This window comes from Cajanus cajan, chromosome 10 (assembly GCF_000230855.2).
Source record: "Cajanus cajan strain Asha chromosome 10, NIPB_CcT2T_4, whole genome shotgun sequence".
Lineage (NCBI taxonomy): Eukaryota > Viridiplantae > Streptophyta > Magnoliopsida > Fabales > Fabaceae > Cajanus > Cajanus cajan.
The window spans coordinates 44251123-44323211 of NC_138526.1; the positions used below are offsets into that span (position 1 = coordinate 44251123).

The 72089-nt window shown below is 33.4% G+C and overlaps 7 protein-coding genes and 1 long non-coding RNA gene across 13 annotated transcripts in view; 1 reads left to right on the plus strand and 7 right to left on the minus strand.

Annotated features, from left to right (window-relative positions):
* Positions 1-8632: 8632 nt before the first annotated feature.
* Positions 8633-9694, minus strand: LOC109792386 (antimicrobial ginkbilobin-2-like protein). Its single transcript, XM_020351794.3, has one exon. It carries the CDS (start codon positions 9624-9626, stop codon positions 8895-8897), a length of 732 nt encoding a protein of 243 aa, XP_020207383.2. The 5' UTR covers positions 9627-9694; the 3' UTR covers positions 8633-8894.
* Positions 9695-16010: 6316 nt separating this feature from the next.
* On the minus strand, positions 16011-16903 carry LOC109792391 (antimicrobial ginkbilobin-2-like protein). Its single transcript, XM_020351799.3, has one exon. It carries the CDS (start codon positions 16867-16869, stop codon positions 16141-16143), a length of 729 nt encoding a protein of 242 aa, XP_020207388.1. The 5' UTR covers positions 16870-16903; the 3' UTR covers positions 16011-16140.
* A 5789-nt stretch (positions 16904-22692) lies between these two features.
* On the minus strand, positions 22693-25978 carry LOC109792387 (uncharacterized). The gene is made up of 3 exons (XM_020351795.3): positions 24402-25978; positions 23454-23975; positions 22693-23203 (listed from the first exon to the last, which is right to left on the minus strand). The coding sequence occupies exons 1-3, from the start codon at positions 25194-25196 to the stop codon at positions 23093-23095; spliced, it is 1428 nt and encodes a 475-aa protein (XP_020207384.2). The 5' UTR covers positions 25197-25978; the 3' UTR covers positions 22693-23092.
* A 1231-nt stretch (positions 25979-27209) lies between these two features.
* LOC109792388 (uncharacterized) lies at positions 27210-29948 on the minus strand. The gene is made up of 3 exons (XM_020351796.3): positions 28871-29948; positions 28076-28603; positions 27210-27980 (listed from the first exon to the last, which is right to left on the minus strand). Exons 1-3 carry the CDS (start codon positions 29648-29650, stop codon positions 27876-27878), a joined length of 1413 nt encoding a protein of 470 aa, XP_020207385.2. The 5' UTR covers positions 29651-29948; the 3' UTR covers positions 27210-27875.
* A 1926-nt stretch (positions 29949-31874) lies between these two features.
* Positions 31875-42930, minus strand: LOC109792389 (uncharacterized). Its single transcript, XM_083065955.1, has 4 exons — positions 42226-42930; positions 33155-33268; positions 32397-32921; positions 31875-32275 (listed from the first exon to the last, which is right to left on the minus strand). The coding sequence occupies exons 1-4, from the start codon at positions 42886-42888 to the stop codon at positions 32171-32173; spliced, it is 1407 nt and encodes a 468-aa protein (XP_082922081.1). The 5' UTR covers positions 42889-42930; the 3' UTR covers positions 31875-32170.
* A 9646-nt stretch (positions 42931-52576) lies between these two features.
* On the minus strand, positions 52577-54942 carry LOC145952792 (uncharacterized). The gene is made up of 2 exons (XR_014430276.1): positions 54629-54942; positions 52577-52968 (listed from the first exon to the last, which is right to left on the minus strand). It is a non-coding gene; the product is annotated as an uncharacterized LOC145952792 (long non-coding RNA).
* Positions 54943-56688: 1746 nt separating this feature from the next.
* LOC109789548 (putative zinc finger protein CONSTANS-LIKE 11) lies at positions 56689-61434 on the minus strand. 4 transcript variants are annotated; one of them, XR_003803090.2, is made up of 6 exons: positions 60984-61431; positions 59982-60590; positions 59193-59414; positions 58740-59086; positions 57578-58085; positions 56689-57219 (listed from the first exon to the last, which is right to left on the minus strand). XR_003803090.2 is itself a non-coding variant. In XM_083065718.1 (6 exons), exons 2-5 carry the CDS (start codon positions 60573-60575, stop codon positions 57959-57961), a joined length of 1290 nt encoding a protein of 429 aa, XP_082921844.1. In that variant the 5' UTR covers positions 60576-60590; positions 60984-61434; the 3' UTR covers positions 56689-57219; positions 57924-57958. The 4 variants fall into 4 exon arrangements, 1 of the variants encoding a protein (XP_082921844.1); XR_003803091.2 differs by having other exon boundaries at positions 59982-60453; positions 60984-61429; XR_014430245.1 differs by having other exon boundaries at positions 59193-59408; positions 60984-61424.
* Positions 61435-66994: 5560 nt separating this feature from the next.
* The window catches only part of LOC109789545 (uncharacterized), a 7639-nt gene continuing 2544 nt past the window's right edge, over positions 66995-72089 (plus strand). Inside the window, exons 1-10 of one of the 3 annotated variants that reach the window (XM_029269464.2) lie at positions 66995-67243; positions 67498-67637; positions 67758-67897; positions 68282-68320; positions 68453-68545; positions 68682-68798; positions 69485-69580; positions 70535-70648; positions 71374-71427; positions 71722-71769. In XM_029269464.2, coding sequence (XP_029125297.1) covers positions 67559-67637; positions 67758-67897; positions 68282-68320; positions 68453-68545; positions 68682-68798; positions 69485-69580; positions 70535-70648; positions 71374-71427; positions 71722-71769 — 780 coding nt within the window. In that variant the 5' untranslated portion in view covers positions 66995-67243; positions 67498-67558. Of the gene's footprint in view, positions 67244-67480; positions 67638-67757; positions 67898-68281; positions 68321-68452; positions 68546-68681; positions 68799-69484; positions 69581-70534; positions 70649-71373; positions 71428-71721; positions 71770-72089 lie in introns of all 3 variants that reach the window. The other 2 variants (XM_020348524.3, XM_020348523.3) reach the window with 2 other exon arrangements.

The window sequence follows — 72089 nt, forward strand, 5'->3', positions numbered from 1 at the left end:
AATGCTCCTCCTGAGAAGGCTCGTTTTTCCACGTATGGTCCTCCGTGATTTGGGGCATACTTTCCGATTTTGTCCTTTTGAGTTGGTAGCAATTTCTTCATTACCAACTCTCCCTCATGGTAGACTCGAGGGTGGACTTTCTTGTCAAAAGCCTTTTTTGATCTTCCTCTGATAGGCTTGACCATGGCATATGGCGTTCAGCCGTTTTTCTTCAATGAGGTTCAACTGGTCATACCGGCTTTGAACCCATTCTGCTTCGGAAAGTTTTGCTTCCATGATTACCCTTAGGGAAGGTATTTCGACTTCGACGGGTAGCACTGCCTCCATCCCATAGATGAGGGAGAATGGAGTAGCTCTTGTAGATGTGCGTACAGAAGTCCTATAACCATGGAAAGCGAAGGGTAACATCTCGTGCCAGTCTTTAAATGAGACAACCATCTTTTGCACTATTTTCTTGATGTTCTTATTGGTTGCCTCGACTGCCCCATTCATCTTTGGCCGATATGGGGAAGAGTTATGGTGTTGGATCTTGAATTCTTGGCACAGTTCTTCCACCATTTTGTTGTTCAGATTAGATCCATTATCAGTGATGATTTATTTCTCCGTGCTTCCACTAGATTATCCTAAAATCTTTTGGGACAAGAGAGAAAAGAAGGGAAAGATACTTTTGTTCTGAAGTTTGTGTTTTAGAGGGGATTTATTTTTCAAAAATGGTTTTTGTAAGAATGGATGGCCAAGGTAGGCTTATGTGTTTAGGCTTGTTTGATTAAACACTTATGAAGTTAAAAAAGTCGTGTTGTGATTCGACAACTTGGATAGCTTCCCTTGAACCTTTCTTTTTGAATTCGGTTCATGGTACCATCATGGATTTATTTTTGTTTTTTGATTGTCCTTATTTTTGCCTAAAACACCCTTTTGTGGCGTTTTAGCGGACCTTTGTTTTTGTTTATTTTTGTAACCCTAACTTTTGCCTAGGTTACCCTTTCGTGGGATTCCTAGCGGGTCTTTTGCTCTTATTTTTGCGCAGCCCCCTTTTTGAGTTTCCTGCCGAGCTTCTTTTATTTTGAAAGATTTCTTTTTACCCATGATGGCACTTGTCAAGGCCAAGGGAAGGTGCTCCAAGTTGTCACACACACCTCCACATAAAAATGATGTGGGTTTATTATTATTAAGATGATTTTAACCTCATTTATGTTTATTCAAACAGGGTTAAAAATGATGTGGTTTAGAATTTTATTATAAGCAAGAAAAGAAGCAATGAAGAATGATTTTATTATAATCATAGCGGAAACATGTGTCCTTATTTCATCACTGATATGGGTCCCAATGTTGACCTCTTATATCTCTCGGCCATGCCCCAAATTCACAGTCTCCAATTTCTCTTGACGAGCTTCTTGATCTAGCAGTCTTTGCAGATCCGGAGAGATGGTCTCCTCATCACTGTCCAACTCAACCCATTCGTCCTCAACTTTGGATCTCGGTCAGAGTGAACAATTACAGACATAATTATTTTATTGGTTCTGTTTAGGTTTAGAATTATTAATGTTAATGAGGGAAGAGAGAAAAGAACAAAAGAGAGAGTGATGTGTGAAAAATGCCTCTTTATTGATATGTATTAAAATTTGTACAAAGACCCTTATTTACATGAAAAGGTTCTCATGATCTCGGGTACTGATCATGAGTCCCTAAAAGAAAAGAAAAGAAAAATATGAAGGGGCCCTATCGTGGCTTGCCATTCTCTACTCCTGCTTTGGTAGAGGATTCTTGCTCACGTCGGGCGCTGTCGAATCGAAGGTGACCCACCCAGCATCAATAAGGTCTTGGACCTTATATTTGAGAACTTTACAGTTCTCCGATGAATGCCCCGATGCCCCCGAATGGTATAGACATTTGTCTTGTGGTTTGTACCAATCGGGGTATGGTGGATCAAATTTCCTCGGTGGAACATAAGCTAGAAGACTCGCTTCTACTAGCTTCGGCAGGAGGTCGCTATATGTGGTCGGAAGTTTATCAAACTTCCTCACAGGGTTGTATTGCGACTTTCCCGACTTCGAAGTGGAAGTAGCCGAGGGTATGATTATAGCATTGACTCCTCCCTCTTTCTTCTTCCCGAAGGCCTTCTTAGCTTCATATGATTGGGAAGGCTTAGCCAGCTTCCCACTTTTAAGTCCTTGTTCCACTCTCTCCCCAATGGTGATGATGTCCGAGAAGAGTGTCGTTGTGTTCCCTATCATTTTATCGTAATAGGGACCAGTCAACGAGTTGATGAATAAGCACACCGTCTCCTTATCCGACAGCGGGGGCTCTATTTGTGCCGCCAACTCCCTCCATCGTTGGGCATACGCCTTGAAGGATTCATCGTTCTTTTTACTCAAGGCTTGAAGATCTGACCTATCGGGTGTTAGGTCGATGTTGTATTTGTAGCGCTTGAGAAAGGCGTCGGCCAACTGCCTCCATGTGTGTACTAGATTTCCATCTAGCTGCATATACCAGTTGAGCGCGGTATCAGCCAAGCTCTCTTGGAAGCAGTGGATCAAGAGCTTTTCGTTTGTGGCATATGCAGCCATCTTTCGGCAGTACATGGTGAGATGACTCTTGGGGCAAGTCGATCCCACGTATCTCGGGAAATCTGGCACTTTAAATTTAGGAGGAAATTGAATATCCCTCACTAAGCACATGTCGGCGGCATCTTTAATATCGAAATCATGCCCCTCCATAGCCCTTAGCCGATCCTCTAGGGCGTGGAATTGTTCCTTTGAAACTTCGGGCTCTTTAATCATAATTCCAGCCCCAATAGGTATGGCGTGCGGAGGCTCTTCTTCATGCACCTCCTCTTCCTCATGATGGGACCCATGGTCATTGTGGCTTGATCCATGGAAGTTATGTTGACGCATGAGTTCCATCATTTGCGCCATCTGCTCTTTAAGCTGTGAAAGCTCGGTTGTGAGCTTCTTATTTTGCTCCTCCAATGCTTCCATTTTCTTGATTTTCTGCGCGCGTGTGAGGACGGAGAGATGACCAGCCACTTTCTAAAAATGAATATTTAATCTAATTAATTTATGGAATGAATACGCTCTTGACATGAGCTTGATAACCCTCTATTTTTAAGGCGCTGCCTTTTTAAAACAGAGTGTTACTACCCTCCTTGACTTATGATCTCTCCTCAACGGAGAATCTCGATAATTATGGGTCTCTTTTACTCATGTCAAGAGGTATTGGTGAACCTAAAATGCATGGTTTATGAGGATGCATGATGTCTTATTGGTAATGATGTACATGCTCCTCACTTTTATTATATTTTCGCACATGGTCTTTCCTCTCATGTCATGGTTTTTTTTCATGCATGGGGATTTATTCTTAGACCTTATCACGAGGTTATTTATTAATGCACAAACAATTGCACATAAGCATTTACACAAACAATTCACTCATCCACGAACAGTCACGAGCGAATCACGAGGTAGGGGTTTCCTGCAGAAATGTGCATATTCAAGGTGGTTCTAACTGTTCTCACCGGTCTGAGGCCCCCAAGGTGCCCCCATTATAGGGACCCAATTCCTCTCGTCGTAAGTCGATGGAAAGCTCCAACGCACTGTCGGACTCGAGTTCATGGTTATCACCTTGAGTGATGCTTTCCGACAACGGTCTACGGGCACCTATAGACCCATTCGACAACCGGCCGTACTAACATCCACTCCCTATGGCTTACCACTCATGCCCCCGGGTATAGAGGGAACTGTTGTGTGCAAAGGTTTGTGTGCAGTTTTTATTTCAAACATTTGCGAAAATTTAAACATACAACAGTTATTAAAGCCAAATAGATAAACATGTTATCATACAAGCAAGGGGTAATGAAGTAATTTTAACTATTATTTGTTAAAAATAATCTGTCACTAAATGGGACTGACTCTCGAAGCTTCCCCAGTGGAGTCGCCATCTGTCGCCACCGGCCCGAAACGGGCTTTCGGCATTCGCGAAGGATGGTTGGACTCTTTTATTTGTTTAAAAATATGGATTGCTAGAATGACTTATTCTCAAACTGAGACCTTGTCAAACGAGCAATTTTATTAAAAGGCTCACCAATCCATGTTAATCCTAAGCGGGACCCTCCATGGATTAGCGGTTTTCATAAAAAGGAAGGGTTCGTGGAGTCGCCACCAATGTTTTACTCAAAACATTGGAAAAAGAAGTTTAAGGCAATCGATTCAAAAATCGACTTCGGCCATGACAACCAGAGTCGGGTAAGGGAGTCGGTTACGCGTGGGGAAGGTGTTAGCACCCCACAGCGCCCCTTTCGGGTTCCCTATGACAGATTATTTAAAAATAATAGTGCGAAATTACTAAATTACCCCTATTTATTCTAAGCAATTATAAATTAACTATCTACATGATGACAGTTTAAATATGTACACACAGAAAGCGGTAAAAGAAGGGACTTTAAAGATATAAACCTTTGAAGCGTGCTTTCTTATATATCTTGACAGAAATTGGGAAGCGTTTTGGCGTTCCCTCCCTCTACAAGACCGCTCGCTCCCTCCTATAAAATTTTAACTATGGAAATCCGGAGGATTTCCCTTCGACTAGGTTCGAGACTCAAGCAAATGGCTCGTGACTCAAGAACTTCGTCGGATCAACTCTCCGAGTGATTTCTAGGCAGAGCACTGCTCAAAAAAACCCAGAATACTCAAGAAGAGGGTTAAAACTCAGTGTGAAAGTGTAGAATGACGTCCAATTGACGTCATATTTATAGGGATGAGGCGCAATACGGCCTCTGGGGGTCAATACGGTCCGTATTGAAGTTTTGAACTACAATACGGCCGTATTAAATTTAATACGGCCGTATTGAAGTTCAAAAAACCTCAATACGGCCGTATTGAAGTTCAGTGCAGCCGTATTGAAGTTCAGTGCAGCCGTATTGAATTCAATGCAGCCGTATTGAAGTTCAGAAACTTCAATACGGCCGTATTGAGTTCAGTGCGGCCGTATTGTAGTTTAAAATGTTCAATACGGCCGTACTGAACTTTTGGGAGGCCGTATTGGGCTTCATTCCCTCCACTTTCTTATTTTTTGCTACTCTAAGACCTCTAAACCTACAGATTGTCATCCTAGGGTCTTCCAGGGTCTTCCAGGAGTCCTTCCGGCTGACTTTCCTTTAGTCTTCGAGAGTCTTCAAGCTTTATTTCCGACCCGGACAATTTTAGGGGTCTACAACCCTCGGTGAGAGTTTTACGTATCAAAAGGCCTTCGGCCAATTAAGGAAACCATTTTGGCCTTAGGCCAAATATTTAAAAGATAAAAACTTCACGTATTAAAGATTCTGCAGTGAAAAAACTTTGAAAGCCAAGGTTATATATATATTAGCTCTTGGTCAAATAATTGAAACATAAAGCAAGCTGTACGTAAAAGATTCCTCAGCCAAATATGATAGAAAAATCTTGTATATAATAGCCCTCGGCCAAGTACGATTCCTGGGTGGAAAAAGTTGAAAATCAAAGTTTTATATATATATATAATAGCCCTCGGCCAAGTACGATTCCTTGGTGAAAAAAGTTTTGAAACCAAAGCTTTTTATATATAATAGTACTCGGCCAAGTATGATGAAAAATTTTACATATAAAAAGATTCTCGGCCAAGTAGTAGTGGAAAATGGTTTTATGTCCTCGGTCGAAGGAATCAAAAATTAAATTTTACATATCAAATTTAAGAAAACCGTTGTGAGTCCTCGGCCAAATGTTCGCAAACTAAGTTTTATATATTAAATGGTCCGCAGTCAAGAATTGCCAAGGTTAAATTTTTATATAACCCCTCGGCCAAAGATTCTTCAAGTTTCAATTCTTATAACTCCTCGGCCAAAAAGCTTATTAATTTAATTACGTTGGCTTGATACGTTGAATTCTTTTCAATAATACTTGATCATGATCATGACTTCGGCTTGAAGTTAAGAATAAACGAAAAATATCAAGACGTAACATTCATAACATCGGTTGGAGCAGCACTGTCTTTGGAACCTTAAGATAAAAATGGAGGGGTGTTAGCATCTTCGATGGTGGCCTCATCAGGAATATCGTTCAAATCCATGAAGTTTCCCTTGTAAAAATCCTTTTCAAGGTCAAATTGAAAGTTCGAGGAAACGAATGGCCTGCCGAACGGCATTGATTAAAGCTCTCTTCATGTTGATTGTAAATCCTCTCCTCGGCAACATTTTTGTAGGACACATAATCAGAAATAGCTTTGTCTCTTTGAGCAGTCACCTCTTCAAGTTGTCCCTCGAACTCCCCCACCACTTTGGCCTTCGATGCTTCGGCCTCACCTAACTTCTCTTGAAAATTGCTTACCAAGCCATGCAGTTTCGTGCGCTCGGCCATAAGCTTGTCAAGTTCGGCAGAAATCTCTTCATTTTTGCTGAGAGCCGAAGCAAGGGCAACTTCCGAATTCTTTAAACTGGTACGAAGCTTATCCGTCTCAGTGATCGGTTCCATGAAGAGAGTTTGAGCTATTGCCATAGAACAACCCATCAACTCACACAAGAGAAACCACTTTGTCAACGAGTTCTCTTGAGATAAAAGTTACGACCTTCCGGGGAAATAAATCCTTGGCCGAAGACTTCTCGTGTATTAATCGTCAGATTCAAAAAGCTGCTTGAAGTCAGAGTAGGAGACAAAGTGCAAGGACCAATGAAAGAAGGGGTTAAGTTTTTCTGCTTTTTAACCCTCATTTCAGCTTCAGCCTCGGTCTCCAACCGTTCAGTAGTCCTACGCTTCGGACCCTTGCCTTTGTCCTTTGAAGGATTCTTCTTCTCAGCCCAAGGAAGGACCACCTCCACCAAAGGCTCAACAGGACGAACCCACTTGTCCTCTAGGGTTTCTCACACGAAGCGACGGACTTGTCTTTTAGGTTTTCTTCACTTTTTTATTAATTAATAATTATTAAAAAGTTTTGAAATCTTGGGGGCATGTATACCAGATAAGGGTATAAGTATCAGGTCAAATATAAGGAAGGACCGAGGAATAACCTACTTAACCTGTTTATTACGGATAAGCACTAATGAATTCTCTTATGGGCCTACATATGGGCCTAAGCCCATTAAGGTTAGTATAAATAAGTGCGATTAGTGACAAACAAATGTACGTTTTCATAATTACTAGTTTAATCAGCAGTAATATCTCTGAGACCGATGACTGACTTAAGCATTGGAGTGGCTTTTGCAAGTACCCCTCTCTTTTCCTAGGATATATCATGGAATACAAAGACCCAGCAGGAGTAGCAAAATTACCGGAGTACCCTCGTGCAGGTACAGAAGGGTTTATTAAGTTTAATTAACAAAGTGAAACCAAAACGAAAGCTTGCCATATTCGAATATGCTTTAATTCGAATCAATGGATTTATCTTAAAACTTGTATACTATATATACAAATAAAATGAATATAAGTGAAAATGAAAACAAAGAATTGTAATATGAGTACAAGACAACAAAAAGGGGATAATTAAGGTTCAAATTATTAAGATATGACCTTTACATTATAGAACACATCACTTACAAATAACCCAAAAAAAAAAAAACTCCTTTAACACTAAATAGTAAATTGGTACCATAAGGGCTAGGGTTGGTGTAATTTCGTGGTTAAAGCAGAAACGAAATAAGGGGGTCACAAATTCCCTTCTTGGAGGAAAAGAGAGAAAACTAAGAGACTGATAAAGATGGAGATAGCATTCGGATGGAGGGGTTAATTGATCTGCTGGTTCAAACTTCTAAGATCATGTATTTCATCTCTTAATAATCTGCTGTTTCCAATTAATAGTGGCTAGGGATACTTTGGTCTATAGTATGGGGTTGAAGACGCTGACTTAGGCTAGTGGCAACCTCATCAAATCACCATTCATTTTCCAGGATTGTCCAATTGGAGGACCCACTGAAAAATTTAATTATGTATGTTTTTTTGTTCGCTGAGATTGAGAGAGGAGTGCACTTCGGTGACTGGTAAAGTGGACTTTTCCCTCTTTTCACTATTTTAAATGATAAATAATATGATCAAAATATAGTATATAAATAAAAAATAATATTTATTTTATAAATTATTATTTTTAAATTAAATTAAATTAATTTTTTTTAAAAATAATATTAAAATGTATCTTAATAATTATTAATTGTTATTGCTATCAATGTTGATAAAAAATGATTGATTTCACATTAGCCGGTAAAATACTCATAATTTATATAAATTTCTCATTTATAAAAATTGATTTTGTAATATTTAACTATACCAAACCTCTCAAGAAGTGGGGCTAGCTATAGTATCTTTTGAAGTACTTCCAACATAATGAGGAGATTAGTCACTGCTATCGGCAATCAATAATCTAAGAACGAACCTAAAAAAAAACCTCTCAAGAGGTTGATCATAAGAAAAGCAATATAATTAAAAAAATGGCAAACTTAGCGCAAGTTGTGCAAAGTTTGGAATCAAAGGCGAAATACTGGGCAAAAAGCCAGCAAAGAGGAATACCTGGGATGGACTACTACAGTACTATCCTTTTATGAAAAACAAACAACTTACAAATTATATATAAATTACATATAGAAGGGACCCAAAATATTAATATGCAACCCAAGCAACATAATATAAGTTGTCAAACGTATGAAACCGCACATATATTTTATTGGATCCATTTCGCTAGAAACAAATAAAATAGAGAATAAATTTTCCTTCAAAATATCTAATACGATTTTATTTTTCTATTACATAATCATTCTTATCTAATATTTCTCTTTCTCATCCTCTCTCTCTTTATAAAAGACATCCTAAGAATAGTATTACTCATTTATTCATGTGTTAATGTAAAAACATAAGAAGGTCTTTACAAGAAAGGATGAAGCCGTAACCATAAGATTTTAGCATTTACTCTTTGACAAAAGGGTATGTCTCATATCGGAAGTTACAGCTTCCACCCACAACCCTACCTCCTATTTGCCCATCACAACATCGTGGAAGCTCGTTAATTGAGTCATCAAGACACTTCTTGCAATCAGTGCTAGAGAGGTCTCTCGTGCACTGAATCAACCCATAAAGTGTGTCTGAACTCTCAAGCTTTAGCTTTCCAGCAGCATATAGTTTAGGGTTCGCATAAGCTGTCAGAGCAAGTTGGCTCAATAACTCTCTAGTCTTTAAGTTAAACGGTGCTGTATCATTTTTGCGGTTCACGTTCCACAAATAGAACTTGTTTGTGGTGTCGATGTTGCCAAAGAAATCAGTGCCCAAGTACTTGAACATGCAATAGTCGTACCATATGATGGCACCTTTGTTGTATGGGCAGAGGTTAAGGATTTCCTTAGTTGCATCAGAGACACAAGTTTTGCATTCTGAGGCTGACACATCGCCACGACAAAGGACAAGCCCATATAGTTTTAGGTTTTGGTCATGGCCCATCGTGCTTGCCCCAAAACCTGTCGAATACGCCTTATACTTGAGCTTGATGATGAGCGTTTTCATATATACATCGTAGGTACTGTTAGCTGTGTAGTTCTCAGACCCTAAACAGAAATGAAAAATTGAGTCTCCAAAAGATGTTTGGAGGAGGGCTAGGGTAAATGAGATGAAGAGAAATGCGGTTAAGAGTTTCGAGGAAGACATTGTATTTGCCCAACGTGTATCGAGTGATCAAGGATATTCTTTGTTTGATTGTTTTGACAATAGAATTGAGGAGTGAATCTATTTATAGAGAAAATCCTTTGTTTCATTTAAGAAATTCGCATTTTAGATCTTTTAACCATTTTAACTAGGCAGTTAACCACTTAAGCAATATCACTATGTCAAAATTGAGAATTCATATTTTGTTAGAATTTTTTTCTCATCCTTAGTTCTTTGGTTCTATTATAGGCTCATTATTATATTAGTATGATTAAGAATATCTTTTAAGTATTTCTCATATAAATATAGTATCATTATAACAAAATTGTCATATATAGTGACACACACCCTATAGTAATACTATACATGTCACTAAAAATTATTTTTACCTACACAATAACTATAATATATGTTGGTATATTATTAAAAAGTGTGAGTATAGATTATAGTAACACACAAAATATGTTGTTAAATTTCATTCAAAATCAACACTAAAATTATGTGTAACTATATGTCAAATAGACATATACCTATATACATTGTACCTATAGTAACACTTTTTACATGTCAGTATATGTAACATTTCTTGTAGTGTATATTCTCTGGTCAAGAGTACCAATGAAAAATATGAATGTTGTCTTCATCTTCTTAATAACTTTCTCATAATTTTTTAATGGTAGATTCTAGGAGTAATTATAGTATAACTTCTAGTTCCTATTATATTTTCGTTCAAGACATTGAACTGAAATTATAATTTCCAATGTTATCTTTTGTTTGTTGAGATGTGTTGTGGCTGTGAGAGAAAAGAGTACTAAAGTGAGGGGAAAAGTGGAATTTTTTTTTTATCTTATCTTATTATTATTATTTTTATATGAACATGAATATTATAAAGTTGATATATAATCAATGATTAATTTATGTTTATAAGAATTGACTAAGCATTATGTTATCATGATAAGAATAATTCATTACAAGAAATATTACATATAGTAACATACAAAAAATGTTACTATATATAATATATATAAATATAAATCTATTTAACGTATATTTACAAATAATTTTAATATTGATTTTAAATAAAATTTAATATATTATTGTAACTTATATTTACATTTTTTAACAATATATCAATATATATTATATCCATATTATATGTAAAAGAAGTTTTTAGTAATAAATATTATGTTATTATAGAGTATATATTATTATGAGACAAATTTTTTTTATTGATTGTAACTAACCTAACTTCTCTCTTGAAGTTATTTTTAATTTATAAAAAAAGTTGGATAAGTTTATTGTGTATGTACTAGCTATCAAACAATAAATTAAAATAGAATATAACTTGTTATATATTATATTTCTTATCTTGATCATTAAATGAATCTTAATTAAAATTTTGATTAAGAATATTCAATATTCAATAATACATTATTGTAGTAATCCACGAAGTAAAGCTGGCTAGCACTAGTTAGTGCATGTGTAGATCATTCACACATCTTCCCTTCATCACTATCATTATTGTCTAATACTTATTTTACTTAGTGTGTAATCACCTAACATCTTCAGTGCAGCATTACTTATTGAGAAATCATAACGACACAAGGAAAAAAAAAAAGAAGAAGAAAAAAACAATGAAATGAAAAAAGTGCAACCTCGCTACAACATCCGAGAAGAATTCTTCTTCCACTCTCATTGATCTGACAAAATAAACCTATAGACACACAAAAATAAAATAAGAAAGAACTCAAGACATTTACCAAATCTATTAGTAAACCATTCCTCCAATACACAAAAAAACTTTTTTGTACATCCATAGCCAACACCTATATATATTACCATACTTATAACACTCCAAGAGAAGAGTGGAAACAAACAATATAAGTCTACAAGAAATTTCCACACCTCCATTAATACACTCAAGTTAAAAAGTTCTAGATCTTTTTATCTCTAGATTATCACAAGATTTTGGTTGATAAATTCATTTTGTCTAAGCTAATTATCCACCCTATTTTAGGAGAGTCATCATTGACCACTACATCACATAAAACTTCTTTTAAACCCATTCAAAATATTCAAGACCTTATTTAATATTTAAATTAAAAATGAAAAATAGTATAAAAAAAAGACTAGATAATACCAATCACATAATATAATCACCTTGATTTGAGAGTCGCAGCTAGCATCCAAGAAATTTAAAAGGAAGTATATTAATATCACAATGCATATCTATTTTTCTCTTAATTAATTTTAACTTTTTTAAAACCTCAGAGTGAGAATTAATGACTAAATAATAATTCTAAAAAAACATTTAATCATAGAGATTATATTTTAATTATAAAAATTCAAACAGTATTGGTTCATCGTATGAGGTTACTCTTCTGCTAGACCCAACTCCCGGTTGGTCATAATTATGATAGTATTTCATAAACTAATTATTTCAAAACTTAAACTGGATTATTAATTAATTAGGAAAAACGCACGAATGGATTTATATTTAGCTATTATATATTCCTATTCGTCTAAATTAAGAAGCATCTGTCTGTCTGTCTCAATAATTTAACATTCTTAGATGAACAAATTAAATGTATATCAGGTTATTACACAGCCATTGTTTAAGTGAGTTGGTAAGTAGTTGATATTAATTATCTTGACATATTTATGTTCTTATCGTTGAGTCAGGAGAACCCAATAATTTCTCCTTGTAATTCAGTATTTTATTTTAGCCGACTTAATTGTAGAGCATACAGCATTTCAGTTTTGTTACCAAGAATGTAATTGTCACAAAAATATTACAGTATTTCCGTTTTAGAAAAAGACAAAATGAATATCCCTGTTGGGTTGTTTGGCAGTGAAGATAAGACAACAATGTATAAGAGATAAAATAATACAATAAAGTTAATAAATGGTACAAGTAATTAATATAGTTTTACTTTATCTCATGTTTTATGTCCACCACATAATTAACTTAATAATAATAATAATAATAATAGTAGTAATAATAAATAATAAAAACATGTGAATGTTTCACATTAATATTAATATTATAATTAATTTAAAAATAATAAATAGTAATATAGATAGTGTATATGATAAAATTATTATCAAAGACGGTAATATAATTAGTTAAATATTAAAGTAAAATTTCGGATATCAAATTTAATTTTAATGGATAAAGTATGATAAAATTATTCTTACAAAAATATAATGATAATAGCAAAATAGTCTAGCATAATTATGTTATTTAATAAAAATATATTATCAAAGTTAGATTCTTGATTAGATGTGTAAAAAAATATTTTATTAAAAGAGACAAAAGTTGACTCTAATGATCTCTATATTTTAATAAATATTTTATTATTCTCTATTGTTGGAAATATCTTTAATAAATAAATTAATAAAAGTGACGTGAAATGGCAGTTAGGCAGTGTGACGCTGCTAATGACGCTAAAGCCAACACTATCTAGTATTTCTTCAATCAATTAATTATCACTGCAACACTAGCTAGTGTGCAATCACAAAATATCTTTCCTTCACCACTTATTATTACTGACAATTCTATTATGCACTACATGGGTAAAATAAGAAAATTGATTGGCACTATCATGCCACTTAAAAAAGGAAAAAAGCTGCAATTTGTGATCTTTCATACAGCTAGAAATCACAAATAATTTTCCTGCCAGTTAAAATAACTATCAAGTCTACGTATATCAGAAACTGGTTGAAATAGATTTTAAAATAGCAGCTGATAATTTTTTTTTTTTTTTTTTTTGTAGTGTGCCTGTTTTTTCTTCAGTATTTTTTATTTTTAGAATATAAAAAATTAAGAAATATGAATATCTTTTTTGTTAATAACCGTTGAGATTGAGAACTGATTAATAGCGGTTAAAAGATAATAAATCTAAAAAAATGAAAAAAAATATATCTTTAATATCAACTTATAATATATTAAACACAAATTTCTTCTTTCATTTAGAAATTTTGTTTAACGATAAAATTTTAAATTTTAGAAATATATAATAAACATTTAACCTATAACATTATGTCATGATGATTATTGATTTAATGTTATTAATTAATTAAATATTTGATGACGTGTTACTTTAATGCTTTAAAATTTTAAAGATTAAAAAGTTCTTATGAGTTTAATTATTTGAGAGTTGTTTTATATTAAGGTCAAGTTGACCAAGTTTATGAGAAGGTATATAAAGATTTTTTAAGACTTGAATTTTATAAGTTCATTTCTTAAGAATTCTATAGGGAAGGTTTTAGGAAGATAAGTTGTAGAGTCAAAGGAGATTCTTCTTCTTTCTGACTTCACATGAGAGTTATGATCCTTCCTCGGAGTGCTTAATTTGAGTTAATCAAAAATTAGGGTTGTCATGCGACGAGAACTCAAGAGTTACATTTTTTGCCATTCATCCTTCTTCTTCCTTTTTACTTAGAGATTTGAGGTAAGGAAAGCTTGTAGTTCAACACTCTATGTTGTATACATTGATTATGTTGTGATGATTGTGATTTGTATAATTTGAAGTTGAATTTGAAGGATTGAACTTGGTGTTCCTTGCTTTTGGGTTTTTCCTTGGCGAAGAAAGGAAAATTGATGATCCACTAGTATAAAAGAGATAATTTACGTCGGTTATTTTAAGTTTTTTACGTCAGAAAAAAGTTCGACGTTAAAATGGGAGACGTAAATTTACGTTGGTTGTAAAATTCGACGTAAATTTACGTCGGACATTGCCAAGATCCGACATAAAAAAGTTGTAAACAAAAAAAAAACATAACCAGTGCAAGCAGAACGGTCTGTTCTAGTTGCAGCACAAGTCATTCTGCATGTAGAACAGGTCGTTCTCCTTGCAGAACAGACCATACCAGATGCAAAATCAAACTCCTCTGCGCGAAACAAACTTACAAACTTACGAATCAGGCAAGTTACATATCTTACCTGTAGATGCTCCATATCCTGAATAATCATAGCTGAAAGCATAGCACAAAATTGAAAGAAAGTAAATAAACATAAAACTAAATATATCAAAGTAAAAAAGCAAGAAATTTTGGTGTTGGTGTGTTACTTCTGATGAAACTGAAACCGAAGAAGGAAAGTGAAGAGTGGCAGAAAACAAATCTGACCTAAGCGGTTGTTTGATATGTATATATGTTGAATTATGGATTGCATGTTGAGTTGGTCTAAATAGTTGGTTGAATTGGTATAGAGAAGATTTAATTCTATGGGTGGAGAAATTGCCTTTACGTTGGATCCAACTTCATGGCATCAAGCATTAGTGATTCAGAGGCTCTCTATCTCACTAACATCAGGCGCATGATGAGTGACATCGAGAGTAAGTAAGTTAGAGGCTTTCCACCCCACTAATGTCGGGCATGGGGTGAATGGTTTTTGGGTATGAGTGATTTTAGGGCTTTCTGACTTGGTTATGTTGAGCGTGGGATAAGTGACATCAAAAGTGAGTAAGTTAGAGGATCTTTGTCTCATTGACATTGGACATGAGAGTAGTGGCGTCAGACATTAGTAAGTTAGAGACTCTCTACCCCATTAACATCGAGTGTAGGATGAGTGATACTAGAATTTAATGTTGGGCATGAATTGGTCACGTCGAGCATGAGTATAATGAATGTATATGAGTAATATATTGTTGTGTGTTGTGTTATGATTGCATGAGAAGTACGTAGTTGTGTAGTATTGTGTTATGATATACATGAGGCATGTTGTAGCGTTGAATTATGTTGATAAGATGCATGATGCATGATATTAAACTGTATGTTGAACTTAGAAGTAGAGGAATGTGTTATTTTAAGATTTTGAAATATTTCATTGTATGGATATTTTAATGTTCCAAGAGCTTAATTGTTAAAAATTCTTTTTGAGTTATCTCTTGAAATGAAATGTCGAGTCTTTTCTAAGTCCTTTATTGATACCATATGAAGGTTAAATCGAGTTATACTGGTTTAAAAATGACCAATTATAAAGTCGAGAGATAAAATCTTTAACCAATTACTAAAAAGATACACAATATATGAAGAGTAGTCGACAAATTAATTTTATATAAGTTTAGTTGATGCATATTAATGTTATAGAAGGTTCATATCCAAATTATTCTATTCCTAACCTAATTATTAGAGAAATTTTATTCCTACATATTTTTGTGCAAACATATTTATAATTACTAGTAGAGAAATAAAAGAAGATAAAGATAAAGAAAAAAGTGAAAAGTATAAAATAAATAAAAGACGCTATAAAGAAAAGATAAGAATACAAATGAGTTATAAAACATATATAGTACATACAAATACAACAATTCACCAATAGAATCTAATTCGGTTAGTTTAAAAGGGCATATGAATATTGTAAATAAGTTTGATTCTCAAAAATAAAATAAAAAATACAATATATTCATTAATTTATTCATACACTATTTAAAATTGCATAATAATGTTTATCTTTATTGACGATATCAATTGAAGAGATTCAATTAATCCATATAAGATATTGATGGTTAATTTACTGGTTGACAAAGGGATATATCTCATATCTAAAGTTGCAGCTCCCACTCACAACTCTACCTCCTTCTTTGCCATCACAACAACTTGGAAGTTCGTTAATCGCATCATCAAGACACTTCTTACAATCATTGCTAGAAAGGTCTCTAGTGCACTGAGTCAATCCATAAAGTGTCTCTGATTTCTCAAGCTTTAGTTCTCCACTCGCATAATATTTATTATTCCCATAAGTTTCCTCGGCAAGTTGGCTCAATAACTCTTTAGTCTTGTAGTTAAACGTTGAAGGGTCATCAACATTTTTCAAGTTCCACATGTAGAACTTGTTTGTGTCGTCAATTTTGCCAAAGAAATCTGTGTCCAAGTACTTGAACATGCAATAATCGTACCAAATGATGGCACCTTTGTTGTAAGGACAACGATTGAGAATTTCTTTGGGTGCTTCGGAGACACAAGTTTTGCAATCTGAGGCTGACACGTCACCACGGCAAAGGGCAAGTCCATATGCCTTTTGGTATTGGCCAACAGAGGCAAGACCAAAACCTGTTGAAGGGGTTTTGTAGATGAGTGAGTTGGTGAGTGTTTTGAGGTTTGATTCATAGGGACTGTTGGCTGTGAAGTTTTCAGAACTCGAACAGAAATGGAAGAGAGGGTCAGCTCCAAAAGATGTTTGGAGAAGAAGTGTTATGGTGAGTGAGAAAAGAAAAGTGGTGATAAATTTTGAGGAAGACATTGTTGTGGCTATGGAAATATTCTTGTATGATTGTTTTGACAATGGAATGTGGAGAATGAAAGTGTTTATATAGAGAGAACCATGAGATTGATACCAAAAAGTTGACATTTTCTTTTGACCATTCAATAGGGTGCACTGCACTAGGTCAAAGTTAGGCAGCGTCTTTGACATTTAGGAGTTTGGACAAAGTACAATTAATGTCGCGTTTGTCTGAATTTGCATGGTTTGTAAATCTTACAAATTCAAGCTTGATTAATTTCATCCTATTCAATCTTCAAAATATATACGGTTTAATTTCTTTGTTATGATCTTGTCAAATTTTGTTTAAATATTTTGACATAGACGTATAGCGTGTTAATTATACTATACATTTATATAGTAAATATTGTTTGCGGAAATAATCTACAAAACTACCTATGTACATATATATATGAAAAAATCGACTAGATCAACTAGTTTACTTTTAATATCATTGAACAGATAACATTGTCAATCCGGATAATATTCAAACACTTGGTTGAATACAGAATTAACTAAACCAGTTTAACTTCATCAGTTGAAAACGATAAAAATTTGTAGGAGAAAATTAGTTTAAAACTGGTCTTTTAACAAGTTAATTTTTATTTATAAAATATTTTGTAGATAAATAATTTAACATTTATTTTGAATTTTGAACTTGTAAAATCTAAAATATATAATTTTTATGCTACTTAAAATTTATCTATTTATTTTTATTATTTTATCACTCCCTTCGTTTCTTTTTCGGATTTTTATGTACATGCACTTTTTTTTCATCTCATTTTTACTCTCTCTCTCTTTCACTTTTTTCCTATCGTCACTTTGTTTGAAAACTATTTTTTCTCTCTATCTTTCTGTATTTAATTTCTCTACATAACTCTCTTCCTTCTATCTAAATTTTGGAGGACATTTAGTATTTTTTTTTTCGTCTTTTCATCGGTTATTTTAGAAGAGAATTATTATTATTTATCTATTTATTGTTTTAAATTTCTAAGGTATTCCGGTGAGATTTTTTTTAAATCGATTATTTTTACTTTAAAATTATTATTTAACCAATTTTAAAATAATCTATTTTGTTAGTTTGACTTTTAAAATCAATTGTCAATTTTAAGAGTTTTAAAGTTACTTCAATTAACTTACGAGGATAATAAGTTATAAGCTCTTAAATATCTTTACACAAATACTCTAAATTGAAGTATGTATTTCAAATGATATATGTGTAATTTTTATTAACTATTATATCACTCAATAATTTTTAATTAGATGTAAATTTTTTAAAATTTATCAATAGATTGAAAGTTATTTATTTCTAAATCATATATACAAAATTTTATATTAGTTCAAGATGATTTAATATTTCATTCTTATATAATAAAATTAAAATAATATATTTATTTCAAAAATATATTAAAATATAAATATTTTAATTATCTTAAAATTATTATTTGATTTTAATAAAATTAAATAGAAACATATAAAATGATATAAAATTATAATTCAACAAATGAATCAATAAAATTTACATTTAATATATATAGTATAATAATTAATCAAAATTGTATCAATATTATTTGTATTAGAAGAGTGTGTGTATATCGACAAACAAAATAAATTGAGATGAATCTCGATTTGAGGTCTCACATGTTGATATACATGAATTACTCTTTATATATCAAAAACATGTACGGTAGGCTAGTGTATATGACGTCCGTGCAATAAATTAAGGAATATTTAACTCGGTTACTTAAATATGTACCTGAATTATTATAAATTTATACCATTACCATGTATAAAAAATATGTATACTTACTAATCGAAGTTATTACATAAATATTCATATATATATATATATATATATATATTAATAAATGATCAGATTTAATCTTTGATTTGAGTACAGAGTGAAATAGATATCACTTTATTCATGTAATGAGTGATGAAGAGATTTATGCTTTTTAATTATTAAAAAAAAAAGTGTACATGAAATAAGTAACCGAGTGGATCTATTCTTTATCATATCGATCTTTTCCTAGAAACATTAGCATTATGTACAGTGCCCACATAACTAATCCATAAAGTTTTAATCTTATCCAGGAAATATTTGAAATTTTCTCGAAATTCTTCGGTCAAATGTTCAAAGTTAAATAGATAAAGCATCATGTTCGCTAGAGAAATCATAGCTTGATCTCCATGACTGTGATTAGCGAAAAATTACTTTCAAAATTAAATTACCAATAATGATCCTTGAAATAAATTTTATCCTTGGAAACATTTACCAATAATGATCACACATTGAAATAATTTTAGTTAGATCCCGTATTAATTAACAAAATCATTTGTAAAATTAAATTATTAAAAGAGTAATTTTTCCAAATTATATATATGTATGTACGCGTCAACTCAACTTATTTGTCTTCAGTATAAAAAACAAATATTTTTTTAAAAATAGTTAAGAGAAACAAACAAATACCATTACATTACACCCGGTTGAAAATGTATGTTTGTCTAGAAGATCATTTTGGGTTTATAAGTATTGATTGTTGTTTGTCTAGAAGATCATTTTGGGTTTATAAGTATTGATTGCGGCGGTGTTGACTTAAGAGATCAATGGTGACATCTTTATTAGAGATCGAATGAATGAAAACTAATCTCTTTCGTCAATCATGCACCTTTGATGATCCAGGCTGGACAATTAATTATAGTTTAGAATTTTTAACAAGCTTCCAGAAAGAAAAGGAAAAGTATTTAAGAGAAATATATTAAGTATTAAAGTTTTAAAATTCAGATAACATATAAAATGATAAATTTAAAAACATCTAATAAATATTATAAAAAAAATAGATTAAAATACTCCTAATCATAAAAATGCCCATAACTAAGTTGAAAGTATTTAATTAAAAACTAGTACATGTGGGAAAATGAGAAAAGTATTTATTAATTTTATACCTGAGACAAGAATGAAAAATTTTGACTTAGTTATTAATTGGATATTAATTTTAAATTTAAATAAATTTTAATAGTAATTGTTTTTTAATTTTTGTCCACGATGTGCAATATTTATCATTGTGACTTCAAAGATATCCACAATGAATGTTATGTCATTTACATTATTGTTGTTCTTATACATATAAACCTCATAGCATATGAATAACTATCCAAAATTTCAACTTACATTAATCGACAACTCGCTTGAAACTACCCATAAACAATAAATTTATTTTCATTTTTCATGGGCTTTTGGATCGAGTTGTGGGTTTGTGCCTACCCGTGCATGTCCTATTACTTGCCACCTTTATCAGCTACTTGCAACCTGCTATTCATTACTTGTTATCTCTTACTTATTAGTTATTACCTGTTACTTGCTACATGTTTCATGCTACTTGTGACTTGCTACGCGCTACTTATTATCTACTACTTGTTATGTATTACCTGTCACTTATTAGCTACTTGTTACCTCTTATCTATTACTCGTCACTTGTTACCACTACTAGAAAAATATGTTATTTTTCTACGAATTTTTTATAAAAAATATTCACATAAATTTTTTATGAATTTTCTCGCAATAATAATTTTATAAAATTTTTTTATAAATTTATTTAAGAAAAATAATTTACAGATATTCTTTACAAATTATTTTATGAAAAATAATTTATAAGAAAATTTTGAAAATTTTACTACAATTTTAATGATCATAAAAAAAATTTCATGGTAAAAATTTGTAGAAAATATTATAAGAATTAAATTTTCTTACAAAAATAAATTCGCAACTAATGTTTACTAAATGGTAGAAAAATTTTGCAGGTAACTTTTCCTGCAGATTTTCTTGCCAATTTTAATCCGCAGGAAAAATAAAAAAAAATATTTAAATTTATAAGTTTAATATTTTAAAAAAAAACTTCAAGTCCCACATCGATTGAAAATAAAATAATTAAAGAGTATATAAGTTACCTTACAAGTTGATTTGTATGATTGAGTGTTAGGCTTATAATCTATAATCTTAGAATTTAAAAGATTATGTATCACATGTTGGAGGCATGGAAACAAATGCTTCGGATGAATTCATTGTGAGCATTTGAAAGTTGAAGAATTGTTGATAGAATTTATAGTAATTTCTTTAATTTTTTTCGTAAAAAATATTCATGTAGAATTTATTCTAAAAAAATTTGCAAGAAACTTTCTTACGAATTTTTTTTTGCAGGAAACTTTCCTGCGAATTTTTTTTTGCAGGAAACTTTCGTGCGAATTTTTTCTGCAAAAAATTTAGCAGGAGAATTTCTTTCAAATTTTAAAATTCGCAAAAATATATTATCCACGAAGGTATTACTTGCAGATAAAATTTTGGCAAAAAAATTTGTAAGAACAACATTTCCTGCAAATTTTTCATAAAAATTCGCAAGAAAAGTCACATGTAATAAGAAAAATTCTAGTAGTGTGCCTAGTACATGCTACTTGTTATTTGTCACCTACTGTATGTGACATACTACTTACTACCTATGACATATACCATGGTTCAAGCGTCTTTGTTCAATGATCACAATTTAGATAATTGTGTCCATGTTTCTTAAGGGTGTATATTTGATTCATTTTCTTCTTCAATTCCTCTTTCTAAAGCCTTATGATGTATTTGGATGGAGAATTTAAGTGGAATAATTCATTTTTTTTAAGAATGACAAATGTCTTGGAGTGAAATACTTTATTTGAATGAAAAATTTATATAGAATTTTAAATTTAAACATTTGTAAAATTTCTTAAAATATTTAAAATTGACTAATATTTATTATTATAAAATTTAATTTTAAAATCTCAACGTATATATATGATCAATTTTACTATGGTGAAAATTAAATTATCATATTCAAACTAAAATTTAAAACTTGATAAATTTAAATTGATTTATTCAAATAAAACATTTAAAGGATAATAAAAATTGAAATCAAAGTAATTGAAATTCTAAAAATTTTAAATTCTTTGAATTTCTAAATTTTTTTGTCCAAATACACCATAAAATCATAAATGTATTACATAAAATCATTATAGACATATCTTATGGGATAAAAAAAAAATTTGGAAGCTCCTAAAATAGCTAATGACTTTCGTAATATAATAACATCTTTTTATTTTTTTAATTTACTTTCTCATATAACAAGTGTGCTCATGGACTTCAAAGCTATGTATCACTCTTCTATCCAATGTGCAGGTTTCATATGTTTTCCTTCACCTAGTATGTTCTAAGTCTAACCCTTAACAAATAGGTAAATCTCATATATGATGTTGCAACTTCCACTGACAACTCTGCCTCCCGCTTTACCATCACAACAATTTGGGAATTCACTAATTGCATCATCAAGACACTTCTTGCAACCACCACTAGAAAGGTCTCTAGTTTTATTTGATGGTTTTGGTTTGGTACGTAGAGGTTAATTGGCTTCGATCAATTTATAGTGAAGGTCTCTAGTTTTGTGTGAGAGAAATGGTCAAAAGTTTCGCATTTTCTTTTGATTTTTGGAGCTACGTAATCATGCCAACTACACTATTTGACGAGACAATATCAGACATGGTCTGTCTAAGGTTTCTTGTTTTCTTGGATATAACTAAATTAATATATATTCTCGCCGCATCTGAACATGATGAGCCATTTCAACTCGTTTTCGCATATATGTTGAAGATTTCAATATCTCGAGAAAAAGAAAAGACAATGGTTTCACAAACATGAATTTTTTTATCAGATGGATTCCTATAAAGATAAAGTATCTCTCGTCTTTATCCAAAGTAAAAATTAAATTTCAATATGTCTCCTCCCTTGACATTGATAATGTATCCTCGGTCCTCACATGCAGAGATGTATCAAAATACTATGAAGGTATCACGTTGAAGTAGAATACCAATATATCTCTTGCAGAAGCACGGACAAATTTAATTTCCACCTTTATTTCTCAATTCTTATTGTTCTAAAATAGCTCACAGCTGCATTGCTGAACCTTTAGATAAGGCGAATCATTTTATTTCTCAATTCTTATTACGTCGCGGAATCATTTTATCATACTAATAAGTAGCTCTACAAGCATATCCATGAAAAATGGAATTAATTCTCTACTTACAACCATCTAATGACATGCTCTAGTAACTTTTTTTTATATGATGCATTTTGCTTGGGCGTATAAAAGAGAGATTAAACATGAACTTCCGAGTTCTGATCATCTATATATCATTGCATGTGAATCAATTCATCCTCTGCGCATTCCCTTATTGCAATCTCCATTAAGTGAGAAACATTAGAGGGCAACACATCACAGCAGTGCCTTCTTTGAGTCAGCAACTGAATACAAATTAAAAAATAGTTTATAAGTAGTGTTACCAATGCAAATTCATCTCCTAATAGCCCTAAAGAAATACTAGTATCTAATTAGAGAAATTATTATTTTTAGTCTCAATCACTCATTACATAACATGTATTATAAGAAAAAATTAATATCAGTTGATTACATTTTATGTAAAGATTAAGATGATTAATTAGAGATCTTGTAATTTAGTATCATCTAATAATTTCTTGCATAATCAAGATTTACCTGTTTGATATCAAGCACTAGCTTACTTGTGGCCACTCTGATAACTTCTGGTACCACGTTGGATGAGCAATTTTGGATAGATTTCTGGTAACTGCTTATTATTGTGCCATCTTTACTTTGCAACAAATTTTCAAGATAGAAAATGGTGGGCCTTCTACATGTGTCAGGGTGAAACTCTCTTGTGTTGAAAGAAAATAGGTCTGCCAAAACAGTTCCTCCGGTCCACTTCTTGAATGTTTTTTGAACTTTAAGAACATCCGGCAAAGACATGTGGTTATGGAACACCTGAACAGCATAACCCCATGACACTGAGATTGTCCATGAAAACCGTTTCTCATAGCAAACTGTTTGTTGCAGAAGCCTATGGGAATCAACATCAGCAGCTTCAAATAAATGTTGTAGAGCTTTTATGGTTGTCATGTTTGGAAAAATTGGATCAATTTTCTCTGGGTGATGAAGGGACAACAAGGGTGTAACTGGATGTGCTGCCAATAGGCCAAAGGCGTTTCCTCTTAAATCTACCTGATTCAATTTCACAATCACAAAACAGAGTATTAATATTAACATTAAATAATATATACACTATTTGCTTGAGAGAAAAAAATTGTTGAATCCATGTAAAGCCATATTAGGAATTAATATATGTATATATTATTCATAGTGTCATTCACTCACAAATTACTGCAAATAAAAATTGATTTTATAATAAGTATTTTAATGCCATATTAAAAATTATTTCTAAAACTCTAATTAATTAATAGTTTAAAAGTTTTTATACTAATATACACTTATTAAACTCCTAAAGATTTAAATAGGTCTCTCAAGTTTGAACTAGGATTTCATTTTGGTTACTAAAATATAAAAGTCCTTAGCAATTAGGAGGATGGTATAAGATTATTTCCTTTATACTATTAAGTAGGACAAAAAAGTTTGAAAAGTGTTAATTACCTGGTGAAAGCCTGGTTCATGTGTTAACCCTACACCTAGTTCTGTGATGCAAGAGTACACCCTGGCATCACTTCCATACACATGAGGATACCTTTCTATACACGAATCAAACACCTTGACCAAAACCGTTGCTAAAGAAGAACTGATGGCAAAACCAGCCCCACCAAATCCCATTCCAAACCCAAAAAACCAGTTCTGCTTATAACTCTCTGAGTTGGCACCAACGTAGTACCAAAGCCCGTGATCATATTTGGAAAGAGTTTTGACCAAATTCCGAGGGAAGAAAAGCGTGTCATCGTCCCCAAACACGTACCACTTAACATGAGAATAGTTCAGTGCCACTGTCTCCTTCACCACACGTGCCACACGAATCGCAGATCGCATGCCACCCCGGTACGTGTAGCCAAACCGAGAAGTGTCTTCGGAGACACAAAGAGGAGGAAGAGAAGTACCATTGTCTTTCTCTTCAACAACTGAGAGTGGAAGCGTTTCAACGAATACACAACCCCTCATTGTTGTGTTGTGTTCGCGGTTCCACCATAGCTTAACGTAGTCCTTCCTCTTGGGCCATGAAGACCCACTTGAAGCAATTCCAAACACAACATGATCAAGGGTTGTTGTTGTTGTGGTGGTGGTGGAAGATTCGTACACATTTTGGACATTTTTTAATGAAGAATGCACGTTTTGTTGGTTTAATGATGTTCCTAATAGTATAAGGATATAGATGGCACAAAATGAAGAGGAGAATAAAAGCAAGTTTATTAAGTTTGTGATGGTTTTGTGAAGTGAGTGCATATTTATTCTAGGGAATTGTGTGTGTGGTTGTGCAGGTTCAATGAGAAAAAAGTTTTCAGACAAATTTGAAGTGTATATATTGCAGTGAAATAAAGTGAGAGCGTAATTGAAGGCGTACAAAAGCTTGTGCAAACTTTAACTTTCGGCTTTTGAGTCAGTTACTTTGTTCAATGGAGCAATTTTTGCATGTATTCCTTCTTCCTCAATGCGTATTCCACGAGGTTGGTCTGTGCCCAGAAGAAATACAAGCCCTTGTTCCAATGAGGAGGCTCGTACAATTTATGAAGATCATGCATTCAAGGCAATTAATGGGGAAGACCACTTTAAGAGAGATAAAGGGTATGTTATATATTGTGCTATATATCGTGATTTCCAACAAATTAAAAATGTATTGCCAACATGATATAATATTCATAGTACAATTCAACAAATAACTGTTAGAAATATTTTCTCTATGAATATTCAAAAAGATGTGTACATTTAAATAATTTAAATGAAAGTTATTAATTTGAATTAAATAATTATATAAATTAAATATTTAATATTTTTTTGTTTAAAGTAATAACGTATTGTTTATTAATTAGTTTAGTCTTATATTTTTGTATATCACAAAATCTCATATCACTTATTTTAAGATAAAATTAATTAAAATAGAAAGTACTTATGTTAACGATGTGAGTGGACTTGTTTTTGTTTTTTTGTTCCTCTAAACAAAAGAGATTTATTAAAAATGAGTACAAGGGGTACTCTAACCTATATACAGATACAATAGGCTAAAAAATACTTACAGTAACTAAAAACACGATACTTATTTTACAACCACAACAAAAGAAGACACGGGACCTAAAAACAATTGTTAAGTAATTTATCATAGATTTCACACAAGGACAGTGTTTGAAATAATCTTGATGATGATAATATGTGACCGGACTTGTTGAAACATCTTATTCAAATAAAATATTATAAAATATTTTCTTCCCAATTGTTATCTCTCAAAGTGTTGTATTGTAGTTAGTTTTAATCTAAAATTACAAATTATTATATTTAAGATGGGATTTTAATATTTATCTACGCTTTATATAAACTTTTATAATATTTATCTTATTTTAAGTTAACTTTTTTTTTTATTTTGTGTACAATTTAAGTATTTATAATATTAAGAAAATCTTTAACTTATTATAAAATATATTTTTAATGAAAATAAAAAACAACTTAGGGACATTTTGACAGCACCATCAACCCGAGTTGGCAGGACTATATAGGCAAAGCAAATATCCATTGTGCGACGGTCATTAGTGAATTTTGCTGATTTTATTCTCATTTTTATTCATTATTTACTTGTATGTTTTGTCTAAGATTTTATGGGCAATTTAATATGAACATGGACTCAATATCCGGTAGGATCCCTTTATTGGAATTCGTGGTCAGGTGCTAATTGTTCCTCCAGCTATAGGAATTGGAGCCTTAACTTCGGGTCCCATATTTGATGTTTGCTCCTATCAAGTTAGGCCCATGTTATACTCATTTCCTTTTATTTTCACTTTCTAGATTTTCTATTTTTCAATAAAATATCTTCAACAAGAATAAGTTTACGATGTATATTTTTTTTTTCTTTTATAATATCAAATTCATAAATTTGACTCTTTATTTTTAAATTTATAATTTTAATCCCTTAATTTTATAAAATTTATTTTCTTTTTAAATCTTCATCTATTAATCCTTAAAATTGTAATGTACATTATGACTTCATATTATATAGATAATACAATAATTAATATTTAATAATATTTAAGTTAAATTTCATTTTTAATTTTAATTTTATCTCATTTTTATTTTATAAATTTTATGAGATAAAAATAAAAAATAAAAATTAAATTTTTAAATTTTTATACAAATATTATTAAATATTAATTATTATATCATCTATTTAATAATAAATTATAACTAACTTAACAATTTAAACAATCAAAAATAAACATTTAATGAGGGACTGAAATTGCATGTTTTGCAAAATAAAGATCAAAATTTCAATTTCAATATCATAGAGGGGAAAAAAAATGCAATGCATTGTTTCATGTTTCAACTTTCATGTAGTCTGCTATTGATGTATCTAGACATATCTTAGAATAGAATAAAAAAATCCCACCAACTGAGCCGAAAACTTCATTGTTGATGTTGAACCTACAGACTTCTTAACTTGAAAAAGTTATTATGTCCAAATGCACTTCCCCTTCCTATGTGCCGTTTTAATTCCATGTTTGGGTTGAACACAGTCATTCTTACAACTTCAGTAAATTGCTCTGTTGGCATATACGAAAGTTCAAATTCTAGATTGGAAATTTCCTTACACATACTCTTGCTTTGTCTAGAAAAATACTTAACATCCATTCACTCTCTTGCATTTACTTCCATCCAATTTTTCTTCCTATGTTTATCATATCTTTTATTTTTTTTCTCTCTTCCTCTGTTTTTTCTATCTATTCCTCTCTTCTCTTCTCCCATATTTCCTCTTTTTGGAAAGCTCTTTATCATCAATCCTTTGTCTATACAGTAGCAACATTCATCACGGATATGCCTGCTGCTTGAGCATGTTGAAAGAGATCTAATATATATATATATATATATATATATATATATATATATATATATATATATATATATATATATATATATATTCTATCAGTGCATGTAAATCAGTTCTTCATATTTGCATTCTCTGATTGCAATTTCCATTAAGTCACCAGCTTTAGAGGGCAAAACATCACAACAGTGCCTTCTTGGAATCTGCAATTAATTTAATTCAAAAGAATAGTTTATAAGCAATATTATTACAAAATATAAAATCATCCTACTAATAACCCAGATCTGAATAACAATACCTGTTTGTTGTCAATGTTTAACTTATTTGTAACCACTTTGATCACTTCCAATTTGTTCATGGGTGCCATGTGTGAGCAATTTTGGAAATGTTTCCTATAACTGCTTATGATGCCATCTTTGCCAGAAGACACTTCATCTAGATAGAAAATGGTGGATCTTTTACATGGGTCAGGGTGAAGGTCTCTTGTATTGATAGTAAATATTCCAGCCAAAACATTCCCTTCCTTCCATTGCTTGAATGTTTTTTGCACTCTCAGCACATCTGGCAGAAGCATGTTGTGCTGGAATACTTGAACAGCATAGCCCCATGACACTGAAATTGTCCATGAAAGCCTCCTTTCATAACAAACTGTTTGATGTAGGATCCTCTCAGAATCAACCTTAACAGCTTCAAATAAATGTTGCAAAGATTTTGTTGTTGTCATGTTAGGAAAGATAGGATCAGTGTGATCTGGGTGATGTAGGGACAACAAGGGAGTTAATGGATGTGCAGCCAATAGGCCAAAGATATTTCCCCTCAAATCAACCTATTCCAATTTCACAATCACACATATTGAACTAATTAGAAGCATAAAGAAGAAAAAGAAAATCACTAACAATTTTTAGCATTCCAAGCAAGAGTTTATTTTAAAATCATATCATGTAAGGATTTTTATACCGTCAACCAATCAAAAATCATATCAGATAAGTAGCCATTATAAAAATTAACAAACTTAACATGTGTCAATGTGTAATAAAATGAGAGTGGTAAACAATCGGTGTATTCTAATTAAAATGTTCAAACTAATTGTTACCTGATGAAAACCTGGTTCATGTGTTAATCCCACACCTAGTTCTGTTATGCAAGAGTAGACCCTGGCATCACTTCCATACAAATGAGGATACCTTTGTATACATGAATCAAAAACCTTGGCTAGGACTTGTGCTAGAGAGGAACTGATGGCAAAACCACCACCACCAAAAGCCATTCCAAAGCCAAAAGCCTGGGAAGCCTCATAAATCTCTGAGTAGGACCCAACATAGTACCAAAGCCTGTGATCATATTTGGAAAGAGTTTTGACCAGATTCTGAGGGAAGAAAACAGTGTCATCATCACCAAACACATACCATCTAACACCAGAATGGTTCAATGCCACAGTCTCTTTCACCACACGTGCCACACGGATTGCTGATCTTAGACCACCAGGCTTGTAAGTGAAGAGAAACTGGGAAGTGTCTTCAGAAACACAGAGTGGAGGAAGAGAAGCATCATTTTTGGCATTTTCTTCATGTGGGAGGGTATCTACGAAAACACACCCTCTCATTGTTTTGTTGGGTTTCCAATTCCACCAGATCTTGTTGTATTCCTTCCTCTTAGGCCATGAAATCATACTTGAGGCAATTCCAAAGACAAGATGGTCAACAGTGGTAGGATCAGACACATATTGTGGTGGTGGAGAAGCCACGTCTACTACAATCTTTGGTGTGGCTAAGAGTAACACAGATACACACAGAGAAATGGCACAGAATGAAGAGGAGACTAATATGAATTTTATCAGAGGTTGGGTTTTGATAGGATTGTGAAATGACTCCATGCTTAACGAGGGAGCTAGATGAAGTTGTGCAGATGCAGATTATTATATGTGCAAGAAAAGTTGCATATATAAAATATAAAAGTTTGAAGTACACAAAGTGTCACCATAATCCGCGGATTAAGAAAACATGAAAAATGGAAACATCAAAGTTTCAATACTTGTTTCTCCATGTGGATTCCACTTCCACCACAGGGTTAGATTCAAGTCAACCATAGGGGTAGGCCATTTTTTCAATCCTTACTCCGTACTCATTCCTCCTCAGTTTGGTCAATTAATTCAGTTACATACGCATTAAATAACGTGCTAGTTCTAAAATTTCGGTCTAAAAAATACAACCTACTAAATTTTTTACATGCACCAATTTTGGATTGGTTTTTTATGATTAAATCTAGTCTGTTAGAATTATTATAAGCACATAAAAATAATAATGACCATAATCTTATATTTTTTGAATGTTGTATTATACCTAGTTAGATCTATTGTTTTCTTACAGGAGAAACAAGCACACTGAAGAAGAGAGGAGAAAGATACATGTATAAAGTATTGTATACGTGGGAGTAGAAGTGAAGTTTCGGCACATTACTTGCATTATTGCAAATTGAAAATGCCAGCTTTGCATGAAGCAAATGCGTAGGGGAAGCAAACGTGACACATAAAAATATATGGTTGGTTGCTGATCCTGCAATCCTTCTGCTACGTTGATCTCTAAGCAAGTGTTTGATTCTTCACTATACATGTTATGATGGTAAATCACGTATATTTAATTTCTATAATTTAAAATAAATATTTTTAATCTTTATATTTATCATTTTCTATCACTTTTAGTTTTTATAGTTTAATATAAATCTTTCTAGCTTATATATATATGCAGTTTTTAAATTATTTTAGCTTTTATTGCTTTTTTTTTAACATTACCCGTTTTGTTTAACATGATAGACGATCTTTAATTTTTTTGTATAAATTAAATTAATATCTATGTTATTTCGGGACAAAAAAGACAACATCACAAAAAAAATTAGTGACAGTGATTAAAATATTAAAAATATGTAAGTATAAAATTTAATAAGATATATTTAAAAAAATAAAAAAGATAGATATAAGAATGAAAAATATCTATTTTAAATTATAAAAACTAAAAAGTAAAGTAAGTGAAATTATAAAATTCATTTGTTTAACTGGCTTCTTCTTCTTGGACGCATGTTCCTTTGATTGTATAATTCTGCTGTAACTTTCCCTCGTTTTTAGTCTTGGGCTTCTAAGCCTCAATAAAAATAATCTGGTAATTGTCTATTTATCTAAATATTATCACCGTTCATGCATGTCTTAATAAACTCATTCAATTTAAATAAAAAAAAACTTATTATTTATTTTATATTTTTATAATTTATCTTGTTATTTAATTTTGATATTAGATTTTAAAATTACAATATAAGAATTATAATATTTTAAAATAAATTTATGCTTGTTATTTATTTTATATTGTTATTAAATTAATATTTTATATTTATTATGTTATTATATTATTATATTATTTTCTTAAAACAAAGATAACGCCTAACAAGTAGGCATCTTCAAGTTTCTTTAAAAACATATTGATTAATCTTATTTAATATTATAATTCAAAATATTTTAATCTAAAAAATAATAGAATAAAATTAGACATCTTTACTTTTCCTTAAAATAAAAATTAAAAGAATATATATTTTGTTAGTCCATTTCTTGAACATTAGAATATAAAAAAAATGAATTTTACTTTGTATCTTCAACTTACGATATATATATATATATATATATATATATATATATATATATATATATATATATTTTTTTTAACAAGATACAGTAAAGGGAGACTAGCTAGTTATAATTATAAATTTAATTCTTACTTGTCAATCAATACAATATTATAAATTTTTATGTTATGAAAAATTATTAATTGTTTTTATATTTTATACTCAATTTTAATAATCAAATCTCTTGACTCTGATTGTAAAGACTTGTACTAGAACATAAAGGATTGACTTGGTAGTCTAGATTCCATTTGCATCTGTATTAAAATAATACTTAACAAACAAAAATTACTTTATTATTATAAATAAATTATTCTGGTAAGATTAGTCCTTAGGTGGACTATGTCCATAGGCTATATAATTTATTATTAAATAAATTATTGCATAAAATAATTAATTATTTTCATAAAATAATTAATTATTTTCATAAAAATAATTACTGAGTGGAAAGCTACATTGTTGGTGTTGATTCTGTAGATAGGGGTGAACTTATCATAAAAGTTATTGCGTCCAAAGGCACTTTCCCATCCTATATGTTCCGTTTTATTTTCCAAGTTTGAATTAATCAAGTGAATCATTAATCTTCTTACATCTTTAGTAAATTGCTCTATTAGCATACATGAAAGTTCACATTCTAGATTGGACATTCCCTTACACCATCGATTATTGCCTTCTTTATAAACTAGAAACGTTTTTAAAGGATTGAAAGAGATTTAATATACTTTTTCTGTCAGTTCATGTAAATCAGTTCTTCATATTTGCATTCTCTGATTGCTATTTCCATCAAGTCACCAGCATTAGAGGGCAACACATCACAACAGTGCCTTCTTGGAATCTGCAATTTAATACAAAAGAATGATTTATAATTAGTATTATCACTAATATAAAATATCCTACTAATAGCTAATAGCCCTCATATGAAAAAATACAAGTGTGAAGTGCACAAGATAAATTACCTTTTTGTTAAGGTATAACTTTTTTGTAACCACTTTGATCACCTCCAATTTGTTCATCGATGCCTTGTGTTGGCAATTTTGAAAATATTTCTTGTAACTGCTTATGATACCATCTTTGCCAGAAGAAACTTCATCTAGATAGAAAATAGTGGGTCTTTTACATGGATCAGGGTGAAATTCTCTTGTATTGAAAGTGTATATTCCTCTCAAAACATTTCCTTTCAACCATTGCTTGAATGTTTTTTGCACTCTCAGAACATCTGGCAAAAGCATGTTGTGCTGGAATACTTGAACAGCATAGCCCCATGACACTGAAATTGTCCATGAAAGCCTCCTTTCATAACAAACTGTTTGTTGTAGGATCCTCTCAGAATCAACATTAACCGCTTCAAATAAATGTTGCAGAGATTGTGTAGTTGTCATGTTAGGAAAGATAGGATCAGTGTGATCTGGGTGATGTAGGGACAACAAGGGAGTTAATGGATGTGCAGCCAATAGGCCAAAGATATTTCCCCTCAAATCAACCTAATCCAATTTCACAATCACACAAATAGTGGACTAATTAGAAACATTAAGAAGAAATCAATAACAATTTTTTTGCACTTCAAACAAGTATTTCTTTTAAAATCATATCATCACGACAATTTTTTACATAATTAATCAATCAAATATCATATAGATATCACTTTTAAAATATTTATTATAAAATTTAGCGATTAAATGACAGAAGAAACAATCAATGCATTCTAATTTGTTACCTGATGAAAACCTGGTTCATGGGTTAATCCTACACCTAGTTCTGTTATGCAAGAGTAGACCCTGGCATCACTTCCATACACATGAGGATACCTTTGTATGCATGAGTCAAAAACCTTGTGTACCGGAGAGACCGTATCGGTCACGTGGGCCAACACGTGCCATTTCGTCAGACACTCATGCATAGCCACGTACAAGCATCACCATCAACGTTGGCTCGGCATGAGGCCGAGAACCGACATCAGTCTGGTTAATGCCAATATGGACCATCATCACTCATCGAGTCGGCTCGGTCAAGTACCGTTCCGACATAGAACGTACCGGAAGTATACAGGCTGCCGTATACGGACTAGACGGTTCGGTCATTTGCCGTTCCGACTAGTATTGAATAGCCGGCTCGGCCTCTTGCCGAAGGGTTAAGCAAGTCATAACGGTAATCACAATCAAGAAAGGTAAGTACATGATTAAAGCCTAACGACCAATTAGTACCGTATTACCTAATTTGGTAAATATCTGAGAGGGCCCATCACGCTCAGGCCCATGTCAGATGCTATAAATAGGTCACACATAACAAGGTATGTCACTGTTCATTTATTACCCTAGAAAATCGTGCCCACACTGACTTAAGCATCGGAGTATCTTTTGCAGGTACCTCCCCCTCCGAAGAGTCCACCTGAAGCTCTCGTTCGGTCCTCATATTCCCCTGAAGATTACGAGTGTACCCTCAGGCAGGTACATTTTGGCGCCCACCGTGGGGCCGAACCGATAGCTCTCGAAAAAGACGTATCCAGCACTGTTTCGACGTCATGGTGAAGACAAGGAAGACTAACGCTGAACACCAGTCCGAGGAGGAGCATCAGTCCGGGGCCGAAACAGTAGAGGAGACAAACTTGACCGATGTGGTACGACAGATGAAAGAGGAAATGGTTGCCATGAAACAGCAGCGAGAGAGAGATGCCGCCGAGATGGCTGCATTGAGAGAAGAGAATGCTGCCCTGAAAAACCAATACCGAGATCCCACATGGAAACCATCCGAGACGACCCATACTCAGGGGTTGTTTCATTCACACGGACACCACACCCCTGCCAACCACACCTCTATTGCCACCCCAGCCGCTCATGCTTCAGCTAGTCGGTCGATACTGCCGATGTCGGCCGGAGCACATCGACATCCCTTTACATCAAATATCATGCAGACCGCGCTTCTTGATCATTGGAAGTCGTTGCCTCTCGATAAGTACGATGGGACCACTGATCCCGATGAACACGTAGATGTGTTCTTGACTCAAGTCACTTTAAGCACAACCGATGATGCCGCCCTATGTCGAATTTTCCCAACATCGCTAAAAGGACGAGCTCTGAGTTGGTTCACTTGGCTTCCGGCCAACTCAATTGATTCGTTCAGTACATTGGCCTCCCAATTCACAATTCAGTTTGCTACTAGTAGGCCTCACCAACTGACCTCGTTGGCACTGGTGAGCATTCGTCAGGAGAAAAAGGAATCCCTTCGGACATTCATGAGCCGATTCAACAAGGCGGCATTGGAAATCCGAGACCTAAACCCGGCCGTCGCCCTGCATCATCTGACTACCGCCTTGAAGCCAGGTCCCTTCGCCAACAGTATTTGCAAGAAGCCACCATCCGACATGGATGACCTTCGGCGACGAGCCGATAAGTATATGCAAATGGAGGAGCTAGCTGAGTTCCGCAACCAAGCTAGAGCAGAAGTAGCGGCAAAGCCTGAAAGGCCAGCCGAGAATAATTTCCGAGGTCGCCCGAAAGAATTGGTACCTCGGGAGAGACCCCCTCGCGGCCCAAGGTATTCCCAGTACACACCACTTAACACTAACAGAGCGGCCATACTCGAGCAAGCGCTGGCCTCGGACGTGTTGGCCGTTCCAAAACGAGCTTCGGCCCCCCCCCAGGGCCGACACAACAAAATCTTGCCGCTACCACCGCAATCGGGGGCATTCGACAGAAGAATGCGCGGCTTTAAAAGACAAAATCGAAGACCTAATCAAACAAGGCCAGCTACAAGGTTTCATCGACCGACCGCACACAACCCGGCACGCCGACCGGTCAAGACGGCATGATCCTGAGCAAAGGAGAATGGAAACACGTCAGTATAGAGAACGGAGCCGGTCCAGAGAAAGACGAGATGTCGAACCCTCGTCACAGCCTCGGCGAGTCATCAACACCATAGCAGGTGGATTTGCTGGTGGTGGCTCATCTTCCTCATCGCAACGGAGGCATCTACGGGCCGTTCGGCATGTTCACGCCGTTGAAACAATCCGTCGGCAGTTACCTACTATCACCTTTACCGAAGCCGATTTCAAAGGCATTGATCCGGAGCAAGACGACCCAATGGTAATCAGTGTAGAAATCCATAACTGCATTGTGCGTAAAACGTTGGTAGATCAGGGAAGCTCGGCAGATATCTTGTACTGGAACACGTTCAAGCAGTTGGGTATTCCAGAATCCGAATTGGTCCCCTACAACGACCCACTGGTGGGGTTCTCTGGTGAGCGAGTGAAGACGAAGGGGTATATCAAGCTGTCCACACGGTTCGGATTTGATGAAGCTGATCACCCCGATATCCCAGTCAAGTACGTAGTGGTGCATGCCAACACATCTTATAATATTCTGCTAGGACGACCGTCCTTGAATCGGCTCGGAGCCATTGTCTCCACTCCTCATCTGGCCATGAAGTTCCCGGCTGAGTCCGGACGAATCGTCACCATACACGCTGACCAGAAAACGGCACGCGAATGTTATTTTAGTAGCTTAAGGTTGCCGAGAATGGAGGAGCCAACCGAACCGAGAAGGGTGCACTCGGTTTCGCAGCAGTCGGCCATCGACCTCGATCCACGAATCGATCAGGATGAGAGAGTAGAGCCCATTGAAGATAAACAACCCTTCCAAGTAGGAACGACAAAATCCCAAGTTACTTACTTGGGAACCTATTTAACCGAAGGGGAGCGCCTAGCCATTCAGCGTGTGGTCCTCGAGAATAGAGACTTGTTCGCTTGGCACCCATCCGATATGCCTGGCATTGACCCCAATTTCCTGTGCCACAAGCTCTCCGTTAGCAAAGAAGCTAGGCCGATTGCTCAACGGCGCCGGAAGACGGGGGAAGAAAGAAAAACCGCCATCGAAGCAGAGGTGACCAAGTTGCTAGACGCTCAGTTTATCCGAGAGGTGCACTACACGACTTGGCTGGCTAACGTTGTCATGGTTAGAAAGTCAAATGGGAAATGGCGTATGTGCACCGATTATACCAATTTAAATAAAGCTTGCCCAAAAGACGCCTACCCACTCCCGAACATCGATCGGCTCGTCGATGGGGCATCCGGCCACAAATTCTTGTCTTTTCTGGATGCTTACTCGGGATACAATCAGATCCGGATGCACCCCCAAGACGAAGAAAAAACTGCATTCATTACCGAAACAGCCAATTACTGTTACCGGATGATGCCGTTCGGATTAAAAAATGTCGGGGCCACATATCAACGTTTGATGAATAAAATCTTCCACAACCAGATCGGCCGAAGCATGGAAGTGTATGTTGATGATATGGTAGTAAAATCAAGTGATGTATCGGCACATACGCATGACTTGGCCGAAGTGTTCCAGGCGCTTCGGCAACATCAGATGAGACTCAACCCCGAGAAATGTGTGTTTGGAGTTTCGGGCGGCAAGTTCTTGGGATTCATGTTATCCAACCGAGGCATTGAGGCGAATCCGGATAAATGCCAAGCCATCTTGGACATGAAAAGCCCGGCAACGTTGAAAGAGGTTCAGAAGTTAGCCGGACGGCTCACTTCGTTGTCTCGCTTCCTTCCCTGTTTAGCCGAGATTGCGGGGCCGATCCTACTCTTGCTGAAGAAAACGGAACGATTCAAATGGACCCAAGGGTGTGAAGAAGCTTTTCAGCAGTTTAAAAACCGGCTCGGCATGCCCCTAGTATTATGTAAACCGGTCGTCGATGCAGACATGATTATCTATTTGTCGGTTTCGGACAGCTCCATCAGCCGTTATGATGCAAGAAAACCAAGGTCAACAGCTCATCTATTTTATTAGTCGGACGTTGCAAGACGCCGAGCGACGTTATCAATTGCTCGAGAAGGTTGCCCTAGGACTCGTCTACGCCGCCCGACGGTTGAGATAATACTTTCAAAGCCATAAGGTTGTCGTCCGAACCGACTGTCCAATCGCAAAGGTCCTTCGGAAGCCAGAAATTGCCGGCCGAATGATGGCGTGGTCGGTTGAGTTATCCGAATTTGACATATCCTTCGAGCCGAGGGGCCCTATTAAATCACAACACTTGGTAGATTTCGTCAATGAGCTCACTCCTCCAGGATCTTTCGAAGACCAACCTTGGATCCTTCATGTGGATGGATCATCTAACGCCCAAGGTAGTGGTGCGGGCATAATCCTCGCTAATCCTTCGGGCATCACAATTGAGCAATCCCTTCGGTTCGGCTTCCGCGCGTCCAATAACCAGGCCGAGTATGAAGCTTTAATAGCCGGACTTAGACTAGCAACAGAGATGAATGTTAAGAAGGTCATATGCCGGACCGACTCGAAAGTAGTCGCCGAACAAGTCAACGACAACTTTCAAGTCAAAGATGCTAATTTGTTGCAGTATTATCACCTCTTCCGAAAACTCAAAGATGATTTCACCGAGGTTCAAATTCGGCATATTCCAAGAAGTAACAACGAACGAGCCGATCAGTTAGCTCGGCTCGCCAGCACCAGAAAGCCGGGACAGCTAAGAACAACAATTCACCTCGAAGTCCCCTCTCCAAGTGTGGCCGTCGAGTGCATGGCTGCCGAGGTCGAAGTTCCAAGCTGGCTGACTCCTATTCGGAACTTCATCCTCCAGGGAGAATTGCCAACTGATTCGGTGGAAGCCAGAAAATTGCGAACCCAAGCAGCTCGGTACTCCATCATAGCCGGCGAACTCTACAGGCGCGGATTCTCCACCCCGTTGCTTAAGTGTATTGACAATCTCCAAGCCGACTATGTGATGAGGGAAGTTCACGAAGGTATCTGCGGATCCCATTCCGGAGGCCGAACTCTTGCGGCAAAGGTGTCACGAGCCGGTTATTATTGGCCAACTCTAAAAGGAGATTGTGCTGAGTTTGTTAAGAGGTGCATACAGTGTCAACGGCATGGGAATCTCATCCATGCCTCGGCCGCCGAACTACACAGTATCAGCTCTCCATGGCCGTTTGCGTTATGGGGAATTGACGTACTTGGCCCATTCCCCATGGCGAGGGGACAAGCTAAGTTCCTTCTCGTGGCAGTAGATTACTTCACAAAATGGATTGAGGCCGAGCCACTTGCTTGCATCTCTGCTGCTAACGTCCAAAAGTTTGTATGGAAGAGCATCATCACCCGTTTCGGCATCCCATATGCCATCATTTCAGATAACGGTCTCCAATTCACGAACAAAAGGTTCAACTCATTCCTCGAAAACCTTGGCATTCGGCACAGGTTCACATCGGTTGAGCACCCTCAGTCGAATGGCCAGGCCGAAGCGGCCAACAAGGTTATCCTTACCGAACTGAAAAGAAGACTCGGCTCGGCAAAAGGAGTATGGGCTGATGAATTACCAGAAGTCCTCTGGGCATACCGGTGTACACCACAGTCCACCACTAAAGAAACCCCCTTTCGCCTAACATATGGTGTCGACGCAATGATACCGGTTGAAGTAGGGGAGCCATCATTCAGACGACAACATTTTCAAGAGGACTCCAATGACGCATCTCTTCGGGCTGAACTAGATGTTCTTGAGGAAGTGCGGGACAATTCGCAGGTAGTAGCCGAAGCATGCAAGCAACGCATGAGTCGGCGCTTCAATTCTAACCTCAAACCAAGAACATTTCACGACGGAGATCTTGTATGGAGGGCAACCGGCTCGGCAAGGCGCAACCCGTCTGAGGGCAAACTGGCAGCCAATTGGGACGGCCCGTTTCGAGTACGACACGCTCTTCATAACGGGGCATACAAGTTGGAAGAGTTATCCGGCAAAGTCCTCCCACGAACATGGAACTCTACGCACTTGAAGACTTACTATAGCTAGTTGTCTATTTCACAAACTTGTAAACGTTGTAAGGGTGCACTCTTTTCCTTGAACCGGTCTTTTTCCCTCTTAAAAAATAGTGAAAAGAGGTTTTGGCCGGCAAGGTTTTTAACGAGGCATCCATTTATCAATGACAACACGATTCAATCACTCATGCTTTAATTAAATTATTCAAGTCTTCCCTCCCGAGATATCTCTCGGCCAAGGATGTGGCTTTAATTAATTATTCAAGTCTTCCCTCCCGAGATATCTCTCGGCCAAGGATGTGGCTTTAATTAAATTATTCAAGTCTTCCCTCCCGAGATATCTCTCGGCCAAGGATGTGGCTTTAATTAAATTATTCAAGTCTTCCCTCCCGAGATATCTCTCGGCCAAGGATGTGGCTTTAATTAAATTATTCAAGTCTTCCCTCCCGAGATATCTCTCGGCCAAGGATGTGGCTTTAAATTATTCAAGTCTTCCCTCCCGAGATATCTCTCGGCCAAGGATGTGGCTTCAATTAAATTATTCAAGTCTTCCCTCCCGAGATATCTCTCGGCCAAGGATGTGGCTTTAATTAAATTATTCAAGTCTTCCCTCCGAGATATCTCTCGGCCAAGGATGTGGCTTTAATTAAATTATTCAAGTCTTCCCTCCCGAGATATCTCTCGGCCAAGGAGACGGCTCACGCAAATTAAGTTGTTAATCACCACAAGAGTTCACGCCAGTATATAACATAAAGAACGGAGAAATTTCATTAAAAAAGAGACGTGGTTGGGGCCGGGTGGTCTTCTTCGGCCGAGACGTGGGTCCGACCCCGCTACCTTGACCAGCTGGTTGATTCACGCACGCGGCGGGCGCAGGCCTATTCACGGTATTCGATGCTAGTTGGTTCCGAAGCAAGTTGCGGATATCCAAATCATCATGAGCCGCCATTATACCTGCACATCATTAGTCAAAATCAATGATAACACTTGAATTCAAACAAGTAGGAAAAATACCATACCGATTAATTCTTCGACCACATCGGCCGAATCAAACAATCGGACAAGAGGACGGCATGGTAAGGGCCGAGGCAACTTGTCTAAAAAATCAAGACTTCCTCTCTCCTCTGGGGACATGCGTGACTTGGAAACCGTGTCATACTTGCGCGGCTTCCGGGTCCAGTAGAAGGGAAATAGTGGATTTCCCTCAGCGTCAAAGAAATACTTTTTCCCTGGTTCCGGCCGAATCATCACCTTCATAAATCCCACTTTAAATTTTTTGTAGGAGGTGGTGAAAGGTTGTAGTAGACAGTCACTGTGGCGAATCAAAGACAGCCACTTGGCCTTCCTCGTCGGCCGAGAAGTATAGAAATGCAAAAATAGATGTGGAGTAGGAGAGAGACCGAGACCCAGGCACAAATGCCTGAACCCTTGCATAGCGGCCCAGGTGTTCGGGTGAAGTTGACTCGGCGCCACATTCAAAAGCCGAAGTATACCCATGAAGTAATTGTCAAACGGGAGAGATATCTTCAAATCCCGGAACATATAATCATACACATAGAAAAAGGGGTATTTAGAAGTCCCCTGACTCAAATAAACAAAGATCGGATTTGACACCCCGTCGCCTCGGCATGGTTGAAAGAAGATGGCAGAAGGCTCCTCATCTTCAGGAAAGTCCAAAAACTTCACAGCCGATACAAAATCCACAAGAGATTTCTTACTTGTATACCGAGAGTATACACTACCAACCTCACCGTGCACCCATGAATATCCCGGAGTTGATATGGGAGGGAACACTCTTGATGATTCTACAGCTGATGCCGAATCACTCCCACTTTGAGAATGACCGGACCCAGAAGCCGACTCCACGGAATTGTCCCCATTAGATGCCGAAGCCGATGGTGCATCCTGGTTCGGCGTCGCCCTTAACCTAGATTCCCCTTCGTCCCCAGAAGAGTCAATGTTAACAACACCCAAATTAGCCATTACGTACCTGATGGTTGAGCTTGACCTATCGTTGATAATACTCAAAACGCTTCCAAACAACTTCGGCTCGGAGCAGCTAATGAATTCGCACGAAAGAACCCTCACCTTACACTTATTTATAGGCGTCTCTAATGAGCACCTGAAACGACACCCCCTCGTGCATACCGTTGGATCATCTAGATCCAACGGTTCAGGATACGCGACTCTTCGCATGCGTCATTAATGACCTACGGTTATATCCCTTCGCTTCCCACCATAACTTCTCGCGTACGCCATCAAATACCCAACGGTTACAACCCTTCATATCCCACCATCAGTTGTAACCCTTAGCTTCTTCTTCAAGACACCGACTGAAAAATCCTGTTTTTATTTCATTAACCTTTCGCGTCGCTTCGCTCCTCAAAGGCTGGGGGGCTTGTGTACCGGAGAGACCGTATCGGTCACGTGGGCCAACACGTGCCATTTCGTCAGACACTCATGCATAGCCACGTACAAGCATCACCATCAACGTCGGCTCGGCATGAGGCCGAGAACCGACATCAGTCTGGTTAATGCCAATATGGACCATCATCACTCATCGAGTCGGCTCGGTCAAGTACCGTTCCGACATAGAACATACCGGAAGTATACAGGCTGCCGTATACGGACTAGACGGTTCGGTCATTTGCCGTTCCGACTAGTATTGAATAGCCGGCTCGGCCTCTTGCCGAAGGGTTAAGCAAGTCATAACGGTAATCACAATCAAGAAAGGTAAGTACATGATTAAAGCCTAACGACCAATTAGTACCGTATTACCTAATTTGGTAAATATCTGAGAGGGCCCATCACGCTCAGGCCCATGTCAGATGCTATAAATAGGTCACACATAACAAGGTATGTCACTGTTCATTTATTACCCTAGAAAATCGTGCCCACACTGACTTAAGCATCGGAGTATCTTTTGCAGGTACCTCCCCCTCCGAAGAGTCCACTTGAAGCTCTTGTTCGGTCCTCATATTCCCCTGAAGATTACGAGTGTACCCTCAGGCAGGTACACCTTGGCTAGGACATGTGCTAGCGAGGAACTGATGGCGAAACCACCACCACCAAAAGCCATTCCAAAACCAAAAACCTGTGAAGCCTCATAAATCTCTGAGTGCGACCCAACATAGTACCAAAGCCTATGATCATATTTGGAAAGAGATTTGACCAGATTTTGAGGGAAGAAAACAGTGTCATCATCACCAAACACATACCATCTAACACCAGAATGGTTCAATGCCACAGTCTCTTTCACCACACGTGCCACACGGATTGCTGATCTTAGACCACCAGGCTTGTACGTGTAGAGAAACTTGGAAGTGTCTTGAGAGACACAAAGTGGAGGAAGAGGACCATCATTGTTTGCATTATCTTCATGTGGGACAGTATCTACGAAAACGCATCCTCTCATTGTTTTATTGGGTTTCCTATTCCACCAAAGATTGATGTATACCTTCCTCTTAGGCCACGAAGTCCCTGTTGAAGCGATTCCAAACACAAGATGATCAACAGTGGTAGGATTAGACACATATTGTGGTGGAGGAGCCACGTCTACTACTATCTTTCGTGTGGCCAGGAGTAACACAGATACACAGAGGGAAATGGCACAAAATGAAGAGGAGAGTAAAATGAATTTCGTCAGAGGTTTGGTTTTGATAGGATCGTGAAATGAGCTCATGATTAATGAGGGATCGAGCTAGATGAAGTTGCCTAGATGCAGATTATGAAATGTGCTAGAACCATTTAAGTCTCAATTATTCTTCTTTTAAGATAATAATTATTGAACAATTTCACTCACTCTATGTACTCTTGCAATATAATTGTTCTCTTTTTATTTAAATTTGTGCAAATATAGCTAACCCAAATATCATCTAACAATACATTGATACACCTCAATTTTTTGTGCAACTATTAAGTTTAGGAGTGAGGTTAAAGACTTATAGGATTGGAAATTTAAGGAGCTAAGGAGCAGGAGAAGAATACCTGCGTCGGGCACAAGACTACCCACGTCGAGCTTGGTCAAGACAGAGAGCAACACTCTGTAACTCAGAACTGTGCTGAGCACAAGAGTAGATGCGTCGGGTGTGCCTCGAGACAGAGAGCAACCAAACTCTCTGGAAGACATCGCATCGGACGCAAAAGTATATGCGTCGGGCGTGGCTTGAGACAGAGAGCATCTAAACTCTCTGGAAGGCCCTGCGCCGGGCGCAAAGCATAACGCACCGGGCGTGGTAACCCTAACATGACTTACCCAGCTCGTATTTGATCAAACCTTCGAGGATTTTTCCCTCATTCACACATTGGGCGACTTCTAGGAGCTATGAAAGGGATTCCCGGTACTTGGGACCGTTCGTATGTAGGTCTTTCCTTCGGTTCTTCCATCTCTATTTTTGTTTCACCTTCATTGTTTTGAGCGGTTTTACCCATTGTTTTGTGGGGTTAGATGTAACCAACGAAATTCTATTGTAATCTTCACTTACCTGGTGTTTCATTCATTGTTGTGTTATGTTTCTATTCTTAATGTTTGATTTGGATTGATTCTCTTTTGCTTGATATAGAGTCCATTGGGTATTGGAAAATAACCTTTGAAACTAGCTCTGAAACAAATGCTTAGTGGGAAATGTATCTAGGAATGGAACTTGGCCCATTAGTAGTCGTAAACCCTAACATGTAATGCAGGTGTATGTATTGGATACTCAAGGAATTGATATTCATTACATGCACCTAGGCTCTTGCTCTAAGAGATTAGGTTTGAGTAAACTTATGAGTTGACTAAACAATAAATATAACAAGAGAACAAAGATTCATCAGTGTGAAGTTTGGTGATATCTGACTCCACAATCTTACAAAATCACAATATCATTTCTATCCCTTCCACACACACACACAAATAGTTTTATAGGTTTTAACATTCCAATAGTCATAACCTTTATTTAAATTGCATAACAACTTATGAAAAATTAGAATTATTCTTTAGTCACAAATAATCATTAAATACTTATTTTACCTACTAGTCCCTGTGGATACGATTTAAATTTACTACTTGAACGGACGGTATATTTGCTGTGTTTGAGTTTGTTGATAGAATAAAAATTATTTATCACAAAGACAGAAACTAATGTCAACGGAAATTTCAACACTTAAGCCTTATTAATTATTCACAAAACTTAGGTACACATCTTTATGTATAATTTGCACTCTTCTTCAATCAAAGTTGGGATTTTATCTAAATATAGACTTAAGTGATATGGTCACATATATTATTTAGGGTTAAAAATCATTTATCCTGTCTCTAATTTCTTTCTTCAATCACAAAGTCACATTATTTACATTACCTAGTTACATTAATTTATATTTAAAATAAAATTAATGGAGTTTTTAGCTCTCTCATCTAGTTTACTTAGGTTTGTTCTCATATTCATTTCTTTCAAACATGTTCTTATTCTCTAGTACATATTTCTTCTCTCATTTAGATCTCCATTGAAAAATTTCCTCAAATGAACCAAATTATCTAATCCAAGTAACCACTTCCATGATTACATATCTAAATTTGCATTGGTTACACAAAAACAATTTTCGGACACAACTTTTGACAATCCTCAAGGTTCATGGTCTTGCTATACCACGATGAAAACTTTTCTGAAAATTTCATGTGTATTTCAAGAAGCCATCTGCATAACCTCTTGTGCACTTTGTTTTATTCCTTGGAATTTGGAACACAACCATTTGACCAATTGAAAAAAATTCCAATATTGGGAAAAGTTAGGAACATAAACTTGCATGCATTCACATGCTGGATGGTTACCATCCTAGTTGCATGTAGCATTTTCACCACATAAGTCATGATTCTTGCATTGATCTCGCTCCCAAGTTGAGACAACTTTTCAGGTCTAGTCTTTGAACCACATAAGTCAAAAAGTCAAATGAATAGACATCAAAGGAAGAAAACCAAAATTGTGTAATATATATGTGTTGGGTCCGATAGTCCACGTGTTGGTCCATCATAGTATAATATTGTCCGCTTTGGGCTAGGCCCGCACGGTTTTGTTTTTGGAATGCTTCCCAAAAGGCTTCATACTATATGGAATGGTGGACACCCTTATAAACTAGCCAATGTTCCTTCATTTTACAGATGTGGGACTTGGGATGAATCCCAACAATATGGAATTCAATTAATGTGATTGAGAAAATTGTGGAAGAAAACCATAAACAATGCAGAGAACCATGGATGAAATACCTCGGAAACCTCACGTGAACTATGGAAGAAACAATCGAGACTTATACTCCAGCCTCTTTTCTCACGTAACCCATGTAATCCCTAACAGTTTTCTGAAACAAAATGTTAATTTTGTTTTAATTCAGCTTGAACCTTGAGAATTGTCAGAAGCCGTGTGTGAAAACTGTTCTTGTGTAGCTTGTGCAAATTTAGATATTTGTGGTCAGGAAAGTGGTTGTCTACTGGATTTAATTATCTGGTTGGCTTGAGGAAGTTTTTCAATGGGGACGTGAATGAGAGAAGAAATATGAAACAGAGGATAAGAACACATGTGTGAGGGAACGAATAGGTGAACCAAATGTAAGTCAACTACACATGAAAATTAACAAATTCATGTTAATAAGATCGGTGAATCTTTATTTGTTTCGATGCAATAATAGATTTTTAATTTTAACAAATAGTTTTGTTTGTTGGATAATTGGTATTCTTTTTTTTTATGAAATGGATTGATTTTCTATTAATTTGGATACACGAAAATAATTTGATTAAATGTAGTATACATATTCAATCAAATAAGTACATTATGTTAGAAGAAATTCTATAAGTAAAATCTTTCTTATTTTTTTGTTTGTTACTTGTTTATATTATTTAGGTAGAATATTGCTGTCAATTTTGTTTTAAATATAAATTAAAGTAATGTGACTTTCGTGATTGGAAAGACAGAAATAGAGGACTCATAAATTAATACATAAATTAAGAAATATAATTAATATTTTAGATTTAAAACATTTTATATTTTGATCCGTAAAAAATTATGCATTTTATTAATATATGTCTTGTTTTTTTAGTATTAACTATATTTATGACTGGTGTGATACATAGGCGAAACAAATTGTATGACACACACACAAATTTTTATATTATATTTAATGGTACTGAATTTTTTACTCACCAATTATGACTTAACCACATGTTTTATAAGTTCAGCGTAGAAATTATCCTTTTAAAAAAAATACCCAACATAGGTGACAAATTCATAATTAAGTTGATATTACACACCATAAGAGAAAATGCTTACTTCTTTTTGGAGTAATATTTTTATGACACGGGCCAAAAGCTTCTTCATAAAAATAGCATTGAACATAATTCTATATTTTGTCATTTTTATCATATTTAGTTATTTACTGTTTTCTTGAGGGAGAAAAAACCACACAACAATTACTCCGTGGGAAGAGAAAGACAAAAACATGTAGTTATTTGAAATAAATCAACCTCTATTCATGAAAATATGGTTTGTTGTTGATCCTACAATGTGGAATGTGTTTATGGTTAAGTGTTTATGATCGGAATGTAAATTCGCATATGAAATTTTAAATGGCTAAAAGCCTAAAGATAATTATATAATTCTTAAAATTAATTTCAAGAAATATTAAATATTTTACATATTTTCAATATGTTGAATTATGCCACATATATAAGAGCATTTTTTTTAGGAAAAGTTGAAAAGTGAAAATAAAAATAGAACAGCGGTGAGCCGGTGATGTATTTAAAAAAAAAAGTTACAAAACGAAGCCCCGGGTTTAATAGTAAATAAAAAAAATAATATATACACCTTTTTTTTAAAAAAAATCTTAAATACTCTTCTAATTTATTCTCTTTTTAAAATAAATTTTAGTTCTAAAAGATTATCTTTTTCATTCTCTTATTCTTTTGGTTAAATACCTCTTTTGATACCTTATAATGTTTTTTCGTTTCAATTTAGTCTCACTTTAATTTTTGGTCTCAATTTGGTCTCCAATAACTTAAATTAGTGCAATTTGGGACTTCCGTCCAAATGATCTAGACGGAGTTAACTGTTGGTCACGTGGCATCTACGTGGATGCCACGTGGATGCACACGTGGACACCAAAATTCTAAAAAAACCTGAAACCAGAACGGCCCGTTCTGAAACCAGAACGGCCCATTCTGAAACCAGAACGGGCCGTTCTGCTTTTAGAACGGGTCGTTCTGCTTTTAGAACGGGTCGTTCTGCTTTTAGAACGGGTCGTTCTGCTTTTAGAACGGGTCGTTCTGAATTCAGAACGGCCCGTTCCAGAACGCCATGCTTTTTATTGTATTTTTTTTATTATATCTATATTAATAAATATATAATAAATAAAAATACAATAAATTAATATTCATTTATGAATAAAACTAAAAAAAAATCAAATAAGATAAGACCTTCCAAAATATTTTTTTGATTTGAATTTATCCAGTTCAAAATCTTGACTAAAATGCCGTAATGTATTTCAAAAATTGAAAATAAAATTCAGGGTTTAGGGGTACCTCCTCAAGAACAGGTTGTTATTGTTGGGGTACATCGTCAATGACTTCAAGGAAAAACACTGTTTCGTTTTATCATTGACTGTATAGTGTCAATTTGGTAATAAGTGGTTCACTCCAGTTTGACTAACAATGAAATAAAACTTGTTACCATTGTCCTTAGTGATACACTGCATTATCGTTAATGATATACTGTATAGCCCAAATGTTTAGCAATTGAAGTTATTAATCCTCATTAACAATATTACCAAATCTAGTATTTGAAATGCTTTGTATTTTAGTTTTTTTGCGCACGAAATTCTAGACCAGAACGGCCTGTTCTGAAACTAGAACGGCCCGTTCTAGTTACACTGTTGGTGTGTTAATTTTGGACCTGGAACGGCCCGTTCCAGGTGCAAATTTTACACACCAATAGTGTAACCAGAACGGGCCGTTCTGGTTCCAGGTGTATTCAAGTTTTTTTTGATCCACCTGCGTGGCATCTACGTGGCATCCACCTGGCATCCACGTGGCCACCAGTTAACTCCGTTTAAATCATTTAGACGGAAGTCCTAAATTGGAACGATTTAAATTATTGGGGACCAAATTGAGACCTAAAATTAAAGTGAGACTAAATTGAAACAAAAAAATATTGTAAGGGACCAAAAGAGGTATTTAACCTATTCTTTTTTTATACTCATTTCCTTTACTACTTTATCTTTCTTTAAGAGCATCTGCAATGGGGGTTGCTTATAAGCAACTCCCTGTGCCACATCACTGCCAAATCAGCTCTGACCCACTTTATGGATTGCTTAAATTTTAGCAACCCATAAAATGGGCCAGAGCTGATTTGGCAGTGATGTGGCACAGGGAGTTGCTTATAAGCAACCCCCATTGCAGATGCTCTAACTACTTTTGTTAATTTTTCATTTATACTTTTTTTGTTTTTATTTTATAGTAATCAAGTCGGTCATAGCTCATTTTTATTATTTTTAAATTTTATTTTTTGCACTCTTAATTTCATCATTTTTTCTAATTTTAATATTTACTTCATCTTTAATATTACATCCATTAGATTTAAGGTTGTAAATTTTTTGAAGGCGTCATTTTAACATATATGATCATTGATTTTATGAAGAATGATTGATTAGAAAATATTTTTTTATTATTATTACATGATGTAATTTCTGAAATTGTGTTTTGTAGTTCTTAAAATATACTTAAAAATATTTTTTTTTAAATATATTTACTTTTTTGAAAAGTATTTTTCAAAAGCATGTTTTATAAGATATTTTCAAAAATAAAAATATACTTCCAAAAACTTTTTGAAAGAGTAAAATTGTAGAGTATTAAAAAAAATAAAGATATATTCTTAATCATCGAAACAGTATTCAACAAAAGCATACATAAAATGGTAAATGAAAATATAAAACAGTGAAAAAGTTACAACAGATACTAAAATTAAAAAAACAAAAAAAAAATTACAAAGGTAAAAAGTTAGACAAAAATAATTTAGAAACAAAAAGAAAAAATCAAATATACTTCAAGATATTTAAATTTAAAAAGATGATTTATTTTTAATGCAAATGTATTTGATCGAATTTTTTTTGTCCATGGATCTATCAGCCCATTTAAATTATAAATACTAGCAACAAAATAGGCATTATGTGTCTCCAGGGAAAAAAAAAATGGGCATATGAAAAAAAATTGGGTAATTACTTTCAATAAAGTGAACAGTTACTTTTTTTCTTTTTTTCTTTTTTCTTTAAAAAAAGTTATTTATTTTTTAATATAAAATAAAAATATAGATGTTTTTAAAAAAGTGGAGACAGATGTATCTAATAGAATATTTATTTCATGATTGAGTTTTATTGGAGAGAAAAAAATACATATTCCAAAACACTGAAGGAAAGAGTAACTTCATCTATCTTTTCTGTTAAGCTAAAAATCTATTTTTGTCTCTTATAATATTTGTTTATTTTAATTTAGTCTTACTTTTATTTTTTGTCTCAATTTGGTCCTTAATAAATTAATTGGTTGCAATGTCGGATTTTTGTCCAAATTATTTAGAAGGAGTTAACTATTGGCCACGTAAATGTCACGTGGAAGCTACGTAGATGTCACGTGGATGTCAAATTTTGTCATGCATCTGGAACCAGAATGGCCCGTTCTGAAACCGGAACGGCCCGTTCCGGTTGCACTCATGGTGTGTAAATTTTGCTTCTGGAACGGTTCCAGATGCATTATTTAATACCAACGTGTGCATCAGAACGGAAAATCAAAACGGGTCATTCTAGCTTCCAAAACGGACTGTTCTGGATTCAGAACACGCCGTTCCAGAATGCCAACCAACATAGTGCACCAGTGTGGTTCAAAAATCGAAAGCAAACCATTTACACATACATAATTTTTTTTATCTAAAAAATAATATATTTTAAAAAATAAAAAAGTATATTCTAATATATATATATATATATATTTAAATTATTGTATGTATAAAATATAAATTTCGAAGAGTTATTCATTTATCTGATATTTGTCAAACTTTTGTACTTTTTATTTATTGTTTATGTTGATAAAAAAAATTAAAATTGTAAAAATTTATATCACATATTAAAAACATCTTTATATGATAAATAAATTAAACTTAATTTTTATAAGATTTAACATATTTATTTATATATTTTTATTAATGTTAAATTATTATTAAGTAGGTTTTTAAGATTGTTATGTAACTAAACATTTTTAAAAATGTTTATGACAGATAAATATATAATATTTATAACATGTATTTTTAACAAAAATTAGGTTTAAATCTGTTAAATTATAATATAACATAATCTGACCTAGTTTATTTTCATCCTTAATCATAATTGTAGATATAAAAACTTGTAAAAAATAACTATAATATATATTTATATTTTTTAAAATTATATGTACAATTTTTAATATTACAAATATATGAATAAGTATTGTCCTCACGATCTAAAATTTCTGGATATAATCATCAACTGCATGTATGGCATTTTGGAACCAGAACAGCCCATTCTAGTTGCACTCCTAGTGTGTTAATTTTGCATTCGGAACGGCCCCTTCCAGATGCAAAATTAATACACCAAGAGTGAAACTAGAACGGGCCGTTCTGATTCTAGATGCATGACAAAAATTTGACATCCACGTGACATCTACGTAGCTTCTACATGACATCCACGTAACATCCACGTGACCAACAATTAACTCCGTCTAAATAATTTAGACGGAAGTCCGACATTGTAACAATTTAATTTATTAAGGACTAAATTAAAATAAAAAATAAAAATGAGACTAAATTAAAATAAATAATTATTATAAGGGACCAAAATAGATTTTTAGGCGTTAAAAGTGATTTCGTGCGTTTCCGCCGAAAACGAAACACACACACACATTTGAGTCATCTGAAATTTGAATGATTGGAAGTATTCGCTCATGTTTCAACTACAAACCCATCGAATACGTTACCCCACGCCACACGCAATTGAACACACAAATGTATTCATTCAAAGTAGTCACCACTCAAAGCATTGTTTGAAAATTTGAAGCCATAAATTCTATGACACATATGCAATTATGTGCAAGTGCACCACATTCATGCCCCTAAACTTGTTCTTTTTCAAAGACTTTTTAGGCCTAATTTTACGAATTGGGTCACATTTAGGGAAAAAAAAATGTCCTCTTCGAAATAATAGTTCTAGCAACTAGTGAGATTCTAATTGTGAGAGTGACAAGCCATGATCATTTGACTCAATCACCTTGAATAAAAGTTAAGTGGAGAAGACTACTTATATAAAACTGTCTCAAAAATAATGATTCTACCACCATTTATATCATGTTTGTGTTCCCCTTTTCAACATGGTTTTTCACGTCTTTTATAAAACTATATATTATAGTTTTAACGTTTTCACCATTTGGACTTTTTTTCCTTCCGAAGCTGTGTCCAGAGTCCAAACGCACTGTTAATTCACCAGAGCTCGCAGGTTGCTTACCACTTAGGGCCAATGATTCTAGAAGAATGTTTTTCTTTTAAAAAACTATGCTTATCTTTGGAAAAATTATTATTATTGTTAGCGTAAAAAAATTGTATCTTTGTGTATTTTGTTTTAAAAATAATTAAAATTAAATACAAGTAAACGATTAGCAATTAAAGAAAATGAACGGTTTTAAATAATTGTATTAATAAAATGAGATTAAAAAAAAGTGAACACCAAAATTGCAAGTTTTTTTTTATATATAATATAAATATGGATTTGGCTTTTATAAACTAAACAAGTGAATTTTGGAGGGTAAAAAGTATTCACAATTATTGATAAAAAATAATTAACGATTGAGAATTGTATAAATTCAAATTCTTGCAAAATTAATTATAGTGTCAATTATTAATTTTTTTTTAATTAATAGTTGTTGTTATACTTCATTCTCTGAAGTTTTTTTTAGATTTTTCCACGCATTACAAAGAGTTTCATTTTCATGACAACCAATTCTACGTTGTTCATAAACTTATTCAATCTAATAATAAAAAATTCAAGTAATCTAGACAAATTAAAACCAGAAAAAACCAAAAAAAAAAATTATTGGATTGGATTTGATTCTGAAAATCAATATAATTCAATTATATATTTTGTTTTTTTTTTTATGCTAGGCCTTACAATTATTGCATTCGGTCACTATTTTGCGTTGCTCCAAAACAAAAATTTCCTTCCCTTCCAACTGTACCAAATCTAAAACAAATCAGTTTTTACAAATAAATTGAATTTGATTACTTCATATTTTTTATAATTATAATATTGATATAAAATATTTTGACAGTGACCGATTCTAAAATCGTAAACATACATCTTTCAATATAGTTTATGTTATACTTAAATCCACAATTGTACATCTTAATTAATTAATAGACACAAACTATTGTATTTGTATGATAATGTCGTTACATGATATTTAATCCTATTGGCTCTTTAGTGGTTGTCTGTTATCTCCGATTGAACGGTTATAATTCACAGCAAAACTTTTCCCAAGTCACCAAAAACCAATCATCTTCCATTCTTCCTTGTCCATCAACTTTTATGTTTCTTTGGAATCACCAACTCACATTCGTGACGAGTAATGGGCCATTTGATGCTCCTCTTGTTTCAACCATACATGTGGACTCGTGTGTCAACCTCAAGAACAATGTGTGGACAGGGACGTCTTTAATTGTTCTCGTGCCTTGCAAAAGTACACTAGATTAATGTTTTTGGTCCAACCGTGAGAGACAAAAAAAAAAAAAAAACATAACAAAACCACACGACTTCTCAAATCTCAACCAATACCAACAGCTTCCATATTCAAGTGACATTTGGTGCATCAAATGGGCTTTGGTGTGTCACAAATTTAAAGAAGCTAATTCTAGACCATACAAACCTTGCTTCTTAGCTCCTCAATTGCCTTGGTAACCACTCAACAACACAAAATTATGGCTCATAATAACCCTCCAAACATCTAATGAACCTTAATTCTTAATCATACATTAGCCTACCTTTCTTTTTCTTTTAATTTTATTTTCTCCACTCCTTTTGTCAAAGCTAGTGGAATCACAAATTCTTCCCCCACTCTTTAATTACCAAATTGACCTTTTGGCAAGATTGGAAAGAAACAAATGGGTTAAAATTTAGACACGTGTGATTACGTGAAGAAGTGGCACCCATGTCCTTGTCTATTAGAACCCAACCATAGAATGATAACTTGTGTTATAAAATGCCCTTCTATTCATCTACCCCATTTATTCAAGAAACTACTCAGTATCAAGCTTGATTATTATTATTATTATCAGAAGAGTTTCTAAACATGTGTAAAGGTGCAGAAGGAGAAAAGAAACATGGTTTCTGCACAAGCTTCTTACACAAAGAGGGTGCAACAAGAGGTTCTACATGTTGTGAGCTATGTGGATTAGAGGCTTCGTTGTATTGCCAAGCTGATGATGCATATTTGTGTAGAAAATGTGATAAAAGGGTTCATGGAGCTAATTTTTTGGCCCTTAGGCACATAAGGTGTTTTCTGTGTAACACATGTCAGAATCTTACGAGAAGATATCTAATTGGAGCATCGTTAGAGGTTGTTCTTCCTTCCAATATAAACTGGACCATAGGAAATCTTCCTAACAACAGAGGAACCTTCAGAAAGATTTCAAGAATGCCTAATAAACCTTCCCTGTTGTTTTAACTTTCATCTTTTTTTCTTTTTCTCTCCTTAGATGATCTTCTGTGTTAGAAAGAATAGTGAGCTCCATCTCAGGCATAAGGGGAAGTGCTAAATGTCTTTAATATCATGATTCAAGGGATAAAAAGGTTGCGTCTGTATTCAATAGAAGGAAGGCTTGTTCAATGTTTTTTATTTCTTTGATTTCTGATAGATGGAGTTAATTGAAATTTAACTTCTATACTTGAATCCGTAGATACACGAGAGGACTTAAGTTGCATCGTTATTATCATCGTTGTAATCTTTTATATTAGAAGAAAAATGATATGGTTATCAAATTTCTGGCATCAATAAGTTACCCTATGTTTGCAGATATACAATGATATATCTTACAATATGTCATGGTAGTTCCTGGTATCTCATACTGTAATTATTGCTAATTTCATGAATTATATGCTTAATTTAACTACTCGGAGTAACCTGCTATAGTTGTAAGCATAATCTCTCAAACATGGATGAATCAGGTCATAATTTGTATTTTGTACCAGCCTTAAAATAAGGGAATATTATATCAGTGACAAACTTCATAGCAATCTTTTTACTTTTAATTTAATATATATTAAAACATTTATATATGGGAAACGTGTCAATCTCTCCTAACAATTTTTTCCAATCTAAATTTCATACTCACTCTTTTTCAGCTCTGCAACTCTGTCTCCTTCTTTTCCCACGTTCTTCTGTTCTTGCTAACTCTCCTGCTGTACTCCGTTCTCCTTTGTCTGCTATTTTTTTTTCACTTTATGTTGTTAATAATAGCTTATATATAAGATCGTATCCATTAATTGGAACTTTATTTCAAAGTTCCACTGGATTGTTTCTTAATAAATTAGTTAAAGTTTAAAAAATGTGTCTTATAGAAACGAACAAATTAACAATCAAATAAAGAGTCTTATACAAAAGAACAGAACCAGTACTTCATTCTTTAGCTTTTTGCAATCTTACCTATCACCTACAAAGACTAAATAATATACATGAAAACTAAGAAATTATTGGTTGGAATTAACTGGATTTGGTCTCTTATTTTTATATTCGAGTTCTATGAAAGGAAAAAACATAATTGAAAAGAGAGATTTTACTTAAAAGTGATTAATTTAATTTTCAAAAAAAAATTAATTACTAAAATTAGGATTAAGAATGTAATTTAACTTAAATATTATTAAATAGTAATTATCATCTAATATTAAGATGATCACTATTTTAATTTTAACTTTTAATAACGAATATTTAGCGATTGAATTAAAATTATGAATTGTTACAAAATAGAACTTAAATATTATATTTAAGATGATTTTTAATTAATTAAAAATATTTTACACTGACCTTATAAAAATTAACAAAATGTTATTTATTTTTTTGAACAATTAACAAAATATTTTATGCACTCAAATTACGACAACTTTAATATTTTTCTGTTGGACATCTTGCTTTTTTTTATAGACACGCTTTTACACATGTTGTAACCTAAATTTATCTAAAGTAGACACTTATTTTTTTATTTTTTTTTTGTTCGTTCCTGGAGTATCCACCGCCGACAGCAGTGACTAATCTCCTCGCTACGTTGGAGGCACCTCAAAGGGTGGGATAGCTGGCCCCAAGATTTAACACTTTTTTATTTGACACTTTATAATTTATATTTATTTATATTTTTGTTTGAAGCACAAGTACTTTAGTGATTTAAAAAATGACATATATTTACTATAAAATATTTATAAAAAATAAAAAATTATTTGCATAAAATTATGTCAATATATAGGTCAATAGATATTAATCATGAATTATATAAATAAAGTTATTAATTTATTAATATATACATATCATTTTAATAAAATATAAAGATGAATACGACTGTGCAAGTGCACGGGTACATACTAGTTTGTGGTAAGCAAAGACAGCCGAACACTTGGCAGTGTCATATAACATAAACAATCCAAGAATTTGGCAACCTAAGTACCATGACACATGAAACATCAACCCTAGACATCTTATTCATCCCTTTCCTCTTTTTTTTTTCTTCCATTTTTTTCTTTCTTGCCTAACTTGCCAGATTCTTGCAATGATTCCACCTTGTAAGATTACAAAATATGAAGGAACAAATACTAGGAGACAAGTGACATAAAATATTTGAGTATCTAAAATGTAGATGAATTCAAGATTCTCATGTACAGTATGACAACTTAACGTACGATTGAACATTTGAACACATGATTGTTGCGCAATTGATCTTTATAGCGACTACCTACTTCCCCAGTAGTAGTACAATATAGATTTAAATTTAACTCAAGCTTAAAAAACTAACTTGTAAAGTAAAAAGCATTTTTCATTATATACTCTATTTAAGGCATATCATCGAAACAGCTCATATACATTAGATTTTCTTGTCAAAAGAAAAAGCCAGGCTACAATGCTTTAGCAATTGCACCACAAACCTAATACAATATTTTCCTATTTCAATATTTGATGATCAAAGTCGCATCTCACAGGTGTTCATGGTAAACATGCCGAATTGATACTACAAACTCTGTCATGTCAAATGACCACAATTTTGCCCCATCGTTTAGTTAAATACTTAAACAACTCGTAGTAAAGGCAACTGTTTCTTTCTGATAACCAATACGGAATTTAATGAATAATAGAAGAATTATGGAGAATCATTGATGGTAATTGCTGAAATGAATATGTGCAAAACAAGAAAACAATCATAAATATGTCATATTATTTCAATGGAGAAACAAACGTCCCTTAAAATCGGGCAAGTTTGTACGCAATGTTTGTACAATTATTAAAGAAATAGCTACCATCCCCCAAGATAGAGCAATACAACAAATGAAATTTTTGAGGCAACAGAAAGGTTGTCAAAGATGCAGATAGTTACTGGAGGTGAATCTGGCTAAGCTCACTTACCTAGTTGTGCAAGTCAAGAACAATAGTGCCTTAATCCACAGTTGACTATGCTCACTTATCTGATCAAATTGGAATAAATGAAGAGTTTCCAAAAGACGGTGTTGCTGTTCTAAGGCTCATCCTTATGAGGAAGGACCAAATTGAAAGCAGAAATGTGAGGTTGGCCATAGTTGTTTGCCAGTTCCCAAACACCAATTTCCCTTTTATTCTTTACACTAGACTGTGTTCACACTGGCTTAGAGACTCACACAATATCACTTGTTGAAATTGAGGATGGATCACACCATGCACATTTCTGAAAGCAAGGAAGAATATTTTGGCCTGCAAATAATTTAATGATAAAATTTTAACATCAACAAAGATAAAAGATGGTTTTAAAAACATTACCTTTAAATTAAGATTACAAGAGTAAAAAAAATTCGCTATCTCTAAGGCTAACTATTATGCAATAAAAAGTCTAATCTTATTTGCCATAAAGCATAAGCAAAAATGGTAAAAAATAAATAAATAAATAAATAAATAAAGGGAACTATAGGCATGTAGTAGGACTTTGGTACCCAAAAATTTTATCCACTTGGATATTAATCTTAAGTAGTGAAGGTATGAAAGGGTATTCAGTTCAATCCCTTTGCAACATAAAAAAAAAATTGTTTAATATGTAAAGTGATACTTATCTTACCCTCTGTGTTTGTCTGAATTGACAATGACTGTGATGCCATTTGAAATCTGTTCAAACGTTCTGCTCCTCTATGTCCCATGCCTGTTACCTCTTACACTTCCTATGTATAATTTAATGCAAAATCGTGGCATACATCCAATCCCTTCCTCTGCAATTCCCAATTGCAACACCTCCATATCTTTTTCTTCTAAATACTAACATGTTAAAATTTCTACTAGATCTGAATCAATCACCTAAGTAGTCAAGTTTTGGATAACTATCTAGCTGCATTAAAACTCTCCCACTTTCACAAAAACAAAAGTGTGTTGATGAAGAATTGGCAACAAAGCAATGTCAGAAGAACCACCTTTTATGGAAAAGATAGAGATTCCAGATAAATGCTTAGAGGCCCCTTGTCACAAGAGGGTCATAATCATATGCTTCACCTGCTTTAACAAATCTACCTTTCACACGTTTTCTTGTATCAGCCCTTGCTTTGCGAGATGCATATCTTATTTGCTTACCAAACCTGTACATAAGAAATCAGAAAAATCTGTTGGAAGTCTTCACCCAGCCCGGCCACAAAAGAAAGACTCTTTAAAATGTTATAACAAGCGTTAAATGCTTGAGATCAGAACAGCTGACAAGATGATCTTCAAATAGTGAACCATAATGAAACATGAGAACATAATCTGGTAGAGTTACATGATATAGGATATATGTCCCCTCCTTAGTTCAGAAAATGACTTCATAACTGTTGCATCTCTCCACTTGATCCTCCAAAAATTTGAAATAATTTACATTCTCCCATAAAATATGTTATAAATAGTTTGTTTAACCTTGGACATGCTTTAGATGCCAAATATGTGTTCGCTCGCAAATTCACTTATTTGTGTTTTCCACTGGTGTTATTAGCAATAAAAACACAAATAAGAAAACAAACTTCAATATGCAGTTGATAGTAATGCAGCAGAAATAAAGAAAAAAGAAAATAACAAAATGGTTCTAGACTTATAGAACTTCGACTCACTTAAACCTATGTTAGTGCATGCATGTCAAATTGAATGGGCATATTTGTCATGAAAGTTAAACAAATTAAAACAAAAATCTCCATTTTTTTTTACCAAGAAAAAAAAAAAAAATATATATATATATATATATATATAGAATTAAAGGTACTTACGTTCGAGTCTTCTTTTTCTCATTGTATCTCATTTTTGCTTTATCCCTTGCTTGTGGACATGTACCCTCCAAATTTGATTCCCAAGGGGATTCACCCGGTAGAAACACTGGCGATAACCCACAGTCTTGATATTCAGCAGAACTATTTTCACCAACAATGTTGGGCAATTGAAATGGTATGTTTGAATGAACTTGACCCTGAGGAAATCCCAGACTGATGTTTCTGCTGCAGCTAGGATTCATGAGTGCACAATTTGTATTACTGTTGATAGCCTGCATCAAACTAGCTGATCCACCAGCCTTGGATGATTGAAAAGCCACACAATCTTGTTGGATTGATGATGATGCCTAAAACAATCATATGGATGACAATTAGTTTTTTACATCACTAGTAAACCTTATACTATAAGTAAATTTATAAAGGATAATAATAAAATTAATTTTGAGGGATAACCTCCATGGCACTCTCAATAAGTGAACTAGATTCTGTGGCTGATATGTTTTTATCCATCAACAGACAGTCCATTCCCCCCTCTTCAAGTTGGTATCTTGTGGCAGCTTGTGAACAGCCAAATATTTCATCAGCACTTTCAAAGTTCAATTGAACGTTGTCCACATTGAGACCTTCGCAGAGTTCATTCCCATTATGAATTCCAAGATTAGGACATTCCTGCAACTAATTTGAGTTAAAAAGTACAACAAAATATATATAATTAAATAAATAAAATAAAAACTTGTATCAGCTTTGGTTAAGAAGGACAACAAATAATTGCTAGGAATATGAAAAGAGCTTACTAATTCTCACAATGCAAGTTCTAACCACTTTTCTCAATATTATAGTTCTTCTTTCCCTGTGAAATATTACATTTCAAAATATTTGTTGTTTAGTGAAGTGTCACTTTAAGAAACTAAGACATGATTTTTTTTTCATACAACTGTCTTTATTTCTAAGTATCTTCAGTTCTTTACCAAATGGGATGGAAGAGAGCATTAGTTTAATGATGATATTTTCACAGAGGATAATTGAGTCAAGTAAAATTATGCTTCTCATAATTGAGGCAGTTTATGAGTTTTCTTAATCCTCGTGAAATGGCTTTAAATAACAAATATTTTTAAATGAGGGAGTAATGAAGCACACTAATTATATGCCAACCAATGGTGTCATATCATTAAAAGTTCAAAACAATGCTTATATATTGCTAATAACAATTAGCCAAAATGAAATATCAGTAGAAGGCAATACCTTTGGTTGGTTTGAGTCTTGAGGAAAGAAAAATGCTTGATCTTTGCAGTACGGAGTGTTGTAATTTGGATTTGAGGGAATGATCTGAGATTGCCCCATCCAAGGTTCATATCTAACACAAGATTCAATTTCATCCAATTTCTCACTGACCAAACCAAAGGAAGCAGAAGCACCATTATGATCAGGTTGCTCCAAACACTGGCTATTGCAGCTTTCACTCTTCGGCAAATTACGAAGTGATTCCCAACCACAAAATGCGGCATTGCCATCAAACACAATGGACCAAATCCTAGAAAACTCAGCCAAAGAGGGACAACCAGTGTAACAATTCAATGCGAGGCGCCTATGTCCCAAAACAGCACAATCATTTGGGTTCCAGTCACAACCTTGACAAGAAGACAACTTATGATCCATGCACCGGATCATCGCTGGCTGCGAATTGCACTTATCACAGAGGAGAGAACGCGAATGCCTGCGAGACAAAGAATTCGCAGAGTGTACACAGCCATCGCAATGCAAGCAGAGACGAGCAGAATCTGACTTGCAGTAAACCACAGCTCTCACAAGCCCACAAAACTCACATAGAGGTTCCATGCTTCTTCAATGTCACTGATAATTCCTGATAACTCAGCTAAACTCTAACATAGAAGGAACTTAACTATATTTATCCATTCTAAATCCTAATCATTCAATTTAGACCACATTGCTCCTAACCCTTTGCCATTTCCAACCAAAGAAATCAAAACACCCTTTTCAAAATTAAACGCAAACAAAATAAGCCAAACATGCAGAACAATTTACGTTAACATTTTTAACCCACACTATCCTACCCATCATAAATATGTCAACTTTTTTTCTTTTAATCGATAAAAAAGATTACAAATACAACAACAAAATTTGAATTAAAATTTTGTGCCTACTATCTCAACTCGTTTAATTTAGTGATTGATATGTCAACAATATAAGTACAACATAACACAAAACAAAATGAATGAGCATTACCCTTGCCAAACCAAAATTGTGAGTTTCCCTCCTGATGCAACTGGTACAGAAAATTAACCAAGATCGAGAAACCCTGAATTCATGAATGTGAATGAATGTGCAAGAAATGGATGTGGAGATTGGGAAGGGGGGGTATTAGATAGTAGCAACTAGCAAGGTCACTATTAATATTAACCATGATGTTTATTTGTTAAGTTTGTTAGAACTAAGGAGTTGTGTGACACGTGGCCGAAGGGAAAGTCTGAAAATAGATTCTTTGCTTGACGTGGATAATGTTGCGGAGGAAAATTTCAGCCATTGTTTGGGGTATAAATAATTCAGCAGATTTACTCGGACAGTGCTTCAGCTGTAAAACAATACAAACATAATATCGGCAATAATACTGTTGAGTCACAATGTTAGTGAGATATATGTGGAAACAGCTAGGAAGCAGATTTTGATTTCGATTTCGATTTCGTGTGTCATGCAGAGGCACAAGTTCCACATAGGCTTCGGATTTTTATGGTAATATATTTTCACTTTGTGGCTCACCTTTACCCACGTGTTATTTGTTCGCTAGTGTTTTTTATTTTTTAAGCTTGGGTGATTTTCTTTTCCTTCATAAAACACGTATATTTTTGTGGCAATTTCGTTCAACCAATCACTAGCTAGGAATATCATTTACTCTCCAAATTGGTTCTGAAAAATTATTTTGACGTGAAATTGTTGTTTTTCTTTTTTAATTCAACCAAAAGAAGTTAGTCATGTTGGACCAAAACGTGTAGAATATCTAGCCTCTTAAAAAGCTCCGAGTTTTGATAATGATAAGCTTATACATTTTGATGGACCAACATTTTCAATGGGTTTATGCAAGAATCATGTGTGTGCGCGCTCTCTTATCACAAAAACATTTGGAGCGTACAAAGTGGTACATATGAATGTTACTTTATACTAGACTCGTCCATATCACGCTTATGTTTTATACAAATATCTTATAGATGTGTCTATATATAGATCCATTAAGTAAACACTCTTTAACTTATAATAAAGGCTCACATGTCCAACGTACTAAGTTATTTAATTGCTTTTATACAAGTGTCAAAGAAAAACTCTTTAACTTATAATAAAGGCTCACGTGTCCAACGTACTAAGTTATTTAATTGCTTTTATATAAGTGTCAAAGAAAAACAATTTCAACACATAACTTTTCACAATAACAAAGTTTTATGCTTCAAGTGTTTCATTTTATCATATGAATTCGAAACATAAGAAAATCGTTTTATGATTGATAAACCATCTTAAATATCTTACATTAGATGAAAATATATTTTCCTAATGTACAAGTACAACATCGGATAAGAAACACTGAGGCATAGTCTAATAAGAGAAAGAAAGAAAAAAAGTGCAAATAAAGATACATACCAAATTAGAACAAAGATAACTTTGTTAGATAAAAGTTTCAACAACAAGGATTGTCTCTCTCTACATTCATGGAAGTGTGAGTAAGAGATGCCTTATTATCTTAGCCCGAAGACTTGTATAAGGAGTTTATTAAAGTCAAAATGGAAATATTTACAAAATCCATTCTCTTAGCATATATTTTCAAGAGGGACTATAAATATAAGACAGTATGAAGAGAAGACAATGAGAACAAACATGTGAAAATTGTGCAAAAAAGTTTGTGAATTTAATCTCTCAATTTGTTATACTTTTTTAAGTCAATCATCCACTAAATGTTCATTTATGAGCTGAATAATATATTCTTGTCTTAAAAAGTAACCATGCATTGAATTTAAACTTGCATATTCTCTCAGATAGAGTTGCCTTTGTAAAAAAATTTAACATCTTAGGTAAACCAAAAGATATTTGAGTATCAAAGAATACTTTGATCGTAAATTAAAGATAATTTGCATGATTTGACTAAAAGTAACATTGAAAATGTTTTGTAGTCGAACATGACTTTAGAATATTTTGTAACTTGAAGTGACTCTTTATACTTGGTGTAAAGTGTGTAACTTGCTTGGCTAGTAAAATCTCTTTTGTTAGAAAATAATTGTTTTAATTCAGTTGAGTGCATCATTATAAAAGAATTTTCTTTTCATAATTCTTATCTCTAACATTTTCCTTACATGAGAACTAATAAATGTTTATATTCGTCTTTTGAAAAAAAAAATATATTGAAAAATCACATACATATATTTAGCCCCTGTTATATGTTCGATTTTACTTCCAATTAAAAAAAATGTCAATTATCAATATAAAGGTTTATATGTAGATCGTTATTATTTGATTTTTTTACTATTACTTTTTATTTGGTATGATATATGTTTTGATGCTAAAATAAGTTCTGAAGAAATATCTTCATTAGTTTAATAGCAAATTTAGTTTTTAAAATGTTGATTATTATGGAGACTATTTTTTTAATATTATTTTACAATTCTTCTAAGACTAATTAGCTGGAAACCCAACAAAATTATACCACAAAAGCATAAAAAACATGAAGAGAGTAAGCAGCAAGCAGGGGTTTGGGTGGGCTCGTCAATGTCACCTGATGAATAAATAAATAAATAAAATTGGATTGACTAAGTGAGAAAAAATTGTAACTTAATTATTGAGTTAGGTACCAGATTATCATTTTTAATTAAAAAATATACAAAAATAGAAAACTAACATTTAATTATTTTTATTATTTTCAGTAATCTTTCTAATCCAAGGAACTAAGATGTTTGAACAAGTAACTCACTCGTAGATCATTAACTAAGGGTGACAAAATGGATGAGAAGTAATCGGTCAATTTATCTAACTCATGATTTTTTAAGGGTGTTTGTGGTATAGTTTTATTCGATTTTTAGCTAAAAAGTTGTTCAAACTATAAAAAAAAAAAAAAAAAAATTTAAGTGTGATTTGATGTAGTTTTATTTGAATGAATTATGAAATTCAAATTAAACCAAACCAATCCAATCTTTTGAAGTTTGGTTTGGTTGGCTTTTTACAATTTTACAATTTGTTGTTCAAAATATGTATTATTATCTTATTTGTTTAAGATTGTACATCAAAAATAAGATTTTAAATATACAAATATTAAAATATCTTGATCACTTAATGTATTTAACACCAATTTCTATCTTATTATTTTAGTAAAAATGTGTCCTTAATACAATTTTAGATACTATATTATTTTTTTTTTTATGTATATAGTTTGTCACTTAATTTTTTTTAATGTTTTAAATAATTCATAGTTTTTTATTTTAAAATTTAATTTAATAACTAACAATTTTATAAAAATACTTTTTAAATATTATAACATATATTTGGAGAGAAAAACACTTTTTAGTAGATTACAATTTTATAAAATAACTTTTATGTTTATGTGTCAATTTTGTATGCATGTACTATATATTTAATATATATATATATATATATATATATATATATATATTTACAAATAAGTGTGGTTTAATTTGATTTGAAATAGTTTCACATTTTAATCCAAAAATCAAACCAAATCATACAATTTTGTAAATTTAAAAGTCGAACCAAAATGCTAACTTGCGATTTTCATTTGGTTTTCAATTTTTTAGATTTGGTTACGATTTTTCATTTGGAACGATTCGATTTTAAAGGGTCCTAATATTCTTGGTGGGAAGAGTTGAGATTTTCAACTCATTTTGATTCGTCCCATTTTGACTTGTAAAAAAATTGGTTAAAGATAGATGGGTGTGGATCAATCTAGCAAGTACCAACCTTTTTTTATATATAAATTTTCTTATAATAAGTTACTTTTTTTAAGTTAGATATCACTTTATTATAAAATTTAAATAAAATAGTGGTATTAATTTTATCGTTTTTTATAAAGAACTTCTTAAAAATATTTTTAAGTTTGTATCCAAAGACTCTATATAAATTTTTTTTTTATATTATCTCAATAATTATATTTTCTATTTTATGGTAGAACTCAATATATTATTTATAGCTATGATCTTCTTTTCCATCTATATCTATGTATAGAGAGAGATATAGTGGTGATTCCATCTTACAAGGGGGAAAAGACCATGTTTATTAAACGCATAAGATTTTTCTTAATTCATCTTTCCCACGTAATTAAGGGCTTAAGGCAATTCTTCAACTTGAAGTAAACTTTGAGAAATTAAATTATATAAAGAATACATCTTAAACTATATACGTGAGCAGCATAATTTTGAGCCACACAAAACGTAATATATGGAGTGTTGAAGAAGTAAAGGTTCGCCTTTGATGAACATGCCGTGTCCAATGGCTTCGCCTAGTTATGCTTATGGAAGACCACATTCCCATATTTGGCTTCTTAGTTTTGATTTTGACTAGCCTTTTGTTTATTTCTCCTAGTTTATATAATAACTCCATAGCATGTTTATTGTTCTTAGATTTTTCAAATTTTGCTATATTTTATATTTGGCCAAGTTAGTAAGATCATAAGTCTATTTGTTTTACCTTTATAAAAAGTTTATTTGTTTTAGTTGTATCCTATCACAATACTAAAATTCCTTAATTTGAGTGGTAGCTTTAAACATTACTTTCAATTTGTAGATTAAAAAAAGTGGAATTAAAAAGAGAGATTCCACGACCTCTATTAAAATTAATAAATATTTTATATCAATAATATGATTATCAACAAAGTATTTTATAATGTTAAATGATAAGAAATGAATATAACATTAGAAAATTAAATTGGAATTCTTCTTATCAATTATAATTTGAGTTAATTGTTATTTTTTTAATCATTTAGCAATTTAATTTTTTTATAAAGATAAAAGATTTTATAAAAATAGTTACAATGGATATTAAACTTTGATCGGTTTGATTTTAAATAATACTAATTTAGCTTAATTTTTTCATTTCAAATTCAATTCTATCACCCCTTGACCACCCAAATGAACCTCAAAATAAATCATCTTAAATTGAATTATTATTTTAAAATGAAAAAAATATTATTGCATTTATGTTAAATAAAAATTAAATAGGATACTTATAACTATTTTTTGTTTATAAATTTTGGATTTTATATTTAACCATGAAATTGAAATTAAATTAATTTTTTTTATATCTTAATTCTTCACAACATAATGTATATGGAGTTTTAGAATATTAGGTATGGTGTTATAGAGGTGCACATCGTGATTATTGTGAAGAATTTATTATTATATATTTGTGTAAATTAAGATTATATTCAGTAGGTCAATATGAATTGTGGATCATCAATCATGGATAAAAGATTATAAAAAATAACTAGTTTATAGGTAATCTAATTGTTGAATTAGATTATTTTAATAGTCAAGTTGCTAAATAAAAAGTATAAACAAAAGACAAAAATGAAAAGAGAGAGATAAAAGAAACATATTTATATAAAGAAAATGTGTATATACACCGGACTTTATAAAATATATTCTTCAAATTGGTTTAAATTATTAATTTTTTCATGTTTGAATCTAAATCAAATCAACTTAATCAAAACACATTTAAAAGATTTTTTTTTTGAGCTATTTACAAAATTAGTACCAAATATATTAGTACCAAATATATTTATGTTCGTAACAAATTAAACCATCTAGGTGGTAGTTATTCATTTCTAAGGTTTTAGTTATTTGGAAAAAGAATATTATTATCTATTAAAAAGTATTAGTTTTATTTTTTTTATCTAAAATTTATTATTATTTATAATATTATTATAATTATTATTATTAACTCTTTTAACTTTAAATTTTTACTAAAAACATATAAAACTCTTTCAAATCTTATCAATTTATAAAATTCTCTCAAATCGAATAAATTTTCTTCATATAAATTCATTAAAGTCTAAACTACATGATCTCAGTTATAATTTTTTTATGAGTAAAAAAAAGTTATAATTTTTTTTAAAAAATATGTTATAAATTATTAATTTTTATATAATGTGAATATTTTTAAATTCCAGTCCAATACTAATACACCCAGAATGTTTATCTACAAAGTTGAGATGAAAATTGTACAAGGTGATTTATACAGCAATTGTTTTTGTTATTACGAAAGTTCAAAATATTGCAACAGCGGTCCTCTTCAGTGACGGTTCAAATACTTGGCGTTTGTTGGATGTCTTTGGTTGGTCTCTCGCATTCTTAAGTCTTAACCCTTTTCCGCCATGTGAGATAGCAAGCGACACAACCACGCCAATCGCACACACAAATCAATTCATTCTCCAATTAACGCCTCCATTCCAGTCGATTCGATTCGGCTCAGCTCGTCTCGGCTCGGCTCGGCTCGATTCGGTTCGTCTTTCCACTTTTCTGGATCAACCTTAATTCATTCTTCGTTTAACCGCAATTTCGCTTTCGTTTGTGATTCATGAAATTCCACAATGTAGCTCGCGCATGAATCGTTAGAGATAAACTTGTGTTAGCATAGGCTTGCTTCGTCTGGCTAGCCGTGTTGATTTCTTCATTGAATTCAGTTTGCATTTGGTGAAATGCAGAAATCGTGCAAATAATTGATTGATTAATTTTCAGATTTTGTACGTTGACAGGTGTTAGGGGAATTGGAGGTGGGATATAGGTAGAAGAGCGTAGTTGTTTGTGTTTTCATCTATGTTTGGAGGTGTTAACGTTCCTGCTAATAGTCCGCACTTGCGCAAGTCTGGGAGTAGACCTGTTGTTTATGATCTTGGTAACTTTATTTATAAGTCCTTAACAGCATTTGTTGCTATTTTTTGGGTTACTTTCTCCTTATATTGGTTTGGTGTTCCATCAATACCGCATACAACTTCTAGTTTTGTGTTGTTCTCAGATGAACATGAGGTCGAAAATGGCGGTGAGGAGGGTTTATTGCATCCCGTGGAAGCAGGTGATTCAAAGGTTGGTGCAACACCCGTGAGTGCTTCTGCTGTTGCAATGATGCCGTCGCCCATTTTGTTGCGGAGATTCAAGGTTTTTGCGTTACCTCCCAGAAAGTGTTGGAAACTTAGTTTAAGTTTTTATTTATTTATTTATTAATAATGTATTTGATGCTGTCATTTTAATAAATGCAAAATTTGCTCTGACTTAATGATGGGAATGAAAATTTTCTTTCATGCTGGTGGAGCTGCTTTATATCTGATTCTCTTGGGGAGAAAAATTTGTGGTTGATTGACATAATTTATTTGAGTACAGACGATGACATTTGCTTAACTTATTCCAGAGTTACATAATGAGCTGAAATATGACTTTGACCCAATAGTGTGTTTCCTACCGTTTTCCTTCTTTGCTTTTCTATTTCTTTTATTTTTCATTTTACTTTATCTATTCAAGAATCTAATTGAGAAGGATGTCTAGGTACTATTGTTCCTCATTTGGGGCCTCATCTGTTGCAAGGTCAGTAATATTTTCTCTGTACAACATTTCTACTCAACTCCTGTGTACGGTGTGAGACTGAGATAGTGTGCTATGCTCTCAAGGATTTCATTATATTTCCACAATATTATTTGCCATGTTGGAAGTTTGCAGATTGGATGGGATTCTGTCATGAGAATGAGTGCAGACAAGCGGGATTTGTTCCTTTATGAAGCATTTTTGTATTTTAATCCTCTTCTTCTAGCGGTTAGTCCCCCCCCCCACTCCCCCACAGTGTCCCTCATTGTGTACATTTGCACGTCACTCTGTGTGGGTGCATGGTACATTTGTTTGCATCCCCATTTTTTGTATCATCGTGTCTTATCTCTGTTTTATATTTCAGGCTTTGATGGTTTGGCTGTGGGGAATCAACTTATGGTTTTTTGCTCAGGGTGGAGTCAATTATGCAAAAATATTTGATCTTGATCAAAATCATCTGACTCACAGAGAAATATGGAAGGTATCGACTCCCCACTTTGACTTATGTCTTGTTTGGCACATAAAATCAGCTTTTGCCAGATCCAAGGGGAATAAAATGGTAGTGCTATGACTTGGGAATAGACCAACCTTTCTATTCTAATATTTGGTTTGCTCAAGATTGGACTTGTACTTTCATTCTCATCCATTCTGTTTGCATGCTTAGTACATGAAATAAGCATTGAAAAAGTATATAATTAATAAGCTTATCCACTCCTATGTCCTATAGATAAGATAGGAACAAAAAAAACAATGAATTTTTCCAGTTTGCTGAGAATGACAATTTTGACATCTCTAGGAGGAATAAGGATTCCTTATATATTGTAATCATTATTCCATTCTTTTTTATTACCAAACTAAGGAATCCTCATTCATGTAGAATAGTTATAGGGGAATGGAATGATCAATCTGTGTACTAAATATGCTCTAAATAATTTTTTTATTACTGTATAATCTTTATGTTAGTTTGGGTGCTTTTGCCTTCAGTTGCTGTTATTATATTGCTAAATTGGGAAATCTCCATAGTCCATGGCTATGTTGTCACCCATTTCTCCAATATTTCATTTTTCTTATTTTACACCACTTATTTGTTCCCTCTAAATCTAATCAATAATTCGTCTCAAGTGATTGACTGGAGCAATTTTCTAATTTTTCTGTTGATTATTGCAGTGTGCTACATGGATGACAATTATTGTCCCAACCAGCATGACAGCATATATTTATCTCTATTCTCATGGAGAAGTATCATATGCTGCATCACAACCAGTGTAATAGATGCATCCACTCTTATTAGTTATTATTCTTGTTTGCTTGTTTATCACTTTTTTCAATTTAGTGCATGCTTGGTAATGCTTAGATTTGGTAAATAATGTTTCAAAAGCTCTCTCAGAAATCTAGCAAAAATAAACTATTATTTCTTTAAAATAAGATGAACCGAACTCACTTTGTATTGTAATATTTCATTCCTTAAAAGCACCTTATTTTATTGCAATTTTTTATGCCTTCATTAAACAATAAGTTTATGAACTAATCTAAGGGACCCTGCACATTGGCCACAAAATATCTTTAGCAAAATGAGTATGTTACTGGGATGCAGTTCCAAGAATGATCTGCACATGGTTTGTTCAATCCTTTATTGATAAGGTAATATCATTAAACTGTGATGGGAACCATATTTTAGTGAAGAGAAAGAGAAACAAAGAAATTATTGTGTAGCATAGATAATGTTGCATGTAAAAAGATTTACCTCAACTGGGATGGGGTTTATTTCTGGTCATGGTATTAATAGCTCCATTACATCTCTTATTTTTTTAGCATCACGTTGGATTTTTATTTTTTGATTTAAATATCTTCCCGATGGTTACTTAATTAATTTTTTTTTTATTTAAAGTCTGTATTGATAAATAGATAAATAGATATTTTGTGCTTGTTTGAATCACCCAAGCTGTCAGTGTGTGGTGTCAAAAACTCAGAATGTAAATAAGATATTTACAATATGGCAAGTTACAATTATTTATATCAGCAATGAGAAATGTACTCAGTAGCTCAGTATACCTTTCAGGTTAATCTTCATAGTTCATACAGGAAATAACTTGTAAATACATATTTTTGTTCATTGCTTTATATATGATTGATGAACATTTAATTCTATTTTGTGCTTACTTTTTTATCTTGTCGGAAATGTTTTTTTTTATAAATTTTCCTTGTACTATTCTGCAGGTGCTCTTATACGCTGCTGCTGTAATGGTTTTGATATTCCCCTTTGATATCTTTTATTTTTCATCTAGATATTACTTCTTAAAGACACTCTGGCGAATACTTTTCCCATTACAGGCAAGTTTACCTTTATTTGGATGTATTGTGTTAGTAAGTTCTTATGGTATTACTCCAGAAATAGTTGACACTATTGTAACATCTGGCTTATATTTATATGGTATGCATAACATCATAAGCAGACAGATATAAAAGCTTGGACATAGAATGCAAATCATATATGACTTATTCCCTTGCTTCTCTGCATTCAGTTTTCATAAAAATTACAGAAGTATTCATATGACACCCCCTCCTGTTTGGCGGCCATTAGAAAAAATGCAAGTGTTAGTGTACTAGATGTGATGCTCACATACATGTTCCAAATGAAGTGAGAAGAAAAGTTGGCAAGACTGTGCATCATAAATAATAAGTCATTTATAACAAATTAACAATTAATAACCTTATCACAGCTTTTTTCATGATAGATGCATCAATCAATGATATGGTTAACACACACAACATATACTATTATGTGCATAAGTAAAACCCTTGAAGAGGCATCATGTTGAACCTTCCTAAGATCTTTCCTTGAAGATACATGAGAACTGTTGCTATGTTAAACTTAGATGCTTAGAAGAAAATTATTCTTTTATTTTTTTATTTTTTTATTCAGATGATTAAGATTTTATATTTGACCCTAAACCTTGCCCTTGATTTACTCTGTCCCTTACAGATTGCTGCTTTTGGTATCCTATCGGAACTATGCTTGAATATGATCTAATATTTTTCAATTTTCATTAAAACAGGCAATATCATTTGCTGATTTTTTCTTGGCTGATATCTTAACTTCGATGGCAAAGGTCTGCTTCATTTTCAATATTATCTTAACTAGAAAAGCTTTTGTTCTCCTTTTCCATGTTAATTTATTATTAATATCTATTTACTCAGTTTTGAGCCTAGGTATGTGTTTGTTTAGAGATATCGAGCTATATACTTTTGCTTGCATTTACTAATGTTTATTATTACAGATAGAGGTCCAACACTGACAACCTGAGACTTTAGAATTGACATCATCTGTTGATCTAAATTTTAGTTTCTAAGCTGCATTTAATGCATTACTATTTTATTTTGATTATGGTTGTAATTTTGTGCAGGTCTTTTCTGATTTGGAGCGTTCTGTATGTAGAATGGTCCATCGACAGGTTTGATTCTGATAACTTGCTGTTAATGGCTTCTATTGTCATTGAGAGTTTATATTTTAATTTACTTTTTGATAAATCCTATTTTTATTATGACAGAATTTGGTCAAATTCAAGTTTATGATGAATTTCTTTTGTTTGGCATTGGGATCATGGAACAAGTTTTCTTGATTTCATTCAATATATTTTCTAGAACTAAAACAGTTCATTTTCTTATGTAATATTGAGATTTGTTACTTAATTACAATTTTGATCGTTCTTACTGTTCTTGGCTCCTGTAGAGCCTATTTTCTTATAAATAGGTTTCTAGGACTTGTATATTT

Coding starts and splice junctions, on each gene's coding strand:
- LOC109792386 (XM_020351794.3), bottom strand. CDS start 9,626: ATGTCTTCCTCGAAACTCTTAACCGCATTTCTCTTCATCTCATTTACC.
- LOC109792388 (XM_020351796.3), bottom strand. CDS start 29,650: ATGGAGTCATTTCACAATCCTATCAAAACCCAACCTCTGATAAAATTC. Junction 28,604..28,870: donor ATGAACCAGGTTTTCATCAG/GTAACAATTAGT, acceptor AAATTGGAATAG/GTTGATTTGAGGGGAAATAT. Junction 27,981..28,075: donor TAAACATTGACAACAAACAG/GTATTGTTATTC, acceptor AATTAATTGCAG/ATTCCAAGAAGGCACTGTTG.
- LOC109792389 (XM_083065955.1), bottom strand. CDS start 42,888: ATGAGCTCATTTCACGATCCTATCAAAACCAAACCTCTGACGAAATTC. Junction 32,922..33,154: donor ATGAACCAGGTTTTCATCAG/GTAACAAATTAG, acceptor AAATTGGATTAG/GTTGATTTGAGGGGAAATAT. Junction 32,276..32,396: donor AGTTATACCTTAACAAAAAG/GTAATTTATCTT, acceptor ATTAAATTGCAG/ATTCCAAGAAGGCACTGTTG.
- LOC109792387 (XM_020351795.3), bottom strand. CDS start 25,196: ATGCACTCACTTCACAAAACCATCACAAACTTAATAAACTTGCTTTTA. Junction 23,976..24,401: donor ATGAACCAGGCTTTCACCAG/GTAATTAACACT, acceptor AAATTGAATCAG/GTAGATTTAAGAGGAAACGC. Junction 23,204..23,453: donor TAGTGCTTGATATCAAACAG/GTAAATCTTGAT, acceptor ATTTGTATTCAG/TTGCTGACTCAAAGAAGGCA.
- LOC109789548 (XM_083065718.1), bottom strand. CDS start 60,575: ATGGAACCTCTATGTGAGTTTTGTGGGCTTGTGAGAGCTGTGGTTTAC. Junction 59,087..59,192: donor TTATTGAGAGTGCCATGGAG/GTTATCCCTCAA, acceptor TGATTGTTTTAG/GCATCATCATCAATCCAACA. Junction 58,086..58,739: donor GAGAAAAAGAAGACTCGAAC/GTAAGTACCTTT, acceptor TCTTATGTACAG/GTTTGGTAAGCAAATAAGAT.
- LOC109792391 (XM_020351799.3), bottom strand. CDS start 16,869: ATGTCTTCCTCAAAATTTATCACCACTTTTCTTTTCTCACTCACCATA.